General features: G+C 46.7%; 1 protein-coding gene across 3 annotated transcripts; it reads right to left on the bottom strand.

Annotated features, from left to right (window-relative positions):
* Positions 1–1,872: 1,872 nt before the first annotated feature.
* Positions 1,873–55,074, bottom strand: TMEM94 (transmembrane protein 94). 3 transcript variants are annotated; one of them, XM_054278617.1, is made up of 32 exons: positions 55,027–55,074; positions 46,552–46,677; positions 34,760–34,879; positions 33,964–34,091; positions 33,264–33,400; positions 32,428–32,624; positions 31,659–31,810; positions 31,269–31,371; positions 30,893–30,979; positions 30,227–30,343; positions 26,477–26,533; positions 24,542–24,646; positions 23,772–23,936; positions 23,329–23,538; positions 22,844–23,159; positions 21,936–22,109; positions 18,568–18,670; positions 17,180–17,397; positions 15,825–16,006; positions 15,487–15,625; positions 14,744–14,859; positions 13,783–13,882; positions 11,601–11,709; positions 10,897–11,086; positions 10,023–10,100; positions 9,151–9,236; positions 8,629–8,710; positions 7,622–7,776; positions 7,256–7,350; positions 6,109–6,202; positions 5,722–5,892; positions 2,117–4,886 (listed from the first exon to the last, which is right to left on the bottom strand). In XM_054278617.1, exons 2-32 carry the CDS (start codon positions 46,573–46,575, stop codon positions 4,814–4,816), a joined length of 4,083 nt encoding a protein of 1,360 aa, XP_054134592.1. In that variant the 5' UTR covers positions 46,576–46,677; positions 55,027–55,074; the 3' UTR covers positions 2,117–4,813. The 3 variants fall into 3 exon arrangements, with proteins under 3 accessions (XP_054134593.1, XP_054134592.1, XP_054134591.1); XM_054278616.1 differs by lacking the exons at positions 46,552–46,677; positions 55,027–55,074 and adding an exon at positions 41,908–42,105; XM_054278618.1 differs by lacking the exons at positions 26,477–26,533; positions 46,552–46,677; positions 55,027–55,074 and adding an exon at positions 41,908–42,105 and having other exon boundaries at positions 1,873–4,886.
* Positions 55,075–55,749: the final 675 nt, after the last annotated feature.

The following is a 55,749-nucleotide window of genomic DNA, read 5'->3' as shown; positions in this document are numbered from 1 at the left end:
TGCTGCTCAGTGGAGTTTGCCCTCTGCCAACACAGTGCCTACGCAAACCCCCGCCCTGGTCCTTCCAGAGTGCAGCAGCAGCAGCATGATTAACGCTTTTAAATTCGTTTCTCCCCTCCCTTATCCCTTTTTTTTTGGGAGAAAACAGTCCCTTTTCCCAGTGCCCCTCCCTGCAGGGAGCTGCTGGCACAAACCCTGCCGCGAGCATTGTTCTACAGTAGCAGCCTTGGGACGCGATCCTTCCTTCCCGGCGGGGGAGCTGACCCCGCATGCACCGGGAATTGGGCTCGGGAGCCCGGAGCTCCCTGCAGCCGGGCGGGAGAGCGGCTGCATCGCTCCCAGACAGATTTCTCTCGCAGGATCTGCTCACTAGTGCATGGCTAAATATGTTCAAGAGCCCCGAACTTGGCTCGCGCTCGGCATGCCAAGCAAATGAAAGCATCAGAGCACCAGAAGGGAACCGAAGATTGTGCTGAAGTGCCATTTGCTACAAAAATTCCAAACAAAGGGAAAGAAAATTCCACGCATTTCCCTTTTCTTTAAAAAAAAAAATAAAAATCACCAATGCAAATCCAAACCAGAGAGGGAGAAGGAGGCTGAGAAGGCAGCTGCTTCCCAGTCCTGTTGGGAGTTTGCAGCTGGACTGGACTGTCTGCAGCCCCTTGTGCTGTTGGATGGAAGGGGGGCAAAGCCCACCTGAGCATTCCTGAGGGTCTCTGCTCCTGAGGGCAGCTATGCCAGGCAAGAGGTGCCAGCCTGGTTTCTGGGCTGAAAAGCAAAGACAATAAGCCCCAAAAAAACGTAAAATCCCATTGTTGTTTGGGACTTGAGGTCAGTGTGAGGCAGGTAAGACACTTCTTCCCTGGCTCTGATTTCTGTCCCACACTGAGTGCATCCACTGCCTGTGTCTGAGTGCCACATTATGGACATGATGATTTCAAATAGCTACAACCAGTGGCACTTTATAAAGAGGTTCACAGAAACCTTTTAAAACTGATTTTTACTCTCACGAGTCAACTTGGGACAAGCCCAGTTGGTTTTTTTTTTCCAATGTTGATAAACTGTAAATGTTTTTTTTTAAAGGCCAATGTATATATTTTAAATGTGATTTATTCTATATATTTACTAACCAGAACTGCAAGTCTTGGGTCAGGGATAAGAGGACACTGGGGTGGAGCTGCCGCTGTCTGAGCCACCTGAGGGCAGCACAACGCTGCTCTCATTGTCAATAAGGGAACTAAACATTTGATTTTGCAGAAGAATGCCTATTTTTTGAGCTCTAGATCTCTATTTTGAAGCTACTGTATGGTGTGTAAGTTATGTACACTGCACTGGGACTAACTGACCCCAGCTGCACCTGCTCCGTGCAGCGAGACAGTGAGGGGAAAAAATAGCCCATGTAATCACCAGACTGACAACAGATTTTAAACCATCTGCTCTGTTTGTGTTAATCATGTGTTTTGTTTTCCACTAACATCCATTAAGACTAAATTCTATTAAACAGTGGGGCATATTTTACCCTTTTTATAGTTTTGCCTAGTTGTTTGCTTTGTGTGAAATGGGACAAACTTGTCTCCTGCTGCGTGAAGTCCATTGAAGATCAGCTTTATTCTGTCCCCTGAGTGCTCCAGGTTCCTCAGATATTCTCCCCTGGTGAGTCCCAGTCATGCCCAGTGGGGTTAATGTTCAGTGTGAGTCTCACTATCACGACAGTAACATGGTGACAGCGCTGGTGTCCCAGTGTCCCAGTGCCCAGCTCTGCCCATGTGCCACCTCCACCATCCCCATGTGCCAGGCACTGCTCAGAGTGTGGCCACTGTCACCCCAGTGCCTTTTCCAGCTGCCCCCAATCTCTCACCCACCCAGAGGGATTCACACTGTGCCTCCAGCCTCGACTGAAGCAGTGCCTGGGATCCAGGAAACCAAACTTTGTAGGAAGAGGCTTTCAGAGATGGACAGATTTGCCCAAAGCTGAGCAGAAACTGGGAAAAAGGCCAGAACTGGATCCCAGGAGCATCAAGCTCTGGCTGTGTCCCTAAAACAGGAAAATCACACCCTGTGACCCCAGCAGCCACAGACATTTTTACCTCCTTCCTTTGCTGGGTGCAAACTCGTTCCCAACTCTTGGGTGTGTTATCCAAGACAATCATTTATTGCCATTCATATACTGGATGCTTGTGGGTCTGGGTTTGTTTCTTTTTTTTTTTCCTTTTTTATACAATTTACAAGTTTTAATACAAATGAAATATTTTTACATACATCCCAAAAAATTTAATATAAAATATACAGCATTTAAAAACATCTTGATGTAGGAAATTTCCTTCTGAAGCCATGCACTCTGACCCTTAGACACTTCAATGGCTGAGGGAAGGGTGGCACTGGCAAGACCATCCTAAAGGCTCCATTCATACACTTTAGCTCCCTCCAATCTAGCTGGGGAAGGAGGATGCAGGAAAATAAACATTTGTGATCACCCAGAGGAGGAAATCTTGAAGGTGCCTTCTCTAGAGGAAGGTGTGGCCAGCAGGAAGCCCTGGAATCTGCTGCTTTTCAACACCCACAGCAGTTCATGGCACAGGACAAGAGCTGAGGTGTGGGTGGGGGCACAGCTGGGACAGCAGCGAGCAGCTCTGTGCTGCTCTGACCCCAGCTCAGCTTGGCCACAGAGATCATACCCCACTTGTGATCCCACCCTGGCATGGGGAAGGAAAGCTGATTTCTCAGGGGCCAGGTGTCACAGATCTGGAGCTGGCATTCAGTGAATTGAGGCTGAGAAAGGTGCAGCTTGTTCTCCCTGAGCCCTGCAGGTGCCAGGGCAGTGAGGGCACAGTCCAGCCTGGCTGGCAAAGGTGGGCAGACACTGCTATGGTGCAGGGGAGGAGCCCTGAGAGCCCTGTGCTTCCCCAGGGCGCTGCTGCCTCCCTGTCCTGTGCCATCCTGCCAGCATGGCATCTCTACATCCACCCGCAGCTGCAGGAACCGGGTCCCGGGCTTGGAACAGCCCCAGCTGCCCCTCCAGCACCCTCAGTGTGTCCCCAGAGCTCAGGGCTTGGCTGTACCCAGCTCTGCTCCTCTGCCAGCCCCACAGCAGGGTGAGGGTATTGCTTAGAGACACTCAGCCATGTCTGTGCTCTCTGGTTATGCTGAAAAGTGAGGAAGACAAGGTGGAGCAGCAGGGCAGAGCTTGGGGGTTCCAGCCAGCTCCCTGCCTGCCCAGGAGGGATCAGCTCCCACTTGGTAATCTCAGGTACCAAAGAGGAAGTAACAGCCAAATACTGTAGTGTTAAATGTTGGGGCCAAAACCAGGGCCAGGATTTACCAGCTTTAGTCAGTGTTTAGAATTAGAGTCAGTGTCTCCATGACCTGCAAATATTCTGGGAGCCAAGCCTGTGTGCTCCTGTGTGGGCCTTGGCTGTCAGCCCACAGCAGGACCAGTGCTCCCAGTACAGATGGGGTCTGGTCAGAGCTCAGGAGCTTGTGTGCTGCACTGGGGCAGATCAGGGTTTGGCAGAGCCCTCAGGGGAGGGTCCCTCCAGGCAAACGAAGAGACCTCCAGAAAAACACTGAGCAGATGTTGCCCAGGGAGGCTGTGGCTGCCCCATCCCTGGAACTGTTACAGGTCAGGCTGGACAGGGCTTGGAGCACCCTGGGATAGAGGAAGGTGTCCCTGCCCATGGCAGGGTGCCCATGGCAGGGGGTGGAACAAGATAAAGCTTTAAGGCCCCTTCCAACCCAAAGCATTCTGTGGTTCTGTGTGAAGCCATCAGCACAGAGGGGAGAGACTTCCCAGCACTATCACAGACAGACATGATTGGGCGGGGTTCCCTGTGCCTTGGGGAGCCAGAACTGGATGCAGCACAATCCAGGGATTGGAAAAGGAGCCATTCACCAGCTCTGTATTAGTCACAACTGCAAGTTGCAGATATCCTGCCTGGAAAGACATCCCCTCCCTCTAAGGCAGGACAGTCAGGGCTCAGGCTTTATCTCGAGCTGTGCTTGTCTCAAGCAGGCACATTACTGAAGCAGAACAGCAGCTCGGATCACAAACAGGAGAAGAGCTACAAAACCTCTCTGGGGGCTGTTAAAGAACATAAAAGCTGGTTCAAGAGGGCTGCAGGAAGCTGAGCCGTGCTGGCTCCCCGCAGGCAGGCAGAGCTGCCCTCCCTCGGCACCGGATCACAGGCGGCTGTGCCCAAAGCCCTGCCTCATCCCGCTGCCGACACAGCCAGCACACGGCCGTGACAGCGACACTAGAGGGCAGGGCTGGCCTGTTCCCACTGTCCCCTCGGGAATGAGAGCTCCCAGCACTCGGGACTGCAAGAGGGAAGGCTCCTTTGCCCCGGACACAGCGCAGGGAGGTGGGAGGGCATGCACAGGCATGCACACACGGAGAACGGGCTGAAGTGAAAAACCAAAACGGGATTCAATAGAGATCTCCTGCTTCAGCAGCCCTACTGGTGCCAGATTCTCCTGCCAGGCCCAGGAAACCCATCTGCTCACAAAGAGGAAAGGAGCCACTTCATTTTAGCATCGCCATGATACTAACAAATACCTCCAGTAATAAATAAATAAAGGAAGAGCAGCCTGAACAGGCACCAGAGCTTGCAGGTTCCTGTGAGGGTACCTGGTAGGCTGGGAGGGGGCTGCATACCTGTGGGGGGATCCCTGCCTGGGCCCTGGGAAGGTGCAGGTGTAGTTTTGCCAGGAGGCTGTCTGGTTTGCATGTGTGATGGAAAATTCCCTGAGCCTTTGGTGCAGCCACTCTCCCAGTGGCTGTTTGGCCCTGGCCCCAGGGAACTTGAGCTGGGTGTTTTTAAAATGGCGAATTCATCCCCAACTTGGTTTCAAACTGCAACTTCTGCCTCTTTTGGTAACGGACACGGACCCTGGAGAAGAAGAAAGAAGACTGTCAGTATGCAGAGGGGTGAAAGGTAAAACTGTTCCACTGCCATTCCTGAGCTGCTAGCCCCAAGAAGCAGGGAAGCCCCTGGCCTGGGCCCTGTGGTAGCCTGGGAGGGGAATCAAATCCAGAGAGCAACCCATGGTCTCAGTCCCACCCCATGCAGCTGAATCCCATCTCCAGGAACACCAGACACAGCACAGAAAGGTCCAGAAACCCTTTGCAGGAACTGAGATGGTGTCTCCATCCCCATCAGGGTTCCCTGTAATCCCTGCTTTTCCGCCCCAGCCCATTTCCTGAATCAATGTTCATCAGTGTTGACTCCAGCCCTGGCTGCTCCCTGTGCTGGGAAGAACAGCCAGTCACTGCCTGCTACTCATTCTTGGCTTCAGCCACTTCCCCTGCAAACCAGTCCCACAGTCCAGGCTCTGTGTGGAGGCACATTTCCTCTGCTGTGATTCAATGCCTCTCTGTCCTCATGGGACAAGATGGAGCGAGCAGCCCTCCCCAGTTCCACACTGGTGTTGGATAGACCTTGGCTGTCTCCCTCCCTTTGGTCTGAGATAAGGAAATTTTGTTCTCCCTTCCTGCTCCCAATCACTGCCACTGCACTTCTGTGACCCTCCTTCCTCCCCTGGGGTTCCTCCCTGGGAGGTGGAGCGTGGGCCTGCACACAACAGCCAGGTGATTTACACAATGCAGTCAGCTTTTCCTTTTTGGTCCCCACCCTGTTCCCTGGGCATCATTATTTTTTGCAGCTCAAGGCCAGGCTGGAGGGAAGCTTCAGCACTTTCTCCTCATCCTCCCTACAACCCCCATACCTGATTTCATGCAGCTTGACAATCTCATTGATGATAACCACAAGGACCAAGGAAAGAAAACCCAGGAGCCACGCGACCGGAGAGATGGAGACGTGGCTAAAGGTCAAAGAAGAGTTGAGGTTTTCCCAGAGTTTCAGGTCCAGCACAGTCTGTGCCACTTGCCCCAGCACTCTAAAATTAAGAACAGACACAGCAAATCTCAGCACACCTGACAAGATTCCCAGGATCTGCAGAGCAGGATTCAGGCCCTGATGAAATGCTCACACCAGAGACCCTTCACCAGTTCAGCAGTGGAGATCAAATGCCATGTACTTGATTCTCCTCAGCACCAAGAAACTGGTGCTGAAGTGGGCCTGGAGCCCCTTCCCAGGGGCTGTGGGTACTCACACAACAGCCACAGTGAGCGTCCACCAGCGGTTGGACAGGGGGCTCTTCTTCCACAGGGGCTTGGTGCGATGCACGTGGGTGATGGATATGAACACTGCAGACAAAAGGGGATTATCCAGCATCACACACAGGTACAGCACTTCACAGGGTACATCAACACCTGCTACTTCTAAGGGATATGGGGCTCATGTCCCTGGAACCAGCTGATCATGTGGGGCTCTCTCAGAGCAGGCTCCTCACAGCAATTCCAAGCCCCTGGAATGCACTGGGGCAGTGCAGTTGTACTGCACACCACTGCTCGCTGGGAGGTTGGTTCACAGCCTGGGAGCTGAAACAGAGCAGGCAAAGGTCTCGGGAGTGGGACAGGGGTGGGTGTGCCCTTGTTCCAGGGCTGCAACAGAGGAAAGCTCCAGCCCAGAGGGAGATTTAGCCAGAGAGCCAGGGCTGTCTGTACAGGACCCAGTATTGGCTCAGCTGCCAGGCAAAGCATCCCTGCCTTGCCTTGGTGGTCTGAGGGACACAAAAGCACAGCAACCCACTCTCTCCAAAGATGGAGATCCAATCAGGAAGCATTTCTGTTGGACTGGACACCTGCACATGTCAACACACAGTGCTCAGCCCAGCACCGTGGGACACAAGGGACAGTGAACTGAGACCCTCCAGGACCCACCCTGCCAGGCAATGGGTGCAGGTGATGAGGGTCAGCCAGAAGCTGGCCCCACACCCCTCCAGAGGGTTTAAAAAGGCTTCCAGCTCCCAAACAGTCACAGCTGCATCAGTCCCCTTTGTGGGAAGGCAGTGGGTTATTTCACAGAACAGCCACAGGGATATAAACATTTTTGAAGGAGGGAATATTTTTGGAGAGCTTCCCGTGCTGGTACTAACTTTCCAGAAGGCAAAAGGGATGAGACTGGACAGAACCAACGCTTCACCAGACTGGTAGGAAGCAGAATCATGAGGCTGATGAGGGTGTTGTCTTCAATCTGCCAGGGTAATGTTTAGTGAGACAGGGGGATCTGTGCCTGTGCTGTGAGGCCACTGCAGTGTCTGCTTCTATCAGGGAGTTTGTGCTCTGGCATAGGGGGCAAAGAAAGAGACAGAGGATGCAAGCTTTCCCCCAGAGCAGAGAATGGGGTTCTGGACTTACCTGTGTGCAAAACAATCAGGCCAGCTGTGAGCTTCTGGGCTACCAGGAGAGCATTGGAAAATGTCCCAAACCAGTCAGGAGCACCATAAGCATTGCTAGTGAATGAGAGGACACAGGAGAGTCAACAGTGGGCACTTAACTGACCTGTTCCCACCAGGAACTGTCCTCCTTCAACAGCTGAGCAATCTGTGGGTGAGCTCAGGCTGTCCTGGTGGTGACAAGGAGGTGACAGGGGCAGTGATGTAGCTGTCAAGGCTACAGCCCTGGTGGGTCATGGAAGAGGCTGAAGCTTGTTAGAGGACTGGAATCAGTCCTCCCTGGAAAGGGCAGGAGCAGTGGGGATGTGTGGCAGGCCCAGTTCCTCACCTGTGCAGCATGATGGAGGAGCAGGCTGTGAGGTTGAGGCTGGTTGTGTTCACCCCTTTGCAGGACTCGTGCAGGGTGAACCCAAAGCAGATGAGGCAGGAGCAGATGGTCAGGCTGAACTTCAGCAGGAAGCAGAGCAGGAAGTAGTGCTGAGTCTGGAAAAGGGAAAGGAAGGAGGATGACATTGGCATGTCACTGGTACAACCTCCTCCCCATGACCATCAGAGGCTGCAAAAGACAAGCTGCAGTGCAGATGAGATGCTGCACTGAGGATCTGCCTCAGGCATGCTGGAACAGGAAATTCCCTCCCTGGCTCCTGCCAGGGATCAATTCACTGAACAAGCTAGGAAGCAGTGTCACAAACACATTTTATGAAAAATTCTTTCCTTAGGGTTTTTTCTCCTGAGAAGCCAAGAGGCCTCAGAAACAAAATGTAAACAATGGTTATCTGCTGCTGTGGAATGCAACAGGTGGATCCATGGTTGGTCCATGTTGATTGTTTCTAATTAATGGCCAATCACAGCCCAGCTGTCTCGGACTCTCTGACAGACACAAGCTTTTGTTATTTATTCCATTCTCTCCTTTCCTTGCAAGCCTTCTGATGAAATCCTTTCTTCTATCCTTTTAGTATAGTTTTAATATAATATATATCTGTATATTATATTAAAACTATTTATGTTATATATATATTATTTTTATATATATTATATAGTTATATATATTATATAGTTATATATAATATATATTATACAGTTATATTATATTATATTATATTATATTATATTATATTATATTAATTATATATATATATATATATATATATGTATATATATAAAATAATAAACCAGCCTTCTAAAACATGGAGTCAGACCCTGGTCTCTTCCCTCATCCTGGGACCCCTGTGAACACCACCACAGCACAGGGCCTCAGCTATGGCCTCCCACCAACACTGGGCCAAAACTGAAGAGAAAAATATGTGGACAATTTAAATCTGAGGGGCCACCTACCTTCTTGGGAATGGAAGTCAAGTTTTTTCCTGTTGCCATGGTCATGATGGAGCTGTGGGGAGGCTTGCCCAGGAGTGAGATACTGGAGAAAGGTAAGTTAAGTGTCTCAGTAATGTGTTCAGGCACCAGAGGTATTATGCTTTTATCTAACATTTGAACCCAAATAACCTACTCAGACTGCTTGAAGCATTGGCACTTATCTTTACATATGCTGTAAAAGGTGTTATTGATGGCAGGTAGAGACAGAGAGAGAAGTGAGAAAAAAACCACCTGTGGTACCTTGGCCTCTACCCGACACCCCAGACCTTCCATCACACCAGGCAGGGCTGAACACAGCAGCACACAAATGCTCCTGTCACTGTTTCCAAGCACTTTATCAAAGCAGGTGCCTGGGATAATCCCTGCACCCTTCTCAGCATGCTGTGGGTGAAGTCAGCTTTCTCTCAGCATGGACACACTGAGGCTGAGGGAGGCTCTGTGCACCCTGGGGGGAGTGGGAGGAGATTCACCTGGCAGACTCACCTGAGCAGTGGGTAGCAGAAACAGGAGAGCCACACGATGTCTGTGGTACTGAGGATGGGGGGCAGCTGCACCAGGCAGGAGAGGAACTGGACAGAAACAACCCAGAGTGAAGAGCATGAGCAGTGCTAGGACAGACTTGTCACCCAAAATGCTGCTGCCTTCCCTGAAACACTGGGGTGAACTGGTCACTGGGCTGCCACTGCACAGCCCCTCCATAAGTTCCTGTGGCAGGAGCTGCAGGGGATGCTTTTCTCCAGGGAAAAAGGATTTGAAGGTAAATGTACGAGGATCAGGGAGAAGGGGCAGCACAGGCTGAGATCACCAAGCCTCCATCTGTGACTTCCCCACACACACTGTGCAAACCTGACTGAAGGCCACGTTCCTCCCTCGAGGCTGTCCCACTGCAGCCACCCAATTCCAAGTGAGCCCCCTGTCCTCTGAGCTAAACTCTGTCTGCAACTGAGTAATTAAATGGAAGATTTAACTCAAGACCTTTTTCTGTTATTTCCTGTAGCAATTTAGCCGAAAGTGCACACTTCTCTTCACATAGGCAAATGGCATTGATTTGAACTTGGCCAAAACACAGATACCACTAACCAATGTCTCTTGCACAGGTACAGGGCAGAAATAAAAATAAATTAGTGGCACATTTAATACATTCAGATGATTAAAAAATGGAAATCACCAACATTAGCAAGTGAAAGAATGAGCAATCAGAGCCCTAAACAATCAGCAGCAGCACTAAAGGCAGCCCCCCAGCTCCAAAAAGCTGCTTGTGGATGCATTAGCTCTCTCTGCCTTACTGAAATGAGCCCCCTGTGAGCCCCCTGTCCTCTGAGCTAAACACTGTCCCCAGCCAGGCCAGGACTCACCTGAATGACAACCAAGGTCAGCTGGCACTGCAGCAGGAAGAGGAAACACTTGCGGATGCCATAGGTTGCGTGCCTGGCCTGGAAGGAAGCACAAGCCCTCAGAGCCCTGCTGGGAGCAGCTCCAGCCAGGAGCAGTCACTGCAGGCAGGGACAGGACATGTGGCCTGCAGGGGAAGTGGGAGGGGACAGCATCTGGACACTCTGAAAGCAAAGAGGGACGGTCTCCTGCCCACATGGAGAGGTTCTGAAGGAAAGGCAGGATTTAGCCAAGGGGTAAATTTGTTTAAACTCCCGGCTTTTCTGGGGTTTTGCTTCTCCTTAACACTGCATTGTTGCCTGGCTAGGGATCTCTGCAAGATTATACTTCATCCAGATGAACAATATTCATGTTCTATTGCCATAAGGCACCATTTCCAATCCATTCCCTACACCTTGGACCAGGAGGGCCAGGCAGGAAGATTCTCCCTCTTGTGCTTCCTGGACAAAGGCCAGGAGTGTCACCCTGTTCTTCTAAGCCTTCTGATTTTTACATTTTTGTAAGGGAATTTCTCACACACTTTTCATGTAAATAATGATTGTTTGGAATTCCTTTCTGTAGGAGGAGAAATTTGATGGACTGTTGGTTTGACAAGTGTGGCTAGAGAGGTGGCAACTTCATCCTCCAATCTATGGTCACTTTTGAAAGTCTGTAAATACTGGAGTTCAGAAATAAACTACACTCTTTTTACCTTGGACATTCCAGCTTGTGTGTGTCACTCATTTCGTGTCCTATTGTGACACAGGGGACACAAGCCAAGCTCCTGCTGGCAGCACTGTGGGCACCTGGAGCACGATGCCAGTGTGAGCTCCTGGCTCTGGGGATTGCTGGGCTCACCTGCTCTATGAGCCTGATGATGCTGGTGCTCTCCTCCTGGCGGAAGGACATGGAGCAGGGCAGGCTGTTGAGCTGCCCTGAGAGCTGCAGAGGGGTCAGCTCCTCAGAGCCATCGCTCAGGGTGGTGCTGGTGGCATAGCCAAAGGTCTCCCAGGAGCAGCGGGATGGGTACAGAGGGTCCAGGGCTATACTGCAAGGACAACACAGGGCTTGGTGAAAGGCCTCATCCCAGCAAGGAAACTGTCTCACTGCAGGCCAGCTTGGAAGGTCACTGTGCTGTGCCATGCTCTGTATACCTTGCTCAGGTAGAGAAGCCTGAGCTAGAACATGAAATTAGGACCAAACTCCCCAGAGTTCATTTATTCACAGAGAAATAATGAACATATTTGGGTTTGTGGCACAAGGTCAATTGGCTGATCCATGGGGTACTTTCACCCAATGGAAAGGATCTGTAATGGCAGTTGGGGCACAACAGTCCAGCATGTAAGAGACTTTCTTCCTTTAGGACATGGAAATACCTCTGTGTGTCAAGGGCCTTAAACAGACACCCCCATCCAATCCCCACAAATCTCCCTCGTGGAGACAAAATGGACAGAGCAATTGTGAGCACCTCCCTGCACAGCCCACAGATGGTGTGACCCATGGCTGGGTACTTGCTATGATGGGGGCAAAGGCAGCTGCAGGAGGAACAGAGCCTGCCCCACCTGATGTCACTCTGCAGGAAGAGGCAGCTGTTCCGAAGGTTGGCAGAGCTGCCCAGGCAGCAGGTCACCTCCCCATACTCCTGCATGATCTTGATCATCTCACACATGGCTGCAGAGGGACAGAAGGAGCAATAGTGTGTTATGTCACTGTGCACACAGAAATGCAGTGTTTCACACTCTTTCCAATCTGGATAACAAACAGATCCTTTAAAGCTGCTCCATCTGATACTCATCACTGTGTACACTGAGATCCACAGTCAAAGCACACAATTAGAAAGTTAATTTACTGCAGACCAGGTGCTCTATCCACCTGCCACTGCAGGAATTCTCTGTGGTTCACAGAACTATGACCCAGAGGTTTGCATCTCCAGCACACCTCCTTCAGACCAGAGCTGTAGCCTGGGTGCATAATACAGCTTCAGCATCAAATGCTCTTGTTAGAAAACAGCAGAAATGAAATAAACCTAAATAATTCAAACTGAAAATAAATACAGTGCTTCAAACCCAGCAGCACATCACTAGTGTTGCTGCAAGTCTAAAGGAAGGGAGGGAATGTAACAAACCACTCCAAAGGCAGAGCCACATGTAGCCATACTCAGAGCCAGCCCCTGTTCCTGCACTCCCACCACCACCACCTCTACCCTTTATCAATGTTTACTGACATCCCTGGGGCCTCTTAATCAAAGCTGCTGTTTGATTTGATTTTAGTTCTGTAGCTCCATGCACAGTGCTCTGTGTATACATGGATTTTCCAGAATGCTCCAGGCAAAACCCCCCAAACCTCCCCTCTGCAGTCTCCCTTGTAAACACCTTCACTAAATGCCTGCTGCACAAAGACTGCAGCACACTGAGGGGTTGGGTCAAGAGGGGAGCTGCCACTTCTGCCAGAGAGAGGAAATTTGGGCACTAAGAGTGAAGGCAGATTGGACTGTGATTGACATGCTGGAAACTGTGACCAGAGGTACTGAAATGGCAAATCATAATGATGCTCCACACTCACTGGAGATTTGGCAGTTATTTGCCAGTTGAGCACTCAGCCCCTTTCTTTAAGTAATACCTCAGAGAGAGAGAGAGAGAGATTTTGTCCTTTCTGTTTCCTGCAATCAAAAACTGCAAAGCAGCAGAAGGTGTTAACAGCAGCAAGTGCCAGGGGAACGTTCTTCTGGGAAGTGATTTCCAAGTTATAGAAGAGTTGTGAGCAGAGATCAAATTCTCCTGGTACACTGATAACACTTATTTAATGAAAGGCAGTAGCATTTTGGATGTTTGCTTTTGTATCTCTTATGAATGCAAATTGAAAGGGTTCTCAGCCCAATTCAGCAGCTGGACAACAGCTGCACTAAAATTCAGTTAACACCTGGCTCCCCACAGGTAGCAACAGAGGGTAATTGTTGGGAATTTAGCTGCTAGAGACTGGAAAAGTACAAAGCCGTGGCTAATTCCAAGTCCTGCACCTGTGTTGATAGTGCGTCCTTGGGCCTAGCTGTAGTAGGATAACAAACAGTGAAAGAGACATGAGAAAAGAGAGATGTAACCCCTAAGGAATGAGGAAGAGTTCATGGTATAGTTTAACCAGTAGATTGCTTGGCTTACAGAATATTCATAAGCTTATTATTTGCTGTATAAGTGTTTGATGCTTTCTTCAATAAACTAGACCTGTGATGAACCACCTGGTGTCCGGGTCCCCTTCCTACCACAGGTAATTAATATCAATAAGTCCTTCTAAATTTCTGGAATGTATCCCCTTCCCTTCCATGTCCACACTTGGATGAGCCAGACCAAGGAACTGGGGAAGGAATTCATGAACAGGAGTAGGAAAGGGCACTCTGTTGGGATTTTAGCTGACTAGAGACTGGAAAAGTACAAGGCCATGGCTAATTCCAAGTCCTGCACCTGCTAGATAGCGTGTCCTTGGGCCTAGCTGGAGTATGATAAATAATGAAAGAGACATGAGAAAAGAGAGATGTAACCCCTAGAGAATAGAAAAGAACTAGTGTTGTGGTGTGGCCAATGGACAGTGTAAATTGCAGAATATTCATGAGCTTATTACTTGCTGTACAAGTGTCTGATGCTCTCCTCAATAAACGGAACTTGCTGATGACTCACATCGAGCCCCGAGTTTTCCCTGCACCCAACAAATGGCTCATCCCCGACAAACAGCTCATTCTGCAACAGCACTCACTCTCTGGGGTGCAGTCTGTGAACAGGGGCACCAGCAAAGGCACGTTGTCAATGTTCTGGAGGTGAGGTCTCACCTGGTGGATCCCCCGGGGGAGTTTGGCCTGAAAAAGAGAAAGGACAGATAAAGCAGGGAGTGTGAGAGAGAGGCATTTCAGAAGGCACTGCTGAAATGAGAATGATGATTCCTAGAATTTTTTAACTTCAAGATCAGATACAAAATCATGTTCCAGCAGATAGAGCTGGCTTTCCCAAGGCACTGCCTGAAGTTTTCTGATAAAGTTCTACACTGACCTGCCAAGCTGCCTGTGCTTGCCCTCAGGGTTTGTAAGGTCAGTGTGACAAACCTGTGCTCAAGGATTCCTGAGGACTTTTTGCCTGTGTGGAGAATCTAGTCAGACACATCTGCTGTCTTCTAGCAACTGCACCTATTTCAACTGCAGCCACATCAGCCTGCAGCAAGGCAAGAAGGGTTCTTGCCTTCTAAAACCAGGCCTAAGAGATTTTTTTTTATCTGTATCTCTGATATTCCTGTAATCTCTGCTGAGCACGTGTGAGGTCCTTCTGAAGCAGGAAGGGCTTGTCTCACACTCTGACCACTGGGCAGCACCAGTCTGTGGCTCACAGCTGGAGGAGAGAGGGTTTCTTCTGCCTGCGTGGAAAGTGGGGATGTTCCCACTCCCTGCCCAGCCCATGAGACCCAGGGGAACTGAGACCCAGCTCTCAAGGTTACCCCATGTTTGCTAACCCCCATTCCTAAACTCCTAAGCAAAGAGCTGTTCAGCAAAAGTAACTAACTGAGAGAATCCCAAATTTCCCAGGCTCTAGATACCAAGCTGGAAGAGAGAAATCAGGGGTCCCAATGGAAACCAATCTCCTCTGAAAAGGAATTTCCTCTGGGAGTACTGAGGTGACACTCCTGCCCATGACAACAGCAGAAGGTGCACAGGGAGAGGGGCCCTCACCCTGTTGCAGTCCTCCAGGAAGCTGGGGATATCACTGTCTGTTGGCTGGAAGCTGATGAGATCCGAGTGCCCTTCCTCCTCCATCAGCAGAAGCCCCTCCACATCATCTCGGGAAACTGGAGCAGAGAGGAGCAGCATAAACAACAACCCCAAACCTGCCTGTGCCACCCCTGTGCCACCCACCCACGTGGGACATGCACGTGGCACTGCAGAAGCCAGGAAACGTGAAGCCTGATTTTCTGGGTTAGCAACACTCAGATCTCCCACTCAGTCATACAAAATGCGGTATTTTTAGATGACTAATCTGTTCAGAGGTAGATATGTGAGCCTAGTCTCTGCTCTTTTGAGACATGATACTTTATCTGTTCTGCTGTCCTTCAGGGGGAGAGAATAAAGAAATCCCAGCTGAAGTAAGAAAAGAAAAGAGTAATGGACAGGCAAGTGACCTTCAGTGGTTTGACCAGGGCCCCAGCAAAAACCAGAAGCACTCATGAACACATAAATTCATGGCAGCTGGTGCATAGAAGGATATGTCTTTCCAAAAACTTGGTACTGGCAAGCTAGAAAGGTTATAAATGCAAAGTGATTGTTGCTTACACACATGCACCTGAGGCCCATCCAGTTTTGTGCTCAAATCTCCTACAGATCAAGTGTCTGGTGTGGACACAGGAACCTATGAATGGGTTTAGAAGAAGCACCCAGGAAACAGATGGCATTCAGAGTGGCCAAGGCACAGTTCTCACCCTGATGGAGGTCATCGTGCAGGGAGCCAGCATGGCTGGGGCTGGATGGGGGGATCTCTGAGCCAGGCACATCACCATTGGGTGTCAAGGATATGTGACAATTCCAGCCAGTCTCCAGACCCATTTTCTCAGCAAACACCTGTGGGTGAGCAGACAAACGGTTTTAGAGTGGCTGCCCAGGCCAGAGCACTGCAGACTGATGCCATACTGAGCACAGGCCCCTTCTGGACTCATTAGTGGGCTGAATCAGATTAACCTTACATTACACTGGAGCTAAACTCTCCAGTCAGACAAGCAGGGGCCATGCAAGGTCAAGGGGTTCAGCAAAGACAGCTTACCTTGCTTTTGAGCTCATCTTCCAGGGAGAAGTAGACAAAACGAATGCAGGCATTGACCAATCCATCAATGAGGCGGACAATGTCAAGGCGGGCCTGATACTGAGATGAGACCATTCCCATGAAGATCTGTCCACTCAGAGCCTGGATACAGTCTTCCTTCTCCATCACTTCCCCAATCCCTTCTTCAGGCATGCAATCCCATTGAGACACGGGGGCCACGTGTGCATCACACAAAGGCCACGTGGTGGGGAGGCCACCAAGGTGACACCAAGGACACGGTATCCAGACACAGAAATGTGCAGGAATACAAACACAGGAGGGAAGATGGGGAGACATCCATTTGTCCCAGCATACCCAGTCACAGAAGTGGTTTCAGGACATCCCCACACAGGAGACCAAGAACACAAGTGGGAAACAGCAAGCATGAAAAGGAAAAAGATAAAACAGAAGACAGGGATCAGTTACAAGGAATTTGGGTAGAAAGGTCAAGGATGTGTGCTTCATAATGTTCACATTGGCATTTTAAACACATCCTACTGTGCCTAAACAACATGATAAGTCTAGCTGAGGCACAGTGGCATCAGAGCACGAGGGGCTGATGCAAAGGAACTGAATCATGTTCCCTGCAAACACTTCCAAAAAGCCTGCAAAGGCTCTTTGACAGGGTTCCTTCATTATCACCAGAAGCCAGTGGTGAATGGGGGCTGGATGCAGCATGAAGAACAAAGTAATAAAACACTTCACATAGTTGCAAGGCTTGCCACAGGTGGAACGCAAAATTATTCTGAAAACAGTCACAACTGTTCCTAGCTGTTGGAAACCCCACTGGTCACATTTTACAGAATGTGAGACCAAGGCAGAAAGAGTTTAAGACTGGTTTTCCAAAAGAGCCTCCTGGATTTATGTAATGGCATGTGCTTCCTTCTCAGTTTCCATTGCTGTTCTGAAGGACTTGTACATGTCATGTTCATCTAGTGGGAATCAGTTCCTTCAGTACAGCAACAAAATCTATCAAGGAATAATAGTTGCATAGCACTATACATTTCAATCCTTTGAAAAGCCCATCCCATGTGATTTCCATAAAATCAGACAAATAGCAAAACAAGTACTGAAATACCCAGAAGTCTTGACTCTCTGCAGCCCACTTTAGAAACAGACTTCCCACAAGGAGAAGAATTTCTCTGTAAGCTTCAATAACTTAACTAGAAATACCCCTACCAGCTGCCACGTCATTACTTCCTCCGAAAACCCATCTACGTCAGAAACCCTTCCTTCCAAATTTCCATCTGCTACACTGAACAACAATGTTCTCACAGCTCTGGGCTGGTCAGGTGCAGCAGCAGAGGCACACGTACCATCTGAGCTCCAGCTGTTCCTGCGGCTGCTCTGTTTGATGGGGGTGGTGCCGGGGAGGTCGCAGCAGGTGAAGATCGCGCTCTGCCCCGGCACCTGCACCAGCTCGATGCACTTCCCATTGAGCTGGGAGGACAGGGCACAGTGCATGGGCTTGTAGGCAAAGGCAGAGCAGTATCCTGACAGGCAGGCTCGCTGGTAGAAATCCAGCACCTTCTTCCTGTGTGGAAGAGGGAGAAAAACAGGCAAAGTTAGCAAAAATGTGCCACGTTTCTGATAATACAGAAATGCTGTACTTCCGTGTATTTGGAAAAATGTCTTCCATTTCCAAAAGTCTGAAGAAGCCTTTCCCTAGTGCTTCTGCATTCTCCAAGCTGCAGGCACTGCAGGGCAACAAGAACACATATTCCAGCAGGGATAGTGGTAAATGTTTTTGTTTGCTCATCAGATTGATGGGTATGAACACAGAGTTCTTCAAATATATTTATTAATATAATATGCTCTATATGGCTGCCAGATTACTCCAAGAAAGTTCATTGCATGACAGCAGAAGCTTAATTCATCTAGGGAGATAAACACCAAAGAGGGAACTGACAACTCTGACAACAGGATCTATGGCAGAGATGGTTGCAGGAGCAGACTTTTCTCCTATCCCCTTTCAGAGTATGGGGTCCCAAGAGCTGTATTAAGTCAATATTCAGTCACTGAAATATGGTAAAGTTCCTTCTCTAAGCTGAATTCACAAAGGTAAGAAATTAGACTATACATCAGATTTTTAATTTGCTTGTAACATGATCAATATTCCAAAAAGGATAAGTGCCAGTTTTTTCACACCTGAGGATATGCAGATTTAGAAGAACAATGTGAAAAGTCAGTGAAACTAAACATTACTGGTCTGCTGTGCCAATAGGAACAGCAATTCAGCCTGTAGATGAAAATGCAGCACACACTGTCAGATATTGCAGCAGAACTCCAAGGGTGTGATGCTTTGTGTGGACTGGTTCAGGCACAATTGATCATTTTGCATTTCATGTAAGACAACACATTTTTCTTGAAAAGCAACAAAAAATCCTCTGCCACCAGCATGACCTGATTATAATTCAGTCCTACTACACAGTACAGTCAGAATCAACTTAAAAGAGGACAACATCCCAACAGATAGAGTGAGAAGTGGTTTGCTCTTCCAGTGCAACTGAATGCTTGTTGCTATCTAATCTCTTACATGCAATGATAACAATTAATTACAAGCAGAGATGGCTCATGCTCATAACCTACTTGAAGCTCTTAAAAAGCTTAATAAGCATCACTAAAAGAATTTTAACAGAGTGACCAGGTTCCCTCCACATTTTATCTGCAGCTCCTGAGTGCCCCAAATGAGAAAGCTGCCCACCTGTCAGAGCCAGAGAGGGGGTAGATGTCAGTACCATCCCAAAAGTCAGTGCAGGCCTCAAGGATGATGTCAGCTGTCCCATGAGAAAACATCTGCTCAGTGCCTGGAGTGTAGGAGAACAATGAGTCAGCATCACATATACTGCTCCAGGAAGGGCATATCACACCAGCTGCTCCCTTATTTGTTAAAACATGAGTGTTCCCACCAAATGCTTTGATGCATTCCAGATATCCCCTTTTCCTCTGCTCAAAGTCTTCAGTCTCCATCAAGAAATTGTTCAGGATTGATGATGCACCTGCAACTGCCCTTTATCTAATTGTGGGTCCAAACAAGGCTGTGATAAAATATGAGCCATGCAGTCCCTTCCTATTCTCCCCTTACCCTGTGTATCAATCCTGCTCCTATAAAGGTGGGATAATATCTTGTTCCTGCATCCCACAGAGCAGAAGAGAAATTCCTTTGTGCCTCTTGTCAGGAAAGTACAAGCAGCAGTGATGAGCCTACAGGGATCAAAGTCTGCCTATGCTGCAAAGTGCATTCATTTCTAGGCCAGACATGGAACTAAAGGGTAAGAGCTATTCTTGAATACTTTTCATTCAAGTAGCAGAAGATAATTTGACAGTGTGACCTGCCAGAAAACAGCCTGTTTCACATTTTCACCCTGAAAATGTGTTAAATCAGAATGGTCAAAAGTTCAATATAAGAGACTCTAGAAAAGTAACTCAACTCATGCTGCCTTTAGGGAAGAACCGAAAATCAACGGACACCACAGCTTGTCCTGGTTTTCCTTCTCCCCCTATTTTAGTTTTTTAATACAGACTCAAAATCTCTTATTCCTTCTTGTAGTCAGAGGTGTCAAAAAGTTTTGCTCAGAGGTGTGTGACGTCCCTGCTGCAGGCCCCAGGCACAGGACACAATTTCAGGGACGTGGGGCTGTCTCCCCTCCACACCTCCTGCTCCCTCTCACTTGTATCAACCCATTAACATTTCCTGCACGTAGAGTCTCCCTTCCCTCCTCCAGCTGCTCTGTGACTTTACCCCCAAAGGCTTCAAAGCTGAGCTAATGAAAAAAAAAAAAAGAAAACCACCAAAGAAAAACCACTGCCAAGGAAAATGAGCCCAAAGGCTTCTTGCAGGCATTGCTGCTGACTGCTAATGCTCACACTGGCCGGTGAAACCCAGAGCCAAGAATATCCCCTCAACACAAACCAGCCAGGGACCTTCAGGAACACCGGAGGATTTTCCAAAACATAGCAGCTCTCTGCTTTTGCTATAAATAGTCACCACAAGCCAAGTTTATCAGCATAACAAACCTCCAAGACAAATAAGAGCTGTGTGTGAAAGGAGCCTGTCTCAGGGACACAAAGGAGCACTTGTGCAGAGCTCTGGTTAATTTTATTGTATAAACACCTAATCCTTCCCACCTTGCTCCTAAGGTCAGATAGTCCTTGCTCAGAAAGAGGGAACAAGAGATGTTTATCCATGCAAAATCTATGTGCTGGACACAGAGCAAGAGCTTGCAATGATGTACCCATGCTCATGCCTGTCAGCAACTGCAATCCACTTCCCATTAATTCCCACCAGAATCTCACACCACAGCCCTGCTAAGGGGACAGTGGCAGTGACTGCAGACACTATAAACTGCAAAGAGTTCACTGAGCTGTCCTTGCCAGTAAAATGAGCTCAGCCTTTTCCCTTCCCAAATCATGAACTCTCAGGCCAGGATTTCTCTGGCAAAAGAGGAAAAAACGAATGAATAGGGCAGGGGGTATGACAGCCATTCATGGCTGCTGGGACTCATTGGGAAGAACCAAACTGCTCCAGACAGATCAAAAGGAATGGAGCAGTGCAGCTCCAGCACAGGAAGACAGAGATGGTATTGAGACATTTTCCTCAGCAGAAGGCATCTGAGCACCTCATTTCCATGTGGTCACTACGGATCTGGGATGAACACTGCCAGATGCTGGGACATGTATTTCAACAGAATAGTAAGGGAACATACAGATAAGCTGCCTCCTATTTCTGCTACAGCTGTAGAATTTATGTATCTTGCTTTGACTGCAGCATGTCACGGGAGTGGGTGGATTCCAAGATTTGTTCACAAATAATGTGTGGAGAGAGGTAAGTTATGATCATCTGGTCTGACGTCTGCATAAACAGAGCCATTTGACTTCATCCAATGTTATCTGCACAATCCAGTTTTTCTGGTTCTAAAATGGCAGTATTTTAGGAAATTTCAAGGGACCAGACTATTGTGTGAGAGGTGTTCCAATGGTTAACTAAACCCAACTGGCAAAATTCCTCTTAGAATTTACTCTAGACAGGATAATCCAGGTCACACCTCTTCGTCTGAGCTCCAGACTCTAATCTAAACCGTTTAAAATTGAGGATAAGGAGTTGAAATGAGGCAACATTAAAGGTTTTTTCTCTACACTAAAAATCTCAGCATCAAAACAATTCCTACTTACAAAGGCCAGGTAGCAGCAATAAGAGCAAATGAAAAAACTCCTCCCCATATAAAGACAAAAATTTAAGAAGAAGTGGGTGAGAGAAGACAATTTAACCTGGTAAAACTCTGGCCAGCACAATGATCATGCTTCAGACTCAATATTGAACATATGTCAACTCTAGAGAGCCAAGTTCAGTCAATTTAAGGAATTACAAAGAGACTAAGAGCTCTGACAGGCAAGCTGTTAAATCTTTCTGAGGTGCTTTAAGACCTCAACCAGCTGTACATCCTTTCCATCCTAGCCCATTCCTCTGAGAGCAGGAAGGCGTAGAAAGAGTGGAGAAGTCTGCATGACTTCAGGCTTATATTCATGGTCACTGTGAGTTTTCAGGCTTATATTCATGGTCACTGTGAGTTTTATTCATGGTCATGAGAGTTTTGTAATTTCTTATTAGTATGCAATATAGGAGTGTGCAATGTAATACACTAGACAACTCTCAAAGATATTGGTTTATGATTTATCAGAAGGATGAGCATTATTAACTAAAACCCAAAGTGATATTCAATCCTGTGCAGTATTAGTTTCACTACCATCATGAAGTCTATTAAAAACTCAACAAACCCATACCACACTCTGTACTGCCATTTGTTCACAGAAAACAGGTCTACTATATGCTAGCTAAGATATTTTTTTAAAATTATCTGTGATTCTGGAGTGAGCCAAGACTGGGAAGAATTCCCTCCTCAGAATACCCCAGATGATCACTGAGGTTTGTTAATCACATCTGCACTGGCCATGGGCAGAGCAGGGGCATCACCCCCAGGGACTGCAGCCTCTTCCAGTCTGACATTTTCTGGGCTCTCTGAGGAAAAGTTCCCCCTGTGCCAAGTGGATGCCCAGAGAAAAAGGCAGCCTTACTGGTAGTGGTGTCCTTTACAAACAGGTTAATCATGTGGCTCAGGGGGGGTCTCCTCTTGGTGATGGATGAAAGCTTCCCCAGGATGGTTTCCTTCACCATCTCATCACTTGGCAGGCGGTACAAAGCCAAATAGTTCTCCTGCTTGAAGAGATCTTTAGCACCTGGTGTGAAACCTGAAACATGAACACAAGGAAGAGGAAAATCAGGCTCTAATCAATGCAAAAGGGAAGTCCCTTCTGATTCTGATTCTGTGCCACTTTGCCTGTGCTCATTCTGGCACCTCTGCAGCAACTGGTAGGTGAGCTGTGCTCAGTGTTCATCTATGTAAATATGGCTCAAGATCTAGGATGAAAAACACTCAAAAGGACTAGATTAGTGATTACAGTGTTCATGCTCTTGTTTACTGATGAGAGTAACCGTGACATCACAGGATAGGCATGGAAGTGAGTTCAAGTTTCCAGTTTTTAATCCTGGTGTTACCTCTAACCTCTTACTGCCCTTATGCCTCCATTTTCCCATGTGTAAAATGAGCTGAGGTACATCCTTTATCCCCAAACACCCTGTAAAGCTCTACAGTAAAGACAGGACAGATACATGTTCATTAGCAGGTATTCTTTCTCTCTGATGAGACTGACAGACTCACACCAGGAGAATATGAAGCCTAGCCAGGGCTGGCTGGCACTATCCCTGATAACATTTGTTCCTTGGATAGCACTGACAATGTCAGAACTTGCCAAAAGCCATCTCTTTAATAAACTCTTTTGGCAACCAAACAACAACAGAGTCAGCTCTGTATTTCCACCTCCTCGGCAAACGGGACTGGGGAAATATTCTCATGCACTCTGAGGATTAAGTGTCTATTGACAGCTCTGATTTCTCCACGTCTGTTCATCCAGCTGCTCCTCACCTATCAGCCTGGCAAGCTCACAGAGGCCCCAGGGCACGTGGACAGGCAGCACAGCATTGTGAGTCTCCTGCAGGGCGATGTTGCACAGGTGGTCGGAGAAGCGGCACAGCCGCTCGGTCACGCCGGCGTTGCACAGGTTGAGCAGCACGTTCAGGCCCAGAGGCTTGAGGGAATTCAGGTGCATGTGCCAGTTGGAGTCATCAAACTGGATGCAGGAGGGGTTCTGCTGGTCCTGGGACAGGCTGAGCATCTCCAGGTGGTAGTCACACACAAAGTCTTCAGCCTCACAAGCCAACACCTCGCTGTCCCCAACAACCTGGTCCAGCAGGCAGAGAAACTGTAGTTTGTTACAATGAACACAGCCTGAGCCTAGAATCCTGCAGGGAATTCCCAGTTAAACTCCCCCAAAGTGGGGACTCTATGGGTTTGAGTTTGTGTTACAGCTCCACAAAAGCCTATTTGTGTGCCCCTCCAGTAAGTCTCACCTGAGTGTGCTCCTCCTCTCCACCCTCTGTGTCCTTGCTAAAGCTCACATTGGATCCAGAGGGATGTTTGCTTCTGCTGCTTGGCTTCCGGTGGGCAGAGGCTTCAGGAGCCTTTGGAGCATCACCAGACCAGTTGTTCCTCTCCTGCTCATTGGCCATGTGCACTGTGTCTGCCAGGGGGCCAGAGAGCAAAGCATCTCTTTCATGGGGCTGTGGGAGACCAACAGAGCAAAGGGTGGTGATTCAGTGGCTGAACACAAGGCACTGCTGATTCACCTGCTGCTTCAGACTCCTGCAGAAAAGGATCCTCACTTGTTTCTTCATCTTTAAGCAAAGAATTATGGCACATATCTTCTCTACAAGACCCCTCCATAATATCACATTGTGTCAGTCAAAGTGTGATTGCAGCCAACACACCACGTTATGGGGTAAGGATCACCCACCTCATCTTCCATCTCAGGGTGGCAGAAGGACCTTGTGGAGAGCTCGTCAGTCAGGTCTTCATGGCTGTCATGAGGTGGTTCCACCTTCCCACTGAAGAACAGAACAGTCTCTGGGCTGGGGTTTGGCCAGGAAAGAATCCCCTGCTTGTCTACACAGCAGAGCACCTAGAACATCCCACAACACCCCCAAGAAAGCAAAATCTTAGTGAAAACATCTGAGTTCATGCATAGTTGTAAATATCATGACTTTGATAAACACATGGGAGGACAGACAAGTCTCTCCTTCACCAACTTGCTCTCTGAAGAAACTGCACCTAATAACACTCCAAGAAATCCAAGAATTCCTTGCTCTAACAAGACTGATGGGTTGTTTAACACCAATTTTACTTCAGCATATTACAAAACTAGGCATGAAGACCAGAGGAAGGAAGCAACTATTCAACCTATTTCACCAGCTAGTACCTTACCAAGACCCAAACCATCAGGTTCTTGCACAGGAATCAAGAGGATAATTTATCCAGAACCAGAGCTGGAAGATACAGACATCCTGTCAGATGTCACAGAGTATCTCAAACCATTGTTTTAGCCTGTAGATGTGCTTGGACATGACAGGACAGTTATAAACTCTTCTACAAAGACAGGTGCCTGAAGGGTTTCTAATTCCAGCACAGTGAACTGCTTGCAGTCTGTGCTCAGGGAACAATGACATGAATGATGCAAATGAAGCATCCTCACAGGGCTCCTCTTTCTGACAAGCCAGCAATACTCACAGTGACAGATCCCAGACTGTGGAGCAAGCTGGAAGTGAAGCTCAGAGTTGGGGATTTGCCTTTTAAAACACAGAGGAAGTGGCTCCAGATACATCGGATCATTTCCTGAGGAGGGAAGCAGAGCACATCAGCCAGTCAGAGACTCATTCAGGGGAAGATGAAGGGAGAGGAGGGGAAAAGGGAGTATGACATTACCTGCTTTCACTTTCAACACAGGGATACACTGTAAGATAGCCATCAGTCTCTGTGGGAACCTGCTACCTGATACAGTGCTGGTGTTCTTCAGGGAAAAGCATTTCTTCCCCTTTCCACTGATTGCTAACAGTCAGTCTGATTGTTGAATTGAGAATTCACTGAAACTACCTCTGGTCCACCCAAAACCACAGAAATGAATTCTGAAGTGAGTTCATTTCGAGTGAATCAGTTGTCACCTCTTGGTGTTTTTATCCTGAAGTAACTCAACCCCTTGGATTGTGGAGTTTGAGGCCTTTGAGTTCCCACCACCATGCTGCAAATCAGGTAAAGGATGGGGTCCCTGTGATGAGGTGACTTGCTCAAGGTCACTTACTGAGGCAATGATAACATCAGAAACAAAGCCAAGGTGCCCTGACTGCTCCATTCTTACAAAGGAATTGTCATGGAACAGAAAGAAGGGGATATTTTGTAAAATTAAAATGTCCAGTTGGCACCCTTCATTTTCTACACAGATATGTTTCAGAGGGAGTCTGGATGGCAGTAATCAATCCAAGCACCAGAGCTGTGTGCTTTCCTCTGGCAATCCTAAAGCTAGCAAAACCAGGATTGAATTACTGTGCTATTTTACCGCTTTTTAGTTGTTATTCTGGAATATTGTGACTGCAGAGCACTTCCCCCAAAGCTTCTCAAATAATTTTCCCTGGATTCTAATGGTTAGTACAGCAATAAGCTCAAATACAAAACAATCTGGAGCTATCACCAAGAAAAAAGAAAAGCTCTTATTTAAACCAGTTTCTTCTAAGCAAAAATGTTACAAAAGGAAAGAAAGAGATCTCCTCAACAAGGCAGGTCAGCTAAAATCACCCCCATTTAATATCTGAAAAACATCTCAGCTAAATGATGAACTGGCACAGAAAGGCAACAAAATATTCAGCAAAGGAAACTCATGTGTGTGCACCCATGTGCACTCCTCTGAGTGACTGGAACAAGGAGACAGGAATTGATTCTTATCATATCAAGGGATTTTTAATCACTCCTGGAGTCCATCTGCATCCTTATGGAAAGGAGAACCTGAACACCAGATAGACAGAGAAGTATCTCCTTTACCCACCTGTTGAACCTGGATGATGCAATTTACAGAGTGGCCAGAGTAGTTCCTTCCCTAGAAAAAGGGCTCCTGAATGTTTGATTGCCCCAGCTCTGGAAGCACCAGTAATGTGCTTAAGCCTGATAAGAAGCCTATGGAACAGGATCAGACTTTTTAAAAGCCTGAATACCCCACAGTCCTTCTGCAGTTTGGTCTGGGTGCTGACCACCACTCCTCTGGGTTTTAGTTTTGGCTTCAACAAGGATTCTCAGGTGCAAGCAAAAGACTTCACTTCGTTCAGACACACACCATACAAAGTTTATTTGACTTCTGGAACAGGACTTGAAAGAAGTACTGTCTCCAGGACAGAAAGTGTTGATTTCAAACCATTTGCAATATTCAGAAAAGCCCAACTGGACTCAGCATTGAGGTCACCTCAAACTCTAGCCAGCACAGCAGTATTTACACGGGGAGGTGGAAGGCAAAGACATGCAACCTGCATGCACAGCAAATGAAAGCAACAAATGAGTGACAATGGACAACTGACACAAGTAAAAGGGGTCTAGCAACAAGCATGAGATCAGAAAGGAAGGGAAAGGATATCATGAAGTTCTACAGTGAAGATGGAGGAAAACAATTCATAATAATAGTACCTGAGAAGATACCATCTCTGTGTAGCTGCTGAGAGTGTCCTCTGAAAACTTAGCAAGCTGCAGCAAGAGAAGAGACCAGTTACTATGATTGTGCTCAGAAATGTGCCATGAGGAACATCCTTCCCACAGGATGTGCCTTCAGGGAGGAGAAAGCAGGAGCCCTGCTCTGGGGGAATGGCTGTACCACGGCAGACCCATCACTCATCACAGCAATTACATCTTAATGGACTCTGGTTTTATCTACTTGTGAAGCACAGGCAAAGTGCTTGGTGCTGTACATCACAGAGGAACACACAGTCATTACCTAAATGTCCACAGAGAAAATAATAGCAATTAGGCCCAGAGGAGGATCTTTCTGGGGGGTTATTTTTAGTTAGAAAGAGGCAGGATTGAGTGATCTGATTTTAACTTATATGGGTCAGTTACAGGAAGGGAGCTGGAAGATGGGTTGGAAAAGCAGGTGCCTGGAACACAATGGACACAGAGGAATGAGGCAATATGAATGGGATGTGGAGAGGAAATGAAAAGAAATTACAGCAGGGCACCACCACGGTGCTCTTGGAATTACCCTGAGAAATTCACTAACTCAGATATTTTGCATCCAGCACAAAGGTATTGCACACTAGATGTAATTTTGAAAAAGTTTAAATTAAGTGTATTCACAACCACAAGTGACCACGGCAATTACATTTATATGTAAATAAAACTATAGCCCAAATAATAAAGCATATATCTGGCATTTGAAAAAGGATCAGTTTAACAAAGCCATAAAAAGCCAAGAGAAATATGTCAGAAATCATTTAAACTGAGAACTATGAAGGATAATTAGGAACTGCTTAAGAATATTTTGTTACCATTTTAAAAAGCAACAATCCCATAGTAAAATAAGAGACCAGTTTAAAGTGAAAATAGAAGTAAGAATTAACATAAAAAATAAGGAGAAGCATACCAGTTGGTAATTAAAACCAGACCACTGCTTGTTAAAGACAGTGAAATTGCCAATGACATTGTAGGCAAGACAGACATGTTAAATAAATATTGCTATTCTTTATTCAGTGATACAATGATACCATAGGATAACTATGAAATATTTTCCATTCCAACACCAGCTACAGAAAGTAAATATGTTTAAATTAGCAGGTCTGGACAATGACTATTACTGCTGATTTTGCAGAAGGCTTGAACTATGGATTAAGTCCCAGTTCAATGGAAGTGGTGCCAATGCCCAAAAAGGGAAGGAGAACCATCCAAGTTACCACAGGACCCCAGACAGACTTTGATTTCAGACAGAATAAAAGAGCAGCTAATATGAGACTCAATTAAAAGAAAAGAAGTGGAATAATAAAATCAGTGCCAAACACCACAACTATATGAGCAGCAAATCTCCTCAAACTATTGTGGTATCTTTTTTGACAAAATTACAAATTTGTCTGATAAAAGTACTGCTTTTGACATAGACCATTTGTTAATTTGACTTGATTCTAAATGCTTGACTAGCTTTCTAATGAAAATACCAAAATAATAGGGCTCATGTCAGATATATTAGAAATAGACTATCTCTAAATGGAAGAGAAACAGAAATTATTTGCAATGATGTGTTACTACCTCAAGCAGGGACAAATCTGGGTATTTTTTTAATAACCTGAGAGAAAACTAAAAACAACATACTACTAATAGAGACTGTAAAGGATACAAAGTTTAGGGTAGGGTGCAATGTAAAGAGGACAGACCACTGTCACAGAACAGTATGGATTGCTTGGGCAGTATGCAAAAACAAGGCACAAAACTAAGGCTGTGTATTCAGGTGCAAAAAATCCTTACAGGATGAGGATTCTCAGAAAGCATTAACTGCAGCTGAACAAAGCCTGGCCTTTTAAAGCAGTGGCTGCAAGATCTAATGGGATCCTTTGTGGTACAAACAAGGGAATACAGAGCAGAAAGTCCAAATTGTTCTGAAATTTATCAAAAGCACAGCTATTACTGGAATATTTTGTGGGGTTTGAGATTCATAACCCTACAGTGTTCCTGAAACAGAGGAGAAAGCTAAGAGGAATGCCAAGAGAAAGATTAGGGGTTTGGAATATATGTTTATAGTGCCTCAAGGTGCTTGAACTGTTTACTTAACCAGAGATGGTAAAAAGGAATGTGAGTAGTTACAACAGACCAGAATTTTGATTGACGTGCTCTTTGCTCTTAAATCTAGGAGACAAAAGATGTAAATTTTCCAAGGGCTGGAAATCAGATACTGCAGAAATTCCCACTAATACAGAATGTCCATTTTTAGCAGTGAAGGTAAATAATTACTGACAAAACCTATCAAAGGCAGTACAAATGTTTTCAAACCAACAGCAAATTCTTTTCTAAAAGGAATGTTGCTGCAGTGCAACTGTAGTAATGGAACTTGAGGCAGGGGCTTGTTTAGGGGGCACTGGTTTGTGTCCTTTCAGCAAGTCACAAAGGTCACCTCTGGCCTTGAAAAACTGGGAATCAAACAGCTTGAGCATGATAGGAAGGGGAAGAAGCTGGAGAAGCAGCCAAGTTGCCACCAAGTGATTGGAGAGGAGAAGGGCCTTACCTGCTACAGTTTGAACAGAGAAGAGAGAAGGAAGGAGGGACATGGGGAGGCCAAGTGACTGCCCTGGTCAGGGGTGAGTGACCAAGGCATGTCACAGCAGCTGTTCTGCAGCAGCAAGGATGGAGCAGCATGTCTGAGATGCCACAGAAAGAGCTGGCTGGACAGACAGAGTTGCCTGGACAAGAAAAAGGAGAAGACAGGAAAGGAAAAAAAGGAAAGTGCAAGTATGAGTGACAGGGCAAATGGGAATGTTAAGAATGATGGAGCAAGGAAGCCAAGGAGCTCTGGCTTTTCCCAGCTGAATTGAGAAGGGAAAGAGGGAGGTTTCAAAAGTAGAAACCAAGTGATGCTGAGAATGGGTAGGAAAGGTAAAGTGGTGAAAACACTGAGAAGAGATTATAAAGGTGCAAATGCTACTAAGGATTGTAATGTGCCCTTCCTCCCAGGACACAGAGAGCTTAGTCATGTTCAGCTAGAGAGAAAAGAATAGAAAACACAGACCCAGGGCCACACAGGCCAAGGAGGGACAAGAAGGAGAGAGAAACTCTGTCCAAGTAACAGAAATCAGCGCAGAAGACAAACACAGCTCAGTGCATCTCACCAGCACTGCCACCAGGACAAAAGAAGGGGCACACAACAGCACATCCAGCTCAGGACCACGTCCCATCAGACCACCAAACTCCACTCCCCAAACCAGCACAGCCACCAGAAACTGCTCTTACTCCCTGACCTACTCAAAGGCCACACCTGCAAACAAAGCCCCAGAGCCTCAGGAAGGATTGTTCAGCCACAGGGCTTTGCAGAGGATATGATGTGTCTCACTCCTTCTCAGTGGCTACACATTGCCCAGTTACAGCCACCTCAGGGCATTTATCTCCATGCTGACCCCTCTGTCAAACTGTATTTATCTGACAGAAAACACATGCCATGAAGAGTATTATGGAATCACCAGAGCTTCCTATCACCTTGGGATATCTGTAGAGAGGTTGAAAAAATTAAAGCATCTGTTCAAGAAGCAATATTGTACTCCAGGGAGAGGGGACAACAGCTGGGACAGCCAAAGATCCAACAATGTTTCACAATTATGTGAATAAATCTGCTGAATTTTCACTTCACAGAGCCTTTTCATCTCCTGCCCTTGTCTCTGCAATGGTTTCATGTGGAGAGAAACCTACCAGAGAGGTGGAGGAGGCCTTGCTCATCTGGGCCAACACTCTGGCTTCTCCAAAGGCTGTAGCAAGAACCCACAGGACAGGAAAGAGCAATGGAAGGATGGGTAAGACACCATTCACCTGAAAAAAACAACCTGTGATCACCAACAAGCACAGAGACAACAAGAAGTCAGAACCTCTCACATGACACATTTTCCACCACAGTGAGAGGAGAGGGATAAAAGGCCAGGGCAGGAAGGAAGGGGACTGGGAGCAGTGCAAACACTGCACACCTTAGGGGGGTTTAATGAAGGAGGCCATGAATCAATCACACCAACTTGTTTTTCCTGCTGAATTTGGTATAAACACTAATGAGTTTAAATGCAAAGGATACCATATATATATATCATAGATATAGATAAACACCTACATGGCAAATGAGAGAGCAAAGCATTTAAAGGAAAGTCTTAGATAAACACATACATGGCAAAAGAGAGAGCAAAACATTTAAAGGTAAGTCTGTAAGGGAAGTTCTGATGTCCTCCTCCACTGAATGCTCCTGGACCCAGCATGCTTTCAGATCCAGGAAGCACAGGATGCTGTCACAGGATGAATTAAGTCCTAACAGAGGGAATCCATCTCAGCAGTGATCAGAGAAGAGGTGTAGTGAAGCTCAGAGCTCTCCTTTACCTGCAGCTGAAGCAGAGTGTACTGCCAGGAAGCAATTCCAGGAGCGTGGAAAATGAAGCGCACGGCATTGGTGATCAGGAATCCTGCCTGCAATTCAGAGATGGCACTGTCACCTAAATACTGCCACTTGCAGGGAAGGTGTTTTCAGTGCCTTGTAATATTCTCAAACGTGGGGAAAGTATGAAAAATATTCTTTTGATCTGCTGCTGCAGTTCTTCCCTCCACTCTCATGGTTATGTGGCTCAGCATCTCTGAACTGATCAAGTCAGCTGCATGAGTGAGCCTGGCCACAGCTTCCTGTTGATGGCTGCAATTCTTCAGATTTATTGACAAAACATGGTTATTCTCAAGGACAAAGGCTTGGAATGAGACCTACCAGCACGATAGGGACAGCATATTTCAGCATCACTGACTGTACAGTGAACCTCTCATTATCCAGGGCTGTCACAGGCCGTGACAGAGCCATTTCCAGGCACCACCTAAAAAACAGAAAACAGCTAGAAATTTCAGCAACCAAGACCCTAACCCTTCACTTTCCTTGGATATAAACCTCCCAGCAGCCCTGATTAGAACACTGTGCTCGGCCTATGCTATGAGGGAGGGCTGTCAAAAGAGAAGCCAACATCTACAATAAGAGTGAGGCACTTGCCAGGGTAAATTTGCAGTATTGCCAAGAGAACTTCTCAGGTCTCCTCACCTGCTTAGCAGGAAGGCAGCACCAAGGACACAGACAGCTGGGTAGGCACTGTGCCCACATTTAACCCACCTGACATTATCAATTATTGGGGTCTTCAACACACGGAAGAGACGATAGATCTGAGGATTCTGAGGTCCCTTCTTCACTTCTCCCCTCGGGGAGGGTGGGGGTGAGAAGGGTGGAAATAGATCTCCAGGCTCCAGAACTATGTGCTCATCATCCTAGAAGAAAGGTCAGAGAGCCCAAAGGCTTGTGTTCAAGCACACCTGGTTATTTCATGAGAATTGGCATTTGGAGTGAAAGTTACAATTAAAACCACCAAAGGTAAATTTCAAGCTTTAAACTTTTTCCAACCTTCTTCATGCAGTAAAATCTTTGTATAGATCTTGTAAGTGAGTAGTTAATTTACTTCTACACCAGGTATTTTATATTACCTTCTCAAATCAGTAGTAAGGAGAAGGTCAAAGCAGACAAACTTTATTTCTGCACATAAAAAGCAGGATAAAGGATGAGGTTTGTATGTCATATTATCCTACTGGATAGATTCACTCATTATATTTAGCAGCACATTACATTTTCCCCTTGACCTGAGAGAGGAGGAAATCTGGTGCTTTTGTGTAACATCAGTGTCTCCTGTCCAGTGAGTTTGGGAGTTCATGGAGAAGATGCAGCCTGGCTAACTATGCACTGTCCTTGACTGAACTGGAATTTCAAGCTATTTTCAAGGTCAGAAGAAAACAAACACTCCATAATTTGTACTCTGGGAATTAAGAGTGCTGGCATGAAAAACCTGGGAAATCAATTGTTACAGGCCAGGGAAATTAGACAAGCAAGTTACCTTAATCCCTCTCAGAGAAGCAAATGATTCCTGGCCTGGCCTCAAAGCCACAACATCTCCTTCCACCAAGAGGCTCACGGGCAGGTTGACAAGATGCCCATCCCTGTAGGCCCAGTGAAGGGACCAGGATGGGGCATAAGGCATGTGAAGGTCAGGGTACATGGAGTCTGGCCATTTCACCTCTTTTCCAAGTGTATCTGAAAGCACAAAGTGAGAAAGAATGAAGTCACAGAACTCTGGATTTACATCCTGTAGTGGTTTTAAGTCCCCCAATGCTAAGCTCAGCCCATTCCAGTGGTCTTTTATCATCTCTCTCTTCCTCCTTGATGGATTTTCCCCTCTCTCTCCACTCAGTATTAACAACTACACAGTTTTTAAAAACCTGTACAACAGAAAAGCTAAAGGCTGTATTTAAACTGCCCCACTGAAAGGAACTGCCCCCTCAGGTCCCAAAGCCCCTGTTGAGATGATGCTCATGCACAGCAATTTATTTCCTTCTGCTCCCTGTTGCGGCACAACCCCACGTGCTCTCCCCTCCTCATCTGCTGCAAGGCAGATATTTTGGTAAGGATGTGAGGATTTGAATTACTCCAAAGCACAGCCATAACAGACGCCCACCTGCTAACACACAGCTTGGAAGCACATGGCCACATGACAGCTCAAAATAACCATTTTACAGGACAGGCATGAGGAGAACACACTTCCCACAGCCTGCTTCTGTGCAACATGGGGGGAAGGTTAGCAAGCTTAGTTAGGAATGCATGTGATCAGGTTTGGGGAAAGATTCAATGGGAGGAAAACACCAGTGCAAATGGGACAGATGAAGGAGACCTCACCGTTTATCTTATCAACGATGGTCTGAAGCCTCCTCTCCACCTCTCTGCACTTCAGCCTCTCCTGACGCCCGATCATGAGGAGATCCAAGAGGAGCAGGAGGAACAGTGCCAGTGCATTGACTATCTCAGCACCTTGGCTTCACACAGCAAAACAGGAGCAAGCAGAATGCACATGAGGTTTGAGTAAACAAGCAGAATACACTGCCAGACACCCACAGAGATAAACACTCAACTGCCTGGTTGTTTATTTCCACATCTCACAGATTCATGGCTCAAAAAGAAACGCATGATCACACTTCTTTAGGATAAAGACACCAGAGAGGTCTGAAAGGACCCATCTCAATTAAAAAATACTTTACAAATATGGCCAATGCATGTATAGCACACTAACTTCTCCCATGAGCCACTAATTTCTCCAGTTTCAAAATGCTTCCTATGATAATGCCTTAGAAGTCTTAAAGATCTAGGAATGCTGTATAAAAACAAACCCCTTAATCTCTCAGGAGGACACTCTCTGGGTCTATCACAGGTAGAATTAAGTTGGCTGAAGTTTTGTGAAAGGGATTGATAGGAAATTACCAGTGTGACTACACTGATACCTAAATATCTGGACAGAATGAGGGACAACACTTATGTCAATCACAGATGATACAAAACAACCACCTTGCTTCAGTTAAGCAGCACAGGAAGCTTGGCTCACCTCCCCTGTGGCTGGCTCCCATAGCAGCACAGCAGCAACAGCACTGCCAGCAGCATCAGAGAGGCACCAGGCCAGTGGAAGCAGGAGCAGCGGTTACCATGGTACAGGAAACTGCTCCTCCACACCTCCTGCAAAGGGAGAGCAGCACAGTCAGCACTCGTGGAGTACAGAGCCAGACGTTTGGAAAAGCAGAGTGAGAAAGGGTGAAGACAGCAGCTGGTGCTCCAGGGAGAACAGAACTTTGCAAAACCCCTGAACATGACACAGAGCATCCCAGATCCATTGTGTGGGTCCTTCAGCACCAAGGGATATTCAGCTGGTGAGTCTGGGTGAACACTTGCTGCTTTTCTCGACTGGAAGAATGAAAAGGCTTCTGTGCCAGGCTGTCCTATTGTCACTGACCAACCAAGGCACACTTTCAAGCACTGTGCATAAACACTGGCATTTTGTATTCAACACACATCCCAGGCAAACACAGAGGACAAGGGGAGACTGTTGAGATTCACAGCTCTTTTATCTCCACCTGAGATGGACCCGCTAAGCTCACTGCCCTTAGTGGCTCCTGAAGTCCTGAGATCCTTCACAGGGCAAGAGGCATCTTCCCACAGAGCTCTGGCATCCAGGAGAGAAATGCTCACAGAAACTCACCCTTAGACTCCTTGCTTTGCTCCCAAGGACTTCAGCAGTTCCTCACCTGGACACTCTGGGGGACAATGCAGCCAACTTCTGTTTAGCCCTCATCTTTACTTTGAGAAGGGGAGACCAAGTGCCCAACTTGTGCTGTTTGGTGCCTCACCTTCCATGAAGTGCCTTTTTTCCGTTCCTTCTGGTGCCCCTCCAGCAGTGCTGACAATTGGTCTCTCAGGATTGTGAGGGCTTTCTTTGTGGTCAGGCCCAAACTTGAGGTCATCTCATCCTGAGGTGTCAGAAAAATAAACTGGTTAGTGCTTCCCTATTTTCCTTTTGGGCTTTTTCCTGGTGGCTGACAGAGCATGTGACTGTGAATGCCCTGCACTCATCATCACCAGCCTGATTCTCCATTTTCCTGAAATCATCTTCCCTCCTGTGAACTTTAGACTGCTGGCTGGAATTAGAGCACTTAGATAGTATCAAGTAAACAAACCGGTCCTGACTGTGCTGATAAATACTTTATCACAGCACAATACCAAGTCATTTCTGTGAAACAAGATCTAATCAGTAGAGGCTGAGGACAATACAAACAGAGGTTATGCAGGCTTGAACTGGTATCAGCTTGTAGAGACAACAAAACACAGTTATGGTAGAATTTTTATGATACAGGATGAATTTTGCTAACAATAGTAAAAACTAAGTAGTAGAATATCCACAATTCAAAACAAGAGTGGTGCAATTTCCACAACTGCTTGCTACCAATTTTTGTTTGTGAGTCCTGCCTCTGTGGCTACTTTGATGCATAAGCTCCCAGATCTAAATGCTAGGCCATAGATCAGTTCAGGACCAGACATGACCCTGCCATCCATGACCTCCTCTTACAAGAGCAAACACTGGAGTTTTAAGGGCTGAACTGCAAGGGACACACTTGCACTTGCAGGAAGCACAGAGTTCACAGCTCTGCTCCCTCAGTGCTCATCAAAGAGCAGCAGTCCCAAAGGACACATCCCAGCAGTGTGCCATGTGGAAAACGCTGCCATAAGATGCTGGTGACAATAAAGTCAGGTAAACTTCTGCCCCCTGCCCTGGCCATCCCAGCCTCAGTGTGAGAGCCAGGTACAAGGGGATGATTGCATCCTTCTGCTTTGGGATGGTATCAGGGCTCCCAAGAGTTGTGATCTATGGGATGGCTGCTAGGGGAAAAACATTTCCTTTGTGCATGTGATTTTATTCTCTAGAGGCAATGAATGTGCTGAGGTGTGGACTGGATGGGAACATGAAAAGATGTGTGAATTTCTCCACTCATAGTAAATATTCTACATGTTGAATTAGTGCTTAGCTGAAAACATTAGGAAAAGGGAACCTGAGACAGATCTTGCAAATGCCCATGGTTAGGAGCTGGTTTGGCTCTTGCATTTCTGGGCCAGAAGCATGATTTCTTTCAAATCACAGACTGCAGTGAGGTACTGTGGGCACCAAATCACTGACAGCAAATCAACAGGGAAGAACAGGCAGGTGTCCATGAGAGGGCTACAGGGGGACACTGCTAAATAAGAGTTCTCATGGGCATTTCATGTTTTAGTACAAACACATTGAGCATGTACAGCACATAGGATATCCTGCATATAGAAATGTTCATGTGTGTCCCACTGTGCCCAGAGTACAGAACTGCTGAACACAAACAGGCAGGAAGTTTGTCCCTCCTGCCCCCAGCAGTGTGACACAGCCCAGAGCTCAGGCAGGAGCTGCAGCTCTTCCTGCTCCCAGAGCCCTTCCCAGCCCTGCCAAACCCACCATGGCCTCAGACTGCAGCAGCTCTGCTCCTCAGGGGCTGCTTGCACACGCCCAGCTCTGCAAGTGCAGCTTGGCTCTGATCTGTCCCTCCTGTTCCTCAACTGCATGGTTTCGTGATGAACATTTACTGGAAACTAATCTTGGACTTCAGACTCATTTGCATTGATGGTCCAGTCCAAAACTGTGACACTATTGAGGAAGAGAACATAAATTCTCTTTCAAATACCATCTACCACACACACACACTCTCCCCACCTATCAGAGACAACCTGAAACAGCAAATTCTGTCCAGGCAGAGTCCAGCAATGCTGCTTCAGCTGCACTTTCACAGAACTAAAAATAATCCTGCTGCAGTTTTCATTCTCTGTGTCAGTTTTAGGAATAGAGGAAGCAGTTCTTGTGTTGTTCTTGGAAGCAGCCCAGGTAACATCAGCACAGAACTAAACATAGGAGTGTCTCAAAGACTCCCAGAGGAGAAGATGGCAGTGGAGCTGGCACCAGCCATGCTGCTGCACCACAGAGTGCTGCAAACAGGAGTGTCTGAGAGCAACACCAAGCAAGGCTCAATCAGGCTTCTCTCTCTTGTCTGACTGCTGCCTGTCCAGGGCAGAGCAAGGCACCCACAGATGTATAAATCCTCTCCAGCACGGAGAAAGCAGATAGATAAATAAAGCACACTGAATGAAAGGCAGCAAAAATAATAGGGATTTGAACTGAAAAGCCAAGTCTGCTTAGACACTGAGCTGGTTCCAGTGCACTCATCAAGAGCTACAGAAGAAATGAGAGGAAAGCTGCACTTAATGCCAGCATTACCACAGTCACACAGTGCCTGGAAAGAGAAACTGCCACTGCACAGCAGGCAGTGAGCACAGAAAGGCAGCAAATCCAGAGGCAATCAAAAAAGGCTCCTGAAACACTTGCACACCTGCTCCAGACTTTACACAGGAGTTACTCGTTTGGCACAGTGTCAGTCAAGATAAGGGCAGGCACAAAGGAACGTGGCTGTAGTAGGTGACAAAGGACAAGTGCAGTGTGGCAGGGCTGGGGAAGAGGAAGGGCAGGAAGGGCAGGAACTGTTAAACACCCATCCTGACACCCAGAACATGGAGTATTCTGCAAAGGAGGCAGAGCCAGCCTGGTAAACAAACCCTGCAATGCTGAGAGTGAGGGGAGCTGGGGGCACTGGGGGAACCTGCTGTGGGTGAGCATCAAGGGAAAGAGCCTGGGACCCAAATGAAAGGGACAGGCAAGAAGAGCCCCCATGAGCTCCTGGCAAGGGGCAGCTCCAGGTTTTCACAAGAAAAGCTGCCCTGCTAAGCCATCAACTGCTAATGAGGCATTTTTCAAATGCCCTTAAGTAAACCTTTGGCAAACCCAGGCCTCTGAAGCTGTCTCAGAGGGATCTTTCCAGCCTTTCATCAGCTGCAAGTGCTCTTCCTGCCACAAACTAGTAAGTGAGCACCCCAGGGTGAAGAAGCTGTTCACAGGAGGTGTCAGTTCATTAATAAAAAACCTCCACATTCACATCTTTGCTTTGGAAAGTTACACTCAAAGAGAAAGCCGCTAATTTTCCGGTCCAAACAGAAACAGCAAGACACCTTCCTACCCAGCTGCCTTAGCATAGGGCTTCCTCTGAAGAACAACAAAGAAAGAGCAGCAGTAAATTCCAGGTTACAGTGAAAGCAAACCCCTGATGGGCATCAGGAGGCATTTTAAAAGGCTGTACTTTCCTTTTGCCTGGGCCTAAAGGCAAAAAGTCCTAAGGACAAAATGAGCAGTTGCTTCCTCCTTAGCCCTGGAGAGCACAGCAGCCTCTAAGTGCACTTAGGGCTCCCCTGGAGCTGCCCCTGCCCTGGCCATCCCAGCCTCAGTGTGAGAGCCAGGTACAAGGGGATGATTGCATCCTTCTCCTTTGGGATGGTATCAGGGCTCCCAAGAGTTGTGATCTATGGGATGGCTGCTAGGGGAAAAACATTTCCTTTGTGCATGTGATTTTATTCTCTAGAGGCAATGAATGTGCTGAGGTGTGGACTGGATGGGAACATGAAAAGATGTGTGAATTTCTCCACTCATAGTAAATATTCTACATGTTGAATTAGTGCTTAGCTTGCCTGAAAACATTAGGAAAAGAGAACCTGAGACAGATCTTGCGAATGCCCAGGGTTAGGAGCTGGTTTGGCTCTTCAGGAAGGAAACAAGAAGCAGCTCAGGGGCAGGAGATGAGGAGTCACAGCACCTTTAGACTTCTCTTTGCCTTGTCCTTATGGTTGACCCCCCCCAGTTTGACAGGGGTAAATAAGTTGTCAAATACCAGAAGCTTTTTAAATCCATAGCCTTGCCTGGCTCATGGCAAATAGGTTCTCTTTGCCTTCCTCAGGGGTTGCAGGAGCATTTTCAGGCTGATAGGTAGGAAAAGTGTGGTTATTTTCTGATTTTTCCTCCCACAACTGAAGTTGTTCCCGAGCAACACCACCTACCCATGTCTGCTTCCTGCAGCCCACCTTCATCCTCACACAAATTCACCACTGAGCTCTCTTCCTAAAATTCCAACCTTGTTCTTTTGCACATAGAATCGTTTAAAATTACCTTACAAGTTTATCAGCCATCTCACACTCTCTGCTACCTGATGAAAGACAGAGGTCTTGCAGCTTCCTTCCAGAGGAAAAAAGAAGGAGATCCCAGAATGTGTACAGAGAAATGGACACAAAAGATTAATATATTTAAGTCCTCTTATATTTTCTCACAGCCATTACACATCCATAGTAGCATATTTATTTGTTGTACCAGTAAATGTTGATATAATGTGTGCCAAATATTTTTTTTATTAATACAGGAACACAAATATATTCCTCACTTTCCAGAGCAAATTGGGTTGAATCATCCATCCTCTGTGGATTCAGTGCCTTGCAGAACGAGGGATTCTCACTAAGACTGCTGTACACTTGAGTGTAACTGCTTTTACAAAGACTGTTAAGGCAAATAAGTGAACAGAATACAAAATATTTGCTACAAGTTTCAATTCTCATAGACTGCAGATCCACCCCTCTGATTCAGAGTGGTGCAAACCCCTGCAAGGCAGTTGTCAGACTGTTTCCCTCTTTCCAGGCTGCATTCCTTTTATAACACCTCTACTCAATTGCTTTTCAGATCTGAACAGTTGGAGGTGGGAAACTGGGCAGCAGAATGTTCTTCCTTTTCCTGGGAGCTATTTTGCATTCCTTAGCAGAAAAAGAAGGCAGTTTTTAATTTAACAATGACACTTTGCAAGTGATTAATCTACTTCAGGGATTACACCTCCTGAAATTGTAAGCATTATTCACAGGTTCAGAAACACACAATAAGGAGTAACTACACCAAATATATTTGCATTTATTACTGTAAGGCAGATTCTTGTTTAGGGTAAGTCACAATATGGCACAAAGTGGGGCTTTGGGTCTGATCAGAGAGGATGACAGACATCAAATACATGACAACACACAATTTCTTGGGGTAGCATTTCATACAGCAGCCTAGTGTTAGAGAGGGATTTACTCTTGTTCTAAAGCAAATCACCCATCAGGATGCTGCAGCTCCTGTACACCTGCAGCTGCTGGCTTAGTGCTCAGACTGTCTGAAATGGCTCATCCCCGCTACAGAGTGACACACATGGAGCCAGCAGGGCCAGCCCATCAGTCAGTCTGGGCAGAAACTTCCCTTTATTACCCCATCCTTGGTCCCAGCCTTGCTTTCTGTCTTTCTTGGTGCTCTCCTGGCTACTTTTTCTAAGAGATCAGACTCCCTGAGTCCAGGCAAGAATGTTTCTCTAATGACCCAGGCTACATCAATCATCCCCCTGACACATTCCTATTCCATGGGATGAATTTTTGATTAAGACTCTGGACTGTCAGGACAGCTGGATTCTCTAATTTCTTCTGCCACTGATTTCTGCAAGGCAGTGGGAAAATCAGATACTCCTCTGTGCCTCAGTTTCCCATTCTCTGATGGGGCTACTGACTCCCCACCAACTGCTGTAATTGTGAAGATTATAACATTCACCAGCCAACCTGAACGCCACTGAAAGCCAGGAAAAAGAAATGTATGTGGATATCTGCACAATCCAGGCAGCTCCACCAAGCAGACCATGCTCTGTGGGAACCACTGCCTTTAAACCTGGACATGCTGGGAAAAGCACCAGAAGGCATGAGGAACACAGCTATTAAACTTGGTTTGAATGCACCTGACGTGAGCTTGGCGGCCTCAGCTTAGCTGCTGGTGGTCTCAAATCAAGTGAAACAAGCAGAGTCTCCAGCACAGCAGTGCCCAAGTTAATGGAGAGAGCAGCAGGCAGCAAGTGTCTCCTCCCCACCCCATGCAGCCCAGGATGAAAGGTAGCCCAGGCCTCCTGCTGCCCCTGGACAAAAGAACCCCCCCAGTGGGTAACTGGGCGCCTGCAGGGGCTCCAGGGTGGATGCACTGAGGTTCACTAACAGGGCCTGCACACAGACAGAGCTGCAGGAGCACAGAGCTCTGAGATGTGGCCAAGGCAGCCTGAATCACTGATGCACTTTGCTGTGCACAGGGTCCATTTTAATCCATGCAACAGCATCCACATTTTATGCTCTCCATAAAGCACGGAGTAAAGATGCCAACAGGCACAATCAACCTTTCTACACAGGTAATGCAAAGCCCAGCACTTTGCTTCTCCCCAGCAGCAGAGAAAGAGGCAGATGCTCCTCAGGAAACAGCCCAGTTTGGAATTGTACATTTCTCTGTCTGTCCCTTCATTCCTGTTTGGAGCAACCAATCCCCAACCACAGTTACCTGTCCCACCAGGCTGCTGGCAGGAAGAGACAGGGTTTATGCAGCACTTTGAAACACTACACAATTATTAAGCTTTAATTACTGTAATTTAGCCAGCTGCATTACTCCTCCAAGTTCAGAGAGCAGTTAGGAGTCTGTATTTATCCTGGCTTGAACACACAGCAGTGCTTTATGCCAATGCAGAGCTCCCTCCAGGGAATGCTAATGCCCCCCCACCAGAGGCCAGCAATGCTCAGAAATCCACAGAACTTCAGCACATCTTTCATCCCCTTGATAGTTTCCTTCCCATCCCCACTTCTTCAGCTGAAGACTTTGGGGACCAAAGCAATGATCCAGCCTGGCAGGTTCACTGCCAGACAGATCCCACAGGGATGAGGAGGTTCAACACTTACAGATCAAAGCCTATAGAAGCAACAGACAAATTAAAGCCATGAAGCAGAGGGGCAGCAGAGCAGGAGTCAGCAGCTAAAATCCTGTGTGGATCTTCCTATTGGTCCTGGGGTTAAAACTGCAGTTTAAAACAGTTTCTTTACCCTGTCACTGCCAAAAACAAGCTATTCCCCAGCTAAAATCATCACTCTCCGTTTCATGTCCTGCCATAACCTCCTTCCCCCAAAACCTCAAAGCTCTTCATGCCCCATCACATCAGGCAGGATGCAGACTGGGGAGAGAGACAGGGAAAGCCATTTTGAAATTAAATGTTAAGGGAGAGGAACTTACTTTGCGACATTTGCCTTGCTGGGGGATCCAGAGATCAGCCTGCTTGAAGAGCATCTGGGCTGAATTCCTGCACCACTTCCCCAGCAACTTGCACTGCTGCTGCTCTCCAGAAATGAGAGAGCAAAGAGGGAGAGGGAGCAAGCTTGTGCAGAGCCCAGCGCCGCAGAGAATGAGGCAGAAGCAGCAGAGTGAAGCACCAGAGTGCTGATTAACTCAGCCTGCTTCAGTCACGCTGCAGAGCCAAAGGAGGCGGCCGATGGGGGTGGGGAGCAGGGAGCATCAGGGATGGAAGCAGGGGGAGAAAAAAAGCAGAGAGGGAAGAAAGTTTGCCCAGGATAGCACCAGATGTCAGAGAGAATGGTTCATTCATCAGATGGAGCCGACACAGCGAGGATGCCTGGGCTCGCTGCCTGCAGAGCTGCATATGCATGCACAGGAAGGAATGATGCTGACAGACAGGGGTCTGGGCAAAAGCAGATGGCAAATTAGGTAGGACAAAGTGCTATAAAATATACTACAGGAAGGAACACCTGAGTAGGCATGGAAAAAGACTAAATTGAGACCAAGATGACTCCACAGCTTTGGATTCAAGCTCAACACAAAAATACAAGTATTAGCTATTTAAACAAGTTGAGATGGTTACAGGTCCTGTCTGAAGTGTTCTCTTGCTGATAAAGAATGCTGGAAAAGCCCCTCCCAGCACCCCATATTCATCCTGAGCCATACAATCTGAACTTAAAAGTGCACATAAATTCACCACAGCCATGCCTGGGGCTCCACGTTTACCTGGGCATGGCACACGGGAGGCAAAGGATAAGTTAGACAGGGAAGGGCTGGGTGGAAAAACAACAAGGGGATAGAAAGGTGAAGAAGGAACGAGCCCTCTCTCTCATTCCCATCTTTTGCAGGAATGTTTCCTTCCCACTGTTGGAGGGATACACCTTTATAAGTGAGTTTTTATTTAGCTCCCACTTCAGCGCTGTCCTAATTCTGTCTGGGGCTTCCTAGTTCTGCAGAGCAATCACTAAAACAATTGCTTTCATTCCACACAGAAAGGGGTAAAGAACTGGCCCAGCCAAGCACCACCCCAGCAGCTTGCCAAGGTTTGCACTGGCTGGTACCAAACAGGACAGGCACTGCCAGGGCTTCCAGTCTCAGCACACTGCGCAGCTGTGAAAACCACGTACAGGTGTCTGCACTCACCTACCCTGCCTGGACAAGCCTTTCCTTTCCTTTCCTTTCCTTTCCTTTCCTTTCCTTTCCTTTCCTTTCCTTTCCTTTCCTTTCCTTTCATTCAAATGCCTCATTAGGCACAGCCCATATTCTGTGTTTTAAGCCAGAAGGGCAGAGATTAAATGGCCTCAATATTCACAATAAACCCAGCACAAGGTCTGGTTATCACTGGTGTGTTGGCACTGAGTTACACACGGGTGTGTGATCTCACTGAACTCCCAGAGCCAAAACTGAAGGGAAGCAGACACTTTGTAATTATTTAATGTAACTTCAGGAGAAAGCAGAAGAGAGGGAGGCAAAACATCCTTTATCCTTCTGTAGAGCATTTTGTTTCCTAGACAACAATTTTATACTGAAAAAGACAAGAAAATGTCCTAATGGCACAATTTTTCTTTCCTGCCCGCTAAGGAACTACTCATCTACTCCTTTCAACACAAAGAAAAAAGGAGAGAAAAAAAGAAAAATATCAGCAACAAGACTGGGTAAGAGTGGATAAACCCTCACACAATAAATATGCTTGTAAGACCCCTTCTTTATTACAGTGCTTGCTGATCTGTTTCCCATGGCTTTGTACCTTTTGAAGACTTGAATGAAAGTGAATAAAACAACCTGCTTGTGCAATACCAGGAACAATCCTTGTGCTTCATGCAGTTAGAGGTCCCAACCTCAAAACTCCAGCTTTGCTCATGGACACAAATGGCATTGGATAAAATTGCTGCTTCTTGTTTATCCCACTGCTAAGAGACCTTGCTCTTAAGTGTTTATGTAGGGCAGTAATTTGTACTATCTAGCTTCCTTCTGATATCAACTGGTATCAGAAAGTGCATTTGGATATGCATTTGTGCATCAAATAACATAATGAAAGAGCAGAAGACAAAAGCTTGGGATCTGAAGATAAAACTGGGACTTGGAATAGAAGGCTGAGTATAAAGGCAGGGGCTGACCTATGCAAAATCTGCAGCATAAATGAGAGACACCTGTGGAAAAAGGACCAGTTTGTGAAAAAGCCCTTGGAAGAAGAGCTGAGCTTTTAGAGAACAGCAGGGAACAAACACAGAGACACAGGCACTGGCAGGATGAGAAATGGCAAAGGACTTGGGCTACTTTTCGGTCCAAAGGTGGGGCTGTAGCTGTTGTTAGGCAGCCTGGAACAAGGACCAACAGAGCTGGAGCAAGGGGGAGCACAGCCCAGGCTCCCTGAACACAATTCCAGGCTCTGACCAGGAGCACAGTGCTGTATCCAGGCTGCAGCAATTACAGGGACAATACAGCTCAGTTGTTATGGCTAACTGTGCAATGAATTATGTCAATCATTTTTATTAGTTGTGTAGCTGCAAATCCAGCCTGTGGCTAATGCAACCCAAACTCAGGAGCCTCCCACTGTCCTGTGGCAATCAGTGCTGCTCTCTCAGCATGTGCTGAGTGGTCTTGGAGCAGAGATTCTGGCACCTTTCACAAGGTTAAATTCACTTCAGAAACACACAGAAAATTAAAAAGTCAGAGGAGGAGGAGAAAGAACAAGAATATCAGCACATTTAATTTAAGAATACTCTCTGCCTTTCTCTGTGGTGTCTGGCTTCTGGCAAAAACTGGAAGGCAGCCTGCATTTCACCAGACAAACTCTGATCCTCAGCCACTCCTGACAAGGGAACTCATCAGCCAACTGCAGCCAGAGGACCCAGTGTCTGATCTGAGTGGCAGCTGTGTGTGCTGCAGCAGTGCTCTGAGCACATCTCCTGCTCCAGGAGTGCTCACTCTCCATCACACACACACATATTGCTGGGATTGCTCTCAGCCAGATTTGGGAGTGATGTTTTCACGTGGCTTCACTTTATTTTTAGCATTTTAAAATAAACCTAGTACATCAAACTTACTGCTGAGGTTACAAAGCAGGTTAATTAATTTGTTCCCTTATCATTGTGTATGTGTCCAAGTTCTTCACTTTGGGAAGGAAGAGAGATTCCACCTTAGATGGGGTGGAACAAGGATCTGCTATATTAAAAAAAAGAAAAAAAAAAAGAGCAAACTTCTTAGTACCAAATAATAATTACAGAATGGTTTGGGTTGAAAGGAACCTTAAGGATCATCTAGTTCCAAACCCCCTGCTTAGGGTTGCTAACAAGTATAAAATCATGGTCTTTCCTCAGAATCCAAACAAAATAAGTTGTAAATTGCAGCTTTATGTATCTGTGGGGGTGTTTTTAATTCCTATTTAAAAGACTGTGGTGATCTCTTGCCTTCAGTTTTAATACCCATTCAGAAAGGAGGGAGAAAAAGTTTCAAGCAGTCAGGAGAGGAGGTTAGGACTTGAGAACACCATGATTCCCCCTATAACCTCCTTGCCAGGACATTTTCCTAATAGGCTTTTAAAGGTTGCTGCCTGTCCAGCAATTTGAGATGATCTTCCTGCACTGTAGAGTGGAGAATGTCACATGAGAAAGGTGAGCCAAATATAGTGACCTGCAGTGAAAGTGTCCCCACTGTGCCCTGCTCTCTTTGGTGCCCTCAGATCCTACACAGAACACACCCATCCACACAGTGGTAATTGCATCTTCTCTCAAAATCATCAGTACCAGATTAGCCCATGATGTCACTAACAAGAGAACAAGGAGATAATTGTCCTCATTGGAATGTTAACTCCATGGTAATAAAGCAATTGGATATAAAACAACATAGGTCAAACACATCCTCTGAGCACTCCAGAACCAAGAGCTTGGGGCAGGAGTGAGCCCAGCACAGCTCAGAGCAGAAACCCAGCAAAGGAGCAGCTGAGTGGGCAAGTGCCACAGCTGATGTGAAAAACTGCCCTTTCAAAACCACTTACACTGCTGTAGTATCTTTTGGTCTAGTGAGTCCCTAGCAGGTATTTGCACTCATGAACAAAACCATTTCTCACTGCTGCAAACAAAACAGCAAGGAAGGGATGCTCAGAGAAAACAGAGACAGCCAACAGACAAAGGCTCATGGTGTGGTGGGGAAAGGGACACCAGAGAGAAAAGCCAAGACTGTTCTCTCACCAGAGCTGGCTGAGACCCCAAGTTACCATCAGCAAAACTGGACTCAGATGATTTCATTGCTCTGATTTATTTAAAAAATCTTTCAGTGAATTCAGCCTTTCAAGTGAAGCAGAGTTGAGTGTCCATGGGAATGGAGCCCCAGCTCAGAGCTCAAAAGGGACACTGCAGGTGTGACAGAGGACACCCCACCCGTGCTGTCCCCCTGGGGTGCCTCAGTCCCACCCCACAAAGGATTTCCCTGCTGACACAGGGATGTGAAGGTGACAGAACTCTCAACTTCCATACTAACCATGGATCACACCTCTACATAATAATACCACCATGTGAATCTTGACCCAAAACAATAAAGACATTTAAAAGGACTCAACATCTAAGTTGTTATCAGCAAACCTACCTGACACTTCTCCTTGAGGTCCATGGCTGTGCAGTTCTGTAAGCATGTCCAGCAAAAGGGGACTGCTCCTCAGGGGAGAATGTCTCCTGGTACAGAAGAGCCTGGCTACATTTACCACATCACCATCTGTAGGAACAGAAGGGGAAGCAATCAAGTCTCCCACATTGCTTCCTTTAGGATAAGAAAGTGATGAAATTCACAAAATTCAAATTACAGGATTGGTCTTTAAAAGAAGAACTAGGGAGATGAAAGTCCTTCTAATACTGCATCAACTCACCCCATAACTCAGAAGTTAAGTCAGCTTAACTCTCCCCAAAATCTGACATCCACAGATGAATTAAGTTCCCTGCAGTGCAGAGTAAGAGTATGACTGTAGTCCTGACAGGCTTTTGGGCAACCCTCCAAAAAAAGGCTGACAAAGCTTGGATTCCACCAGGTGTTGGAGCAAGCTGTCACCCACGGCTATTTGTCTTGTTACTCTTATCTATCAGGAGCTTTGTCCAGCTAATCTCTAATGGAGCCAGCAATAATGATTCTTCCATTTGCTGAACATCACATCCAACCTTTCACAAGGCTGTGCTGCTGGGCTGAGCATGGATCTGATCACCAATAATTGGCCAAAACTCCTAAAAACATTGCCAGGTGACCACAGATCTAGGCCCTTTCTCTTTTCAGCAGAAGTGGGACTCTAACAGAATGGAGGTAGGAAGCAGCTCTGGAATTCACATCCTTCTAGCTCTACTTCCCATGGCACAAATTTGTTCTCCTTCCACAAAATGTCTTTTCTGGTGTACATTGCTCCAGAGAACTCTCTTGTAGTAAGAGTCCTTGTAAAATATATGTATTGTGCTAAAGAAATGTATATATTGTATTTAAATACCTATATTGTATTTAAATATCTGTTAGTAAAAGAAAAAGGGGAAATGCAGTAAGAGTTCTTGTAAAATATATGTATTGTGTAAGTAGCTGTGCCCCAATCCTAGTTGTTCTAAATGAGCTACAGCTGTGTAGTCCTTAATTGGGCAGCAGCTGTAGCTCATGAAGACAACTGAGATAAAAAAGAGTGAGCTTTCCAAAGAGAGCCTTAAAAGAGCCCTAACTGTGAAGCAACAATGACACTACTGAAAAAAACTACTCATAAAATACAAAACTCTAGAAATAATATAACAACAATATAAATACAATATATAACAACAATATTAATACAATACTCTCTTACATATAAACACAACATAATACTATAAGATTATGCTATGATTGTCTTGGGGAAGTCTTTCTGTTGGTTAATAATTCCTGGTTCTATTTTTTAATCTCACACAGAAGCTCAGGGCTTGGACATATCCTTCTCTTCAATCCAAATAAATAAGGAAGCAGCTAGATATGCAAATCAACCCAAACCACCCCCACACCTCCTAGATATAACAGGACTGGCCTTTGCCAGCTGAGATTTACTACCCTGGTTTATACAACACCACCTTCTTCAGAGAAGGATCCTGGAGATCCCATCCTTGTGGCAGTCAGCTCTGACAATGCTGCATAACCTCAAGGGAAAAAAGGCATCCAAAAGCTTACTCAGAAAGCCACTCTGCAGTTAGGTATCAGTATTTCTGCACCTGCATTCTGGGGGACAAGGAGCAGGCATTCAATATTCAGAGTGCTGGTTAGCAAAGACCTGCCTGCAGAACCACAACCAGCACCTCCAAGTGCCATTTTCTGGCTGCCAGGCTGCCCAGCAGGAGCCACCAGTCTGGACTCTGCCCTACTTTTCTGTTCTGTGACCCTTTCAATGTGCACACAATGAGGGAATAAAGTTATTTGCAGTCTCCTCATATCCCTGCCAGGTCAATTAGCAACTGCAAAGGGAAGATCAGACAAAGTTACTGGAGTGAAGCTGACAGAGAGCTCCCAGCAAAGGGACAGGAGTGGGAAGGAGGAAAAAGTATTTTTGTGTGTTTGCACACAGCAGTTTAGAGCCTTAGTATCTTGCCTTTAATTTGAGAGTGACTTCTGTAGAAGGGAAGGCAAGACAAGATGATTTTAAGGAGAAAACAGTCACTAACAGTAAAAGGACTAAGATAAATCCATGATCCTTCCTTTTAGTCCCCTCCAAGGTAAGATTTATTAGCTGATCTACTGAAAGACTTATGCACCACGCTCTCACTCGTTCAAACACAACTAAGAGCCTCAATTTCTCTCTGGATCTGGATTTCAAAAGCATCCAGCAGGGGTGGGTGGCCATGGCCAGAGGGCAGGAGGCTGAGCTGGGCAGGATTTCTGCACTGCCCTCAGTGACATTCTGCTTCTGGCAGCAAACTGAAATGTGATCCTGAATGCAAAACACGCCATTCCCTAAAGTTCACAGCACATCATCGGCATGCTCAGGAACACCACCCTGGAGTCCTTCAGTGCTAGGAAGCAGGAAACACACCAAGGGTGTTCAAAATACAAAGGATTGGTTGGAAAGAGTGAATATATCCTGTTTAGAGAAATTCAAAAGCTGTAATGAACAACATAACAAGAGCTTGTGAAAATAATCAGTGGTGCACAAAGAACTGCTTCATTATTATACATATTCAGGGCTTCTACAAAACTTGAACACACTGACCAGCCCAGAAGCAGTTTAGTTTTTCTCACATCCCTAATTTAAGGTACCAGCAGGGGTAGACTGTAGACATTTCACACAGAGAAAGCAAGAAGGCAAGTCTTTCCTGGGCCAATCTGGATACACAGAACATGGAGAATGTTTAATTTTCCTACTTTTAAAAAGGATTTTCATTTAGAACCAAAATTCCAAACACAGCTAACCTCAGATAGGTTGGATATCGTAGTACTGGGGTAACTGAAGCCATTAGCAAAGAGAAGCTAGGATGAGAAATCAACCTTCCTCAATTTCTGCACCTGGACTGGCACTGGAGCCGTTGAAGATGTGATTTGCACACTTTCTTTTAAATGCAGAATCTATCAAAATAAAACTGCAAGAATTTTGTCATTCCAACTAAACACCTCACATGCATTACAAAGGTCTTGCAAACCCTTGGGAAATAGCTTCACACACTGAGGCTGCAGCAACTTAATAAATTCTGGAGGCAGCCTGCAAATCTGCAGAGTTGTGCATCCACTCACTCTGCAAGGTCCTTGTGTGCTCCCCTCCCAGACTCCTGCAATTCCCACCTCCATCCCCACCCTGCTGCAGGGACTCTCCACACTCTGGACCTATCCTAGTTTTGTGCACTGCTATTCCACACTGGAATATCTGCTTCCTTCTGTCCTCCCTGCTCTTATCTCTCCTCTGTCTGCCCGGGCAATTAGTCACATCGACATGTTCCAGTCTGCAGGACAGAAATGAAGTGGGACTGCTTTGCTGGGACATGTTGGAGGCTGTCAAATATTCAGCTGCAGACAATCAGAGATGCCTGAAGCTGTGGCTGCTCTAATCAGACACCACAAGCTCCCAGTGCAGGCAGTTTACCCCTTCCACTTTCCCAGCACATTCTCCTCAGGATTTTCAAGCCTAGAGCAGTTTGTGAAACTTGGGAATGGCTGGATGTGGTGTTCAAGTGTCATCATGTTGCATTCAGCCTGAAAATTATTTCCAAATCATTGGGCAAGAGTGAAACCCAGGATGGGGTTCACCAAATAATCCAAGGTTTAACAGCAAGCCAACAGTCTGGAAGCCTGTATGGCAAAGCCAGGCAATGGTTATCCCACAGCTGTGGGGAGAGGTCTGCAACCCACCTCAGAACATCTCTATTTTACATGACTGAGTGAGTCCTGTGCCTGGGTTGCCATGTGTGTCTGATATCCTTTTTAAATTGGAAAATACATCCACATCCCCCTCAACTTGTTTCAGTTTGGAAGTGCCCTGAGCAAAGAGCAAGTCTTGTAGCTCAATCTGAGTATCAAGTGTTTGAAACATCCCTCTGGACAGCAGAACTTTGCAAGGGCCCATTCACCCTTTCTTTACCAGATCATCTCTTGAATAACAATGCCTTATGCAGCCAGTGTATTTATATAGGTAAAAATACCATGGCTCAGATTTTCCAAGGATTTCAAATCACTTAACCATCAGTAGGAGACAGCAGTGTTGAACTTTAATAAAAAACTATACAGCATGATGTATTACCTACCAAACTTATAAAATATCTAGCAAAAAGAAAGATCAGGCAATTATAGAACCAATAGACAGTTGAAAAGAAAAATATGTCTCAGAAGCTGCTGTCTTTAGGGAGAAAAATAAATCAACCTAATTATACTATTTTCCCTAAAGTGTTCAATCACTAATGCTTTCATGTTATTTACTGAAAATTCCCAACACAGATTAGTCTATGAAAAATGATGGGGAGTGTGAACATTTCTTGCTGCCAAAAGTGAATTCCTCAAGAACAGAAGCCTGATCTGTCAACCAAGAATAGAAACACGGGGGAACAGATAATAACCAAAAAAAGCAGCTGCCTTGGAGAAAATGGCTTTGATTTGAGCTGATTGTTTTGATATCAGCAGAACCACACGGCCTTCCTACTCATGAGGAGCTGATGTCTGCCTGATCATTTGCAACATGGGCACATTTGCTGATGTATGGCCTTCCAAAGGTGCATCAAGTGATTCTCTAAATTGCTTTGAGACCCACTGAGAGCAGGGGATAATTACAGCAAGGGAGCTGGCAGACACACTTCTTGGCTTCAGTATCTGCCTGTGAAAAAAGACTTGTCAGAATTTGGGCCAGCTAAAGGTTCTCTGCCTCAATAACCCCAGACTGCAGATAGGAACAAGCATATCTGCTTCAGAGGAAGACTGTGAAGTAAATTTATTAGTATTTGTAAAGTGAGATGCTCCGAGACAGTGTTGTATATGTGCTAAGTATTATCAACCCAGCAGCAGTCACATATCTCATTTGAGCCTGGCTGTGAAGAATCAGGAGCTGATTTCACACAGTCTCTGCTTCCCTTCCTAAATGACAGGAATCAGAGAGAGGTCTATTCTGCACTGAATCACAAACAGGATTAAATTTGAAATGAACTTTGAGTGTCATCCATTGACAACTGTGCCTCTCGGAGGTGAAATTACTTTGTGTTCAACCTTACTTGCTGAGGATTTTCCAATAAAAAATATCTGACTCCTGCCTAATTTCTCCAGCACATTCAGAACTTTCATGTTGGACTGTTTCAAAAGAGAGTCATTGCTCAAAATGAAACCTGAGCAACAAAGAGGGAGAAGGGGAGCAGGGAATTGCTTTGGCACAATATATATTTTGTAAGATACAGGACCTTTGGTTTACTTGCAAGATTAAGACTGATAAAAAAAGATGTTCCACAAGTGAAAGAACACTTTTCATTTCATTTTGTGAGCTGAGAAGCAATTATCAAAAGGAAAATGATCAAAAAATTATATAATTAGTTTAGTCTACCTTACTGTTTCCACAGGGGCTGATACTACTACAAATTAGGGTATTGTAAATCTGAGAAGTATTTGCATTTTTCCTTACTTGGTTAAAAAGAAAAAAGTGTGTTTGGGAAATAAAGGATTCCTTTACTTTTTCTGCTTCAGGTAGTGCCTGCCACAGAAAGTCACAGCATGTACAGAGTCTGGATCAAAGTGAAAAATGCAATAAAAGGCACAATTCTGAAAGTTGGAAGGGCCCCTACAACTTCTGCAGAGACAAGATGTTGTGGCACAACGTCTTGATAAGAAATTTTTACAGCAAATCTATGGAAGAATTCAAGAATTCACTGCAAAAGTGACAGCTGTCATTCATCAGCATGATATTGTAACCAGGATTGTATAACTACCTCCATTTAAAATTAAATAATACTGAAATGTTAGAAAACCACAGAAAGAAAATGGCACAAAGTAAAATTTCAAAAGCTTGTGCTGCATTTATAGGACCTTTTAGCAAATCAATTTTTTGCTGATATACACTGACTCAGAGACAAAAGTACAGCTTTTCCTCTTAATTCTAGATTATAAATAAAGGTGTTGTATTCACAGTTTATAGTAAATATGGGTAAAAAAGCATTCTTACACCAGTTTGGAGATATTTGATAAACCCTGTGGCAGTGGGAAGGTGTTCCCTGGAGTTTCCCAGAGCACCTGAAGGCCAATCAGACCAAGCTCAAACACCCATTCCAAGCACAGCACAGCCCTTACCTAGGAGAGGCACTGCACAGATTGTGTGTTTGCTATTCTCACAAGCCCCATCAAAGTTTCATGCTGAACACATGTAGGATGAGCTGTGTCTACAAACAGGGCAGTGAGCTGCCTCACTCTACTGTGAAAGGAAAACAGGAGCTCTCTGCACCTCCTGAAGAATCTCCCTCCAGTCTTCACTCAAGAGCACTCCAGAGATGCACAGTGCACTATTTAGTGTTCAAACACACACGTTAGCACAGATGTGAACCCAACCAACCCACAGCAAACCCTGCTCCCACAGCTCTAATGTGGGACAATGCTGACCAAGCAGGTCACTCTCTTTGGTCAACCCAACCCTTTTGGCCAACCCAACCCTTTTGGCCAACTCAACCCAACCCTTTTGGCCAACCCAACCTAACCCTTTTGGCCAACCCAACCCTTTTGGCCAATCCAACCCAACCCTTCTGGCCAACTCAACCCAACCCTTTTGGCCAACTCAACCCAACTCTTTTGGCCAACTGAACTCAACCCCTTTGGCCAACTCAACCCAATCCTTTTGGCCAATCCCCCCTGGCCTCTGGCTCTGCTCCTGGCCAGCCCCAGGGGGATATAAACCCTCCCAACCCACACCTTCTCAGAGCTGTGTCTGGGGCAGGTTGGTCTGAGTGTTTGCAGTGGCTTCCAACACCTAATTTGGGTAGGGGTCTGACAGATCAAGATGTAAACAGAGCTGTAATGTGAAGATTAGAGGACAAAGGATTGTTTTCTTGCTTGTTTTCTTGCTTCCACCTGCAGCACCAACATTGATTTGTTTGGCAATCGAGGCTAGAAGCACTAATATCTTAATCCTCTCATCAGATAAAAAAATGTTGGCAAGGTGTTTGCTCAAAAGGTCATGGTTAAAAAGAATATTATGTAAATTTCTTTTCAATAAGCTTGACAAAAATATAGGAAATATAAACCCCTTCTCTAAAGAATAAAACATATCTTGCACAAAACCAGCACCATGTAGCTATTTCTACAGATGCCTATATTAGGCAGGCTTCTTGGAGAATAAATTTAGTTTGCTTGCTAGGGTATTCAAATTTTACTCCATCTGAGCAAGCCCTGTAGATTAATGCAGTACAGCAGCTGTTGAGTAACAGTTTGTTTACATAGAAACCTGCATTTCTAAGTAACTTAAAGCGTTTCACAGAGCTCATGTGCTACTATTCCATTGTGTCCCATTGTGTGTGAGCTGCCTGTTCAACTAGGAAGTTTATTCTACCATGGCTGGGGGAAAGAATAGGATTTTAAAGAAGCAGTCCTTAGTAGCTTCCTTTCCTGAGAAAACATGAAAGTATCTATGCCTTGCTAGCTGCCTCAGGAAGACGGATGGGTGCTTATGGTCTCTGCTATTATCTTGGTAACTTTTAACACTGGTAAGCCTAACTTAAGGAAACTCTTCCATGGTACAAGATTTCCTGTGAAAACTCAGTGTTAAATGTGTACTAAAAAATGCTCTTCACTAGTGTTTGAGTTTTCCCTTTCTCTCTATCTTCTGGACAGATAGTATCATCTAAGACAAACTTCTCATGCTTTATGTAATGGTATTTTTAAAGGGGATTTATTAGGCTTTTCCTTACCAATAACAGCCTCTGTTATTCTGACAGTGAAAAGCTCCCAAACAGACAAATAGCAAGAACTGTGTGGATCACAGCTCTTGAGAATTGAAACAGGTGGACGTCTGGGACAAAACAAAGTGTGCCGTGAACTTCTGCTGAGCAGAACACTGCGCTGAAGTAGGCACGGGAGTGAAGCAATATGAAAGAACTGCCTGAGGGAATGCAGCTATCCCGGCCGGAAGGAGTCTGGAAAAGCTCCTAAAGGCCAGAATTTGGGACCAGACACTAAACCTTCATGCGGAGTATGAAACTGCAGCTACCCCAAGCGCACCCACGGCTGATGGGCACCCCTGGCCTGGCTCCGAGCCCGGTGTCCCGGGGGATGCTCCGAGCCCGGTGTCCCCGGGGGATGCTCCCAGCCCGGTGTCCCGGGGGATGCTCCGTGGCGCTGCCGGCCAGAGCCTGTCCCGCAGCTGCGGGAGAGGAGCCGCCGGAGCGCTGAGCTGCCATCATGTGTTTAGACTGCCTTTTGTGTGTCCTTTTCTAATTTCCTCTTCCTCCTAAGCCGCTGGGTAACGCTCCGGCGAACTGCGGGCAGTGGGGCCGCAGGGCTGCGGGACCGCCGCGGGCTCTGCCTCGGGCCTCCCCCCTCGTGGCGGGCAGCCCCCAGCCGAGGAGGGACCCCCGGCCGCGCTCCCCAGAGGGCCACAGCCCGGCCCTGCCCCGCCGCCCGGCCCGTACTCACCCGCCGCGCCGGGCGCTGCCGGCGGGGCCGCTCGCCCGCCGCGCCGCCGGGGCCGCCATCTCGGTCACGGGCAGGCGGGACGCCCCGGCGCCGGGAGCCCGCGGGAGCGCTTCGGGGCCGCCGCAAGAAGCCGCTGTCTGGTTGGTGCGAGCCCGCGCGGCCGCCCGCACGCCGCGCGCTGATTGGCTGCGCCGGGTGGCGCGCGAAGCCAGGCGCCCGCCCTGGCGGCAGGTCAGGGCCAGCCGTGAGGGGAGGCTGAGGGGAAAGGGCGGTAGCGCTGAGGGGGCGGCGGGCGGAGCGGAGAGCCAAGGCGAGGGTCACCCCAAGGCTCCTGGGGAGACGTCGTGGGGAGGGCAGTGAGGAGCAGTGAAGTGACTTTGGGGTGAAGGAAACGCGGGAGGGCATGGAGAGAGCCCGAGAGCGGTCCGTGGCCCGAGGCTCCGTGCCCTCATCAATGACGGGCCGTGGTGGGTGCCCCAGGGAAGGGGGTGAGAGAGAAGGTGAGTCCCTTTTAGGGGACTGTGCCGCTGCAGGAGGAGGTGACACCTGCAAGAGGAGGGTGACACCTGCAGATCTCCCGCTGAAAAGCCACTTTTGCCGTAGAGAACCAGCAGCCTGGGAGCCATGAGGTGAAGGCAGACGCAGGGTGCCAGGTGCACAGGAAACCATGGCAGGGACGAGCACACAAACCCAGGCAGCCCGTAATCTAAACATGAAATCTAG

The sequence above is a fragment of the Melozone crissalis genome, unplaced genomic scaffold (assembly GCF_028551555.1).
Source record: "Melozone crissalis strain CALT ecotype California unplaced genomic scaffold, PUWL_Pcris_2 ptg000026l_1, whole genome shotgun sequence".
Taxonomy (NCBI): Eukaryota; Metazoa; Chordata; class Aves; order Passeriformes; family Passerellidae; genus Melozone; species Melozone crissalis.
The sequence above is the reverse complement of the archived record's forward strand: the minus strand, read 5'-3'. Positions and strand labels throughout refer to the sequence as shown.

Coding starts and splice junctions, on each gene's coding strand:
- TMEM94 (XM_054278616.1), bottom strand. CDS start 41,961: ATGCTCTTCAAGCAGGCTGATCTCTGGATCCCCCAGCAAGGCAAATGT. Junction 23,937..24,541: donor ACAGTCTGGGATCTGTCACT/GTGAGTATTGCT, acceptor GGGATGTTCTAG/GTGCTCTGCTGTGTAGACAA. Junction 9,237..10,022: donor TGACCTTGGTTGTCATTCAG/GTGAGTCCTGGC, acceptor GTTTCTGTCCAG/TTCCTCTCCTGCCTGGTGCA.